Source organism: Papio anubis, chromosome 3 (genome assembly GCF_008728515.1).
Source record: "Papio anubis isolate 15944 chromosome 3, Panubis1.0, whole genome shotgun sequence".
In the NCBI taxonomy this organism is placed as follows: domain Eukaryota; kingdom Metazoa; phylum Chordata; class Mammalia; order Primates; family Cercopithecidae; genus Papio; species Papio anubis.
The window spans coordinates 176,467,396-176,538,335 of record NC_044978.1 but is presented as its reverse complement, the minus strand read 5'-3'; the positions used below and the strand labels follow the sequence as shown (position 1 = coordinate 176,538,335).

The 70,940-nt window shown below is 51.5% G+C and overlaps 1 protein-coding gene across 2 annotated transcripts; it reads right to left on the bottom strand.

The window, feature by feature from the left end:
- Positions 1-15,537: 15,537 nt before the first annotated feature.
- On the bottom strand, positions 15,538-60,199 carry WDR1 (WD repeat domain 1). 2 transcript variants are annotated; one of them, XM_003898483.4, is made up of 15 exons: positions 59,862-60,199; positions 59,320-59,441; positions 46,730-46,820; positions 40,992-41,139; positions 39,714-39,894; positions 30,492-30,569; positions 30,147-30,227; positions 29,562-29,795; positions 26,332-26,419; positions 24,932-25,088; positions 23,279-23,366; positions 20,038-20,148; positions 18,930-19,103; positions 18,480-18,624; positions 15,538-16,691 (listed from the first exon to the last, which is right to left on the bottom strand). In XM_003898483.4, the coding sequence occupies exons 1-15, from the start codon at positions 59,875-59,877 to the stop codon at positions 16,585-16,587; spliced, it is 1,821 nt and encodes a 606-aa protein (XP_003898532.1). In that variant the 5' UTR covers positions 59,878-60,199; the 3' UTR covers positions 15,538-16,584. The 2 variants fall into 2 exon arrangements, with proteins under 2 accessions (XP_003898532.1, XP_021793984.1); XM_021938292.2 differs by lacking the exon at positions 30,492-30,569.
- Positions 60,200-70,940: the final 10,741 nt, after the last annotated feature.

The window sequence follows — 70,940 nt, the reverse complement described above, 5'->3', positions numbered from 1 at the left end:
ACACATGTAAATGAGCACAGAGCCCTGAAATCTGAAACTCTTGCGCTCTGGGATCCCCCGCCTGTGAGTGTGGGCAGAATATGTAACCTGCCTCTAGTCATACGGGGGATGGTAAAGGTGAGGGGATGTAGGTATCCCACACATGTGATTATGTGTTATGTCACATAAGATTGTAACATGAGTCTTGGCTGGGTACGGTGGCTCACATCTGTAATCCCATAACCACAAGAGGCTGAGGTGGGTGGATCATTTGAGTTCAGGAGTTCAAGACCAGCCTGACCAACATGGCAAAACCCCAACTCTACTAAAAAAATACAAAAATTAGCCAAGCGTGGTGGTGTAGTCCCAGCTAATTGGGAGGCTGAGGCAGGAGATTTGCTTGAACCTGGGAGGTGGAGGCTGCAGTGAGCCAAGATCATGCCACTGCATTCCAGCCTGAGAGACAGAGTGAGACTTAGTCAAAAAAAAAAAAAAAAAAAAAGATTGTAACATGAGTCTTGCTGGAGACTCTGTCCCTTGCTGGCTATAAAGAAGCAAGATACCATGTAAGTCTCCTTATGTGGTAGCCATGTAGCAGGAAACTGAGGGGCAGCCTCCAGTCCTCAGCAGGCAAGAGACAAAATGGTGCTGACAACCACATGAGCCTGGAGGCTGATCCTTCCCCAGTTAAGCCTCAGATAAAACTGCAGCCCAACCAACCAACGTCTTGATCATAGCCTTGCAGTGGCTCCAGCTAAGCTGTGCCCAGAGTCCTGACCCATAGAAAATGTGAGATTATAAACATCTATTGCTTCAGTTGCTAAATTATTTGTAATCTTATTATTCACCAAAGATAAATAACATGGCCACTACTCAAGTTAAGCAATAGATTTTTACCAACACTTTAGACTCCCTCATGAACCCTTCCTAATCACAGTTTCTTCTTTCCTCCCCAGAAGCAAGCACTATGCTGATTTTTGTTTTGATCATTCCTTTGCTTTTCTTTATAGATTTAATACCTATTATCACTAAATAGAATATGCTTTGCTTTGAAAATATGAATATCAATCACAAACGTAACTAGCAATTTTTTAAAAGGTCAATGGGGTAATTTTTAACTTGAAAATGTAACTTTGAAGTTGACCTTGAAAAACAGATAGTAATGACAAAATATCTTGAAAAAAATTACTATAAATTAATTGTGACATCATAGTTTTTTTAAGAAAGACTTTTCAATGAAGTAGCAAGTTAAAAATATCTAGTTGAATCTTCACCTCACAGTGCACTTCTGGCTGCACACACACACTTATACACACAGTATCACACATCCACACACTTCCACATTCATGGTTGATTGATGGATAAGGAGAAAGTAAAATCACAATACAAAAGAAAATAAACGTGAATATTCTTCTGACTTGGTAACTAATTTTCTAAGATTTCTAAGTTTAAAAGAAATAAAAAGTCATGAAGAAATTTACTGATAGATTTGACTACATAAAGATTGAACTCATTTTACCAGTCAGCAACCTAAACATTATTAGAAAACAAAACTGAATCCATGAGGTGTATTTATGACACATATAAAATAGTACGAGCTCCTGAATACATATATGAAGAGTTCACACTTCAAAGCCTAAGACATTTATGTAAGGAAAAACATAGACAAATAATAAATACATTAAAAATAATCAAACTCGGCTGGGCGTGGTGGCTCACACCTGTAATCCCAGCACTTTGGGAGGCTGAGGCAGGTAGATCACCTGAGGTCAGGAGTTAGAGACCAGCCTGGCCAACATGGTGAAATCCCGTCTCTACTAAAAATACAAAAATTATCCAGGCATGGTTAATTTTTTACGCCTGTAATCCCAGCTACTTGGAAGGCTGAGGCCGGAGAATCGCTTGAACCTGGGAGGCGGAGGTTGCAGTGAGCCAAGATTGCGCCATCGCACTCCAGCCTACGGGACAAGAGCGAGACTCCGTCTCAAAAAAAAAGACCAAACTCACTCATGCAAACTGAATTGCAGTGCCATACTAGCAAAGTTTGTTTCAAGTTATGATGCCTTAAGTTGAAGAGGGTGGGATGAGACAGGCTCACCATTGAAAGGAACACAAATTAATAGAATATTTTTGGAGAGCAGTTTGGTAAAATTATTCCTGTCTTTCAAATGTGCATAGTCTTTGTCCTAGTTATTCCATTTGTAATAATCTCTCCTAATGTATTAATCCTAAATACAAGGTTTATGTTGAAACACATTTATCAAGACATTTGATTGGCAAACATGGAGATAATGTCAAAATTAGGGGAATAACTAAATAATGGTTTACTTGTTGGGTGAGATGCAGATATTTTAAGATGAGGTTTACTCATAGTTTTTAATGACAGAGGTAACTCATGGCCATAAATTAAAACAAAAATAAAGTTGGAATCCTGTTAAACTCTTAGCACCAGAGTTTTCTGTGGTGTTAGATCAGGATCAAATCCCCATTACATACCTATTTGCTGTGTACCTTTGCAGTAGTTGCTTAATCCTTATGAGCCTCATTTTTTGCTCATAGGTTTGTTTTAAGGCTCCAATGAGATGACTAAATACAGTAGTCTTGCATATTCTAGACATTTGACAAACATGTCCTGCCTCCTCTTGTTAATAACGCTGAACATGGGATGATGTCACACCCAGAGAGAAAGGGACAGAATCACACATTACATATAGACCCATTATAAATTTAAAATACATGTTTGTCCACAAAATGTTTAAAGGATAGAAATGTTTAAAATTTTCAATGTAAAGGAAGTGAAAGTGTTGGCTAACTGTATTTCCATAACAGTGTGGCTTCTGTCTTGTTGGGGACTGCGACAATCTTGTTCACAGGGTCCTTGTCCATAATCTTAACAGGTGGGAAATCTCACACCAATCTTATTCCCTTAGGGACCGATGTATGGAAATCTTGTGACGTTCCACCCCAGATGGGAAATGAGGTTTGGTGTGATTCGGGGTTGACAAAAGCACCCCCTCACAATCGCACCAACTGCAACCCCGGTAGTCAACGTGCATTGGCACCATCAAGGATGCAAAATGCAGATTTGTAGAGAGATTTGGGTTTGGTAGGTCTGGAATAAGGCTGGGAAGTGCATGTGTGTGTGTGTGTGTGTTACAGATAGTAAAGTTTATAGATCTTAAGTATAGAGCTTAGTGCAGTTTTACGTATGTAAGTACGTGTGTAATCACAATTCAGATAAAGATATTGACCATTTCAAATAACCCAAAAGGCTCCTTGATGCCCCTTCCCAGTCAATAACTCCCAGCCCCACTCCAGGTAACATTATTCTAATTTCTGGCACTACGGAGTAGTTGAGCCTGTTCTTGAGCTTCCTATAAATGGAATCACACAGCCGATACTCTTATGTCTGGATTCTCCTGCTCAATGTCATGTTTATGAGATGAATCATGTTGTCTGTATTGGTAGTTCCTTCACTTTTATTGCCCAATTATCCAATATGGATAAACCACAATCTGTTTGCTCCTCCATTCTGTTGATGCACGTCTAGGTTGATTCCAGTTTGGGGCTATTGAACAGTGCCGCTCAAATATTCCTAATCATATCTTTGGCTGGGCATAAACCCTCCATTCTCCTGTACATTCTTAGCCATGGAATTGATGGGTGCAGGATAGGCATATGTCTGATTCTAGTAGACGCTGCCAAACAGTGGAAATCCATATTTTTAAAATTGAAAATTATTTGTAATTGACACATAATAATTGTACATATTTATGGGGTACATATTATATTTTGATACATGTATACAAAAGTATAATCTTCAAATCAGGGTAATCAGCATATTCATCACCTCAAATATTTATTATTTCTTTATGCTGGAAACATTCAAAATTCTCTCATATTTGAAACCATTATTGAAAACAAATTATTAACTACAGGGCCATAGAGTGCTATAGCTTATTCCTCCCATGTAGCTGTAATTTTGTATCAGTTAACCAGCCTCTCCCTATCTTCCTCTCCCCATCATCCTTCCCAGCTTCTAGTAGCCACAGTTCTACTCTCTACCTTTTTTTTCCTTTTTTTTTTCTTTTTGAGACGGAGTCTCGTTCTGTCACCCAGGCTGGAGTGCAGTGGCACAGTCTTGGCTCGCTGCAAGCTCTGTCTCCCAGGTTCAAATGATTCTCCTGCCTCAGCATCCGGAGTAGCTGGGACTATAGGTGCGTGCCACCATGCCTGGCTAATTTTTTGTATTTTTAGTAGAGAAGGGGTTTCATCGTATTAGCCAGGATGGTCTCGATCTCCTGACCTCGTGATCTGCCAGCCTCAGCCTCCCAAAGTGCTGGGATTACAGGCGTGAGCCACCGCGCCCAGCCTATTCCCTACTTTTATAGGCTCAATGTTTTTAGCTTCCACATACAAGTAAGAACATGTGGTATTTACCTTTCTGTGCCTGGCTTATTTCACTTACCATATGATCCAGTAATCCCACTACTGGGTATATATCCAAAGGAAAGGCAGGGAAATCCATTTTCCAAAGAGATATCTGCACTCCCATGTGTATTGCAGCACTGTTCACAATAGCCAAGATATGGTATCAACCTATGTCCATCAATAGATGAGTGGATGAAGAAAGTGTACATATACCACGGAATATAAATCTGGCCATGAAAAAGAATACAATCCTGTCATTTGTGGCAATGTAGATGAGCTGAAGGAAATCCGTATTTTTATAAGTAGTTACAGAGAGGGGTGGTCTTGGACGACACTTTGAGAAATGCTTCTTGGATAAAAGCCCTATTATATGGACAAATATATTTCCTTTAGTCCTCAGTTCAAGTAGAGAAGGGCTTGCTTTCACAGAGATACCAGCTAGGTGATTTGGGGAAGAGGAGATAATGAGAAATCAACTGAGGGCCATCCATTAGCACCCCTTCCGAACAAATTATTGCAATTTACCTCTTTTGCCCAAGAGAAAGAAGCTGAGAACAGAGAAGCTTTGATAGGATTTGATAGGGAGAATGAGACGCCAGGCCACTGTGTCCAGTCAACCAAGCCTCCTCTCACCCTGGCCATGAGCTAGAATAATGCTCATTTATTTGCTGGTAAAAGGAGATGGCTTGGGGACCTGGGTTATCCCTGCAGGGAGCAACTATCTCCTCTGCTCATCTTAAACAAGATAATTGCAAAGCGGTTCCCTGCCAGCCCATCCTCTTAACAAAGAAGGTGAGATAAAAGAGATGGCATTCCTCCTGCTGGGCCCAGCAGGCTTGACAACCAGTGCCAGTTATGGGGAAAATGTCCCTTTCAGCCAACTCAAGATCTTTCAAAACAGACCCAGGCAGTTTCTTTGAGGGCTGAAAGCCAGGAAACGGGGGTTCCTGTTGGCCAAGGCTTGGAAGGAGGGCCTGCCTGGTCTGTTGGCCCATACCAGGCTTCCTTAGCACCTCTGCTGGGAGCCAGTTATCCTGCAGGCTGACTCAGCCTCTGCCCAGTCATGATCTGAAGCTGCTCTCTGCTGTTTTAAACTGAGCACTGCAACCGGCGACCTCAGACATCAGAGATAATGCAGGCCTCCAGAAAGCGGGAGAAGGGCTTCTACATCAAGGCTGGCAGGAGGAATGGGAAACGGGCATTCAAGGACTTGGCAGTATGCCAGGCTCTGTACATCAGGACCTCATGGAAACCAGAAAGGTAGGTTGATAATTCCTACCCACCCCAGGCTGGGCCTCTATGTCCTTCATTGGGCTCCCACAGCTATGTGGGCATTCTTTACCAACACAGCACTTCTCTCCTGGAATCCCTTGTTTAAGCTCTTCCCCACTGCTCTACGTGTGGCGGCTACTGCCTGTAGTCCCAGCACTTTGGGAGGCCGAGGTGGAAGGATCACTTGAGCCCAGGAGTTCAAGGGTGCAGTGAGTTATCATGGCACCACTGCACTCCAGCCCAGGTGACAGAGTGAGACCCTATCTTTAAAAAATAAAATAAATGCAGGGACACAAGACAACCTATGTCTGTTTTATTCTCAAAGCTGTGTGTGTCTCCAAAGTCAAGCGAGGTGTCTGGAACCTAGTTAATGACCAATGAACATTGGCTGTGAAGGAGTGAAATTACACCACTCGGGCGTATTGACACTAAGTTAAAGCCACCTGAAAAATAGCAGGTGCAAGAAGATCACTTTGACCTTCACGCCGTTTGTTAAAAGGAAAAGACGAGATCCCTATGTGAAAGATGCAACGGTCTTATTTTCAAGGCTGAGAAGTCAAGATGGAAAGAATTCTGTACCAACCTTGTGAAAATAACTCTTACCTTTTAAGCCTCCCCACATCATTTAGTTGCTTCTTCACAACTTACTATTCTTGGTCCAGTTCAGTGTATCTGTAACTGACTACTTCTTGAGGTCTTTATTTCCTTATGAGGGTGCCTGTGCTACATAAAACTTGCATTTAAAAATGTGCATGCTTTCCTCCTGTTCATCTGTCTTATGTCAGTTAAATTCTCCAGCCCAGTCAGGACCCTAAGAGTATGGAAGTGGAATTTTGCTGCCCCCACAGTTGATAACATGAGTGAATAAATGATTGAGTGAATTTTGAATTATAAAGAAGCTAAATATCTCAGTCATGGTTTTTCTTCCTAAGAAAATTAATCTATTAAGATGACAGAGTTGTAAAGCTCTTCTAACAACAGCAACAAAAACATAGCTCTTTAAAAATAAAAAGGAACTCTTTTCTGAATTAGCAATGTCTGGAGAGATTTTTGGTTGTCATGACTGGGGCAGGGGGTGCTACTGGCATCTAGTGGAGGCCAGGGATGCCGCTGACACCCTGCAATGTACAGGACAGCCCCTACACAAGGAACTGTCCCACCCGAAATGTGAGTAGTTGGTTGTGCTGAGGTTGAGGAAGCCAGCTCAAGGAAGTCGTCTGCCAGAGGGATGCTGTCGACACTGCTTGCTACAGCAAAAGCTGCCGCTGAGAAATGTGCTCCAGTTGAAAGTAAAGATTGGAAAACTGCAAAGAGCTGGGCATGGTGGCTCACACTATAATCTCAGCACTTTGGGAGGCCGAGGCGGGCGGATCACTTGAGGCTAGGAGTTTGAGACCAGCCTGGCCAACATGGTGAAATCTGTCTCTACTAAAAACACAAAAATTAGCTGGACATGGTGGCATGTGCCTGTAATCCCAGCTACTGGCAAGGCTGAGGCACAAGAATTCCTTGAACCTGGGGGGTTCAAGCAAAGGTTGCAGTGAGCCAAGATCGTGCCACTGCACTCCAGACTGGGCAACAGAGCGAGACTCCATCTCAAAAAAAGAAAAAAAAGAAAAGAAAACTGAAAAGAGCCCCTTAGAACCCAGGCATGGTTGTGCGCGCCTGTAGTCCCATCTACTCGAGAGGATGAGATGAGATGATCCCTTGAGCCCAGGAGTTTGAAGCTGCAGAGAGCCATGATCGCACCACCACACTCCAGCCTGGGCAACAAAGTGAGACGCATCAATTTTTTAAAGCCACTTAGAGAAGGTTTTACAAGTTACATGAGAAAAAGCTAAGTAAGTAATACATCCATGTGCCAGAAAGTGAAGAAAAGGATGAGGTCTCTATGGGACATGTCAGCTAAACCCAAGAATGTGTTTGCTTCTTGTGGCTGAGACAATGATCAAAGCACCTTTCCTCCCAGGGCAAAGACTGTAGTTTGTTTGTGGCCATTTAATTCGGCCAAACCTGAGTTTTGATGAATAATACTTTGCAATCTGCAAATGATATTAATTTTGTTTCCAAATCCAATGAACCAGAGGCTGTAATTCAAAGAAAGAAGAAAGGGAGGGAGGTAGGAGACAGAAAGGAATAAAAAGAGGGAGGGCGGGAAGGCAGGCATGAAAGAAGGCGTAGTTGTCAAAAATCCAAGTTATTTGAGGCATACTGCTTGACCTGACTTTATGCAGTGCAAACAAAACCAGGGTAAGCTAGAATCCAGAAGACAAGGGTGCCACTGTGTTTCTCCCTGGAGCGCTCTCAGAAGTGTGACCTTTTCTAATCCCAAACTGCTTAAAAAATGATGTCTCCTTGGGGTGCCATTTAGATTAATCTGTGACCGGACCAGAAGCGAGCTAAGCTCATGATTCTAATTCAATTGCCAGTGAGATGGTGTCTGTCTCCATCTGTAAATGTTCTCATCCTGCTCTCAATGGGGCCACATTGATGGTTGCAGCCAGCATTATCCCTTATAACCCTTTTAATTTTTCGGCTGCACGACATGATCTTCTGTGAAGGTAGAACTAGTTCAAACAAAGTATTTCTTATACAAGAGCACAAGCCCTCGGTTACGTTCTTAAGAACTAATTCCCTGCCTGTGTGTCTAAACCACCCTAGCTAATAAACTCCCCCTAAAATGTGGTTTTCCTGCATTTCACCAGCCTGGTGATGTATGTTGGGGTGGGGGCGTGTTATGCCATTTTATGCATGGGGGCTCAGGGTCTATGATTACCTTGTCCAAGTTTAATCAGTGGGTGAGAAGCAGGTGCAGGACCCCGGGCTATTCTTCTGTTCACAAGGGTAGTGCTTTTTTCATCAGAAAGCACACGCCTCTATGGCAGTGTGTTTGAGTCCAAATGGTGTCTAATGTAGAAGGTGGGTCCTGAAAGTTCACTTCAGTTTATACTGGCCACTCAGCCTGCAACTGCTTGCATCAAGCTTAAATGTGTCTGACTGCAGCCATCGTGGCTCCCTCAAGGCCACCAAGGCAAGTCCTGCAGTTGCTTCCTTTTGCTATTGTGAAGACTCTTCAGAGTCTACTTTGTCCTACTGCAGTAGCAGTGAGGCCCGTCCATCAGGGACGCTGGGCTATGAACTGGGCTTCTTGTCTTGCAGTCACTTTCATCACCCCAGGGATACAAGTTACTCCAAACCTAGCTTTCTTGCAACTCCATTTCCCAGGCCAAAACATGGAAAGGATAATGCTGACATCCCACTAGGGCTGTGGGGATGACCGATTTTGTTGTATGACTGAACAGCTTTGCCCTCTTCAAGTCCCTACGAAGGCACAAACCTTGATAACCATTTATACATAAGACACTAGTATGATGAGCAAGGGGGTTTTTATTCTTCTTAAAAAAAAAAAATTAGGGAGTGGAAGAGTGGAATGGTCATTGTAGCAGATCAGGTTATAATCACAAAATGCTGCAACAGAATTTAAGTGAAAAGACCCAGTTTAGGGTCCCTGGGGCTAGCCTGGCTCGTGGGACAAGAAAACGTGCCTTCTTAGCATAGGGTATCTAATGTCTTGGGACATCTCTGGAATATTTCATCTAAGATTCTTTTTGCCTTCTAAAATTAATTAGCTGGTTAAGAATTAATCACATGAACTATTAGAATTGCTATTTAATATTAATAATTTATATAATAATCAATTGCTTGACTGATAGGTAATTAATAAATTCCGATTCACCCAGCGAGAACATTTTTGTGGCAACAAGGTAAAGAGCAGGACAATTGGATGGCCCAAAACTTAGACCTCAATAAGTGAAAAGCGTGTGTGTTGGTATCAATGCTCCTAACTTCTATCATTATCTAACAAGATTTTCCAGGCAGTGGCACCCTTAGAATCCTATCTTCTCTCAGTTTCCGTTTCCTGGTAGCTGCCAATTAGGATGCTAACCATCCCTGATTTTATATAGGATGATGACAGCCAGGGGCAAATGAGGAAACCGAAGACTCACAGAAATCCAGGACTAAATATAAGAATTTTAAAAATTGGAAATTTTTATGGTAAAGAATGTGAAGTTTGTAGTTTTTTAATCTCCACCGGAGAAATGAACAAATGATTCCATGTAAGAAGAACACTGGAAGATACCAAATTCCACCTTGACATTTTCCAGGAATGTCACATCCTTAGTCTTGGTTGACTTCCTGAAAGTGTCCTCTCCAGTCTTGAGGGACCTCCTGCTCCAGGAAGCCTGCCCTGATTTCCCAGCCAGAGATGGTCCTCTGAATTTCTCCTGGCCTTCACCTGGCTTCTCTAGGAGCACAGTCACAATTCATTGTATATTATCACTAATTGGATCCTTATTTCGTGTCCTGCGTTCACAGTGGTAACTAGCATGTATATACTTACAGTTTGATAACAGCCTTTCTTTCACATCTACAAAAACAACACTAATGCCTAATATTAATTATATTTGCTGTGGGTCAAGCATTCATTTAGGGCTTTACTTGGAGTATTTCATGTAATCCCCATGCAGCCCTGTATCTCTACTAAAACCAAGAAACATTAGCTGGGTGTGGTGGCACCACCTGTAGTTCTAGCTATTCAGGAGGCTGAGGTAGGAGAATTGCTTGAACCCGGGAGGTGGAGGTTGCAATGAGCCGAGATCATGCCACCGCACTCCAGCTTGGCTGACAGATTCCGTCTTAAGAATAAAAAAAAAAAAGCTTTGCTACTCTAAGCACTAACCCCCCCTTCCTCCTCTACCTTCCCTTCTTAGCTTCCTTCCCAGAATGCAGATGCTACCCTGGAGGGTGAACTGCCAAAATGGATGTGGAGGCAGCAGCATGACGACAAAAGATGCAATCTGAAGCTGGTGGAGCCACAGGACGGGAGCTGGACAGTGAGGGTTTTATGGAGGCCGTGCGCAGGACTGCCCCCATCTGCAGGGACACTGTGGTTATTCAGTATTGCTGTGTACCTAAGGGCAGTTGCTAAGTGGTGGTAGCTACAGAGCTGGGGAGGGGCTCTGTGAACCAGGGTCTCCTATGGCTCTTGTTGGGTTTGGCCCAATGGGAGGCTCCAAGATACACCCCAGCCTCGCACTCTTGGCTCCCATTCTTGGTGGGTACAGGTTCCCTCCCCTTGTGTCTGGAGGCCCAGCATTGGGAACAGCTTCCTTCTGTGCTACTTCCTGAGCGCTTCTGCCCCTTCCTGGCTTCCTTAATCCTACCTGCACCTCTCCAAAGGGTCCCTTCAATTATCTTCAGTTTAACCCTTTGAGCTGCCATCCATTTGCTGCACACAAACAGGGCAGGTGGCTTACTGCTTCACAGGCAGCAACCACACAACTGCGGCTTGTCTTCCTACGTCTTCTGCATCTGAAATAACAAAGAACTTCCATCAGGGCTCAGAGTCAGGCAGAATTAATTTCAAGTCTCTATTCTACTTCCTGCAGGAGTTCAATCATTTGCCCAAAATTACCCAGCTGATAATTGTCTGTTTCATTGTCTGCTACATGGGGATAACATCTACTCCTCATAGAACGATTGTGAGAATAAAGTGGAATAACAATGTATGTAACGTTGACAGATTTGTTAAAAAAACAATACAGGATGCCCAATTAAATTTAAATTTCAGATCAACAATGCTTTTAGTATGTCTGTGCAATATTTGGGATATACTTGTACTAAAACATCATTTATCTGATATTCATATGTAACTGGAGGTCCTGTATTTTATTACTTTATTTACTTTTTTTGAGATGGAGGATCTCACTGTTACCCAGGCCGGTCTCAAACTCCTGGGCCCAAGTAATCCTCCCACGTAGTTGGGATGACAGGTGTGTGCCACTGCACCCAGCCTATCCTGTATTTTATCAGGTGAACCTAGGTATCTGTGAAGTGCATAGCACATCGTCTGCACATTACTTGCCTCTAGTGAATAGTAGCAGCTGATATGATTATAATTTGCAATTCCCATATTACCAGCCCCTAACCTAAAACAATACCTGACATAATGCTCAAGAAAACAGCAAAAATGAATAAAGAAATGAACAAATGGAGAAACTGAAAACCACAGAGGCATTTTGTCTGCAGCGAAAGATGCCCAGCTGACAATGGCAGAGAGTCTGGAATTTAAGCGTCCTTGATTCGAGCCTAGTCCTCCAAATCGCATTGGGAACAAAGTGAAAGGAACTGCCAGAAAAGGCAGGTGACCAAAACATGGCACCGAGTGGGTCCCCAAAGTTGCTGAAAACACCTTTTATCTTTTACCCATCACAATAATTATGTCCTTCTTTTTAAATAAGTTTAGATTACAGATCGGGACTGAAGCTTCATATCATGGACATTTGCAGTTTTATATCAGTCTCAGCAATTTCATGTCAATCTCAGTAATCAAACATTTCTCCACTTTGTTTTTGCTGCAGAGTAACTGCATTGAGAAAATCTTGGTTCAGGCAGATGAGCACTTGGAATTGATAAAATATTTTTTAAAACTCATCTTGCAATCCAAGGATACTGTTAATAGAGATGTCAGGAAAAATTATATTCCCAGATCTTCTCCAAAACAACTCAAGCTTAGCAAGGCAAATTAATGTGTCAAGGATGTGTTACATTAGAATTTGGCTCATGAAGAGTGGGTTGGCTTTCTTCCCTCTCCCCTGGAGCAATGGAGTCATGGCTGGGCCTGGGGCCACCTAACCAGGGCTGCCGGCCTCCTAGCCCAGCCACCTGCCCCTCCAAGGTAGATATGCTCACCCGAGTCCTCATAAAATGGGAGTGGACCTGAGTGTGCGGCCCTCAAGACTGCACTTGTGCCTCTGCCACGCTTTCCGCCTCTTCTCAAACCAAAATGTAGTTGCAACTTCAGCCTGTCAATGAGCCAGATAATGGGAAAGAACAAGGACAGACACACCCCAGGACCTGGAATATTCATTTGGAACTGCAAGTTCCGTGAGCCCAGTGGGATCCTAACAGTTAAATAATGTTTCTGTCGAGACTGGTGGTAACCTGTAGAAATGTGATTTTTAAAAATACTTTCTGAAATTTGTCCACATTTGAAAGATTAGCATAACTCAACAAATCACTTTTTTTTCAAATAATCAAAGAATGGCACAAAATTGTGCACAGATAAAAGTTGTGTTCAAAGTGGATTTTGACAGGGCGGCTAAAGATTCATTGATAGGGTTTCAGATTTCACACTGCATGAACCTTTAAGAAATTTTCACTTGTTGGACTTTGGCATAGTGCCAAGGATGAAAAATCCAGTTCTCTGAAAATGCTATTCAAGTTCTTATTCCAACTGTGAATCTGTGGGAGACTATTTTCTTCGTGTACTCCAAACAACAACAACAACAACAACAACAAAATGTATTTCACACATTGAATGGAGAAGGCAGATGTGAAAGAGATTTTCCAAAACGTAAAACAATGTTACTCCTCTACTATTGTGTTGAAAAGCACTTTTCTTTAAAGTTTGCTATGGTAACATGTAATGGGTTTATAATTGGCAGAGATATTAATAAATGTTTAAAATTTTTTGTCTTTCCATTTTTGGTAGGGTATGTCTCCGCATAACCATAGGGTCTATCACCTAAGAAGTTCAGTAACTTCCTAGTGTCAAGAGCACCACATTATGGTTTACAGCACAAAGGGGCCCCCAGCTCTCAGAGGTCCAGATATGATGCATGAGGTTCTAAGAGGCTCAGGGTCAAACACTGGCCAGATTCCCATAAGGCTGAACCCAAGAGATCCTTTTGCTAACATAGTAATCATTTGAAGAAAAATTGTTATGCTAAACAATGTCAGTTTAGTGATCAACACATTTTTGTTAACGCTGTGATCAGCTGTAAAAATAAAAACTTTGCAGCAGGGATTCGATTCCACCATATCCTGTCAGTCTGCACATGTGCACACACACCTACATTCACTTTTCAAAAACTGATCCAATTGGTCAAATGTATGTTATCTACATGATCATTTCACAAGGGCGGTGCCCTAATGGAATCAGACTTTGTTCTATATCCCCAAGAGGGTCTTAGAATCTAAATCTTCTACTTCAGCTTCTTCCTACCAAGAGAAGTCAGTGTGTCAGAGCTGGAAACAGAATACAACATTCCTTAGTTTGGCTTTCTTCTCACTACACTGCTTCCTCCAGAGCCAACGCCAGGTCTGCAAGTCCCTAAGCTGGCCGATGAGCATGACAGGAGATGCCTGCAGCCTACCCTACCCTCTCCATCCACAGGCGTTGATCCTTGCTGGTTATTGCTAATTGATCTCAATGTGTAGTTCCAGTGCAGCCCGAGGTCTTGGAATCCTGAACAGTGTTCCAGGTAGCCAAAGCTGATCTGCAGAATGAAGCTGGTGTGCACAAAGGTATCATTCTGCCTTGAACGGAGCTGTGAGGATTGGCTCCATCTGGGTCGTGCCTGGGATCCAGCTTCTCTCCTCCCCCAAAATGACTCCAATTTGAAGCTCAGCCTTGTGATCACGGATTCCCAACAAACGATTAGCTTGAAAATGCTGCTTGCATTCTTTTCTCTCCAGGGATAAGAAGTGGCTTTAGTTTTCTCCTTTAAAGCTTACTTGTGAAAGAAGAGGATAAAGATCTTCCTCCTTGAAACTGATGCAGATCCTGGGTAGAGATTTAAGTCTTTAATTTCACTGCATGGAGGAGTAAGAGGTACCCTCCCTTCTGCCATGGATCTTCTAAGCCTCAGGGCCTTGTTTGTACCTTGAGTCAGTGACCTTTTTTCACAAATGGAACCACACTATCTGCATTCTTCTGTAACTTAGTTTTTAATCATATATTTTGAAAACTTTCCCATGTATGGACATAATATCCATGAAAAAAATTTAACCTGTATTAAAGACGAAAAAATTTAACCTGTATTAAAGACAAATTATGTCAGGTGTTAAACACATCCTTTGGTCTAGTTATATGTTGAAAATTTTTGTGCCATTTGTCTTTTTTGATTTTGTGACTGGTGGTTTTTCCCCCTTCAACAGATTTCAAAAATATATAGTCAAAAGTATCACTTCTATTCTTTACCATTTTTGTCATTCTTAGAAACACTTGTGTTTGTGTGACTAAAATCAGTATTTTCTTGCCCTCCTACGGTTTTTGCTACAAGGACAAGGTAAGCAAGACTATTTTTATCACCCAGTTTTATCATCACCATTTACTGAATGATTCACCATTCCCACTGATGTGAAAAGTGCCTTGTTCCTAACCCAAAATACACATAGAAACAAAGTCACTTGTGGACTTTAAGATATATAATAGTCTATAACTTCAGAAGTTACAGACTAACATTTTATCCTGACTTTTCTAAGAAGCAGTGTAATTATACTCTTTGAAGATTTTTTTTTAAAAACTGGGATTGCAAATTTAGACAACTTTACAATTGTTACAAACGTACAAAAGGCATTTTCAAAGAACAGTGCCTTTCACTTTGCAATTAATTTGGATGTTTGGGAATTTGATTTTTAACATCTAAATGCATGCTATTCCTTACCTGAAAGCTATACAGGCTGCTAAGAATCTGACAAGTAGATGGGATGTAGACATCATCTGGTCCAGTGTTTTCAGTTGACAAACTTAGGCCCAGAGAAGGGCAGGGATGTGACCCAAGTCACAGGATGATCTGGCGGTACGGCTGGGAGCAGGAACTGAGGGTTCCAGCCCGTTCTCCGGGGCTTCCCTTCCACCACACGATGGATCTGACAATCCTGGGTTCCAAATATTTCCTGCCTGAGGCTGCAGGCTGGTAAGACCCCTAAAGCCATGAAAATCCCACAAAGGTTCCTCCCCACCCAGCCGCCCCACGTACCCCCATCACACAAAGTCAGTGATCCACATTGAAGAGAAAAGATATTTAATTATTTCTCAGGCTAATCTCTTAAAGCGCTCAGTGTTTTCACAAGTGCAAGGGGAGGGATTGTTCTCAGCCAACATTTACCAGTGATTCCGACACACGCAAAAACACTCCCAATCACGGTGCTTTATACTTACTTTTAATTTCCGCACTGAAAAAGAAAAGGAAGGTAAAAACGATGACAGATTAGTTTACAGTGACTTCATCTTTGTCCTTAAATTAACCTTTGCTCCTGAGAGCAGGAGAGAAAGACAGGGGAACATCAAAGCATGATGGTGAAACGGTGACCAGGACACCTCGGTCTGGCTAACAAGGGTTCTAAAAACCTGGACATGGTGCCGTCAACACACTAGTTTGTAAACACTGACAGGCAACAGTTAAGATACATTAAAAAAAAAAAAGAAGAAACCAAAACAACCCACAATTCCATTCTTAAAATCAAGCACAAAATCTGATAAGGAAACATATCCAGGGGTTGTGTCCCCCATCTGATCAGGAGGTGGCACTCTGAAGGCAGCCACACAGTGTGAGTCACACACTAGGGAGAGACAGACATGTGCTCAACACAGAATTCCGGCTTTGCTGAACTGCAATGCATATTCCCTCTTTTCACTAGTACAGAAATGTTCTGCAGGCAGGAACGTGAGCCCCCCGGCTCACTCACCTGTACAACCTCCTCTGACAGAAAGTGAGAGCCACGGCGGGGCCAGGGGCTCTGTGTGCTTTGGAGGCTACTGCCTCTGGAATGTTCCGCATTCTCAAGGTTTGGTTGGGCTGTGGGTTTTAGTTACGCTCCACACATTGTTTACGTGCTTGCTTTATTTTTCATGTGCAAACTGTTCCTGTCTAAAGCTTTCAGAAGAACGTGTACAGACACCCTGCAGAGACGAGGGTCATGACGGGGCCCTCCTGCCTCTTGCGGTGGGGCGGGGGCATGGGGGCGCGTCACAGAAATAGAGAAAGGACATGTTCCGCTGCAGTTAAATGCTAGTCCCTGATTCGGTCCATCCAGAGGCGGGGGTGGGGCTCCTCAGTAGGTGATTGTCCACTCCTTGACAGAGGCGTCATGGGAGGTTGTGACCAGTGTGTGCTCGTCCAGCCAGGCCAGGCTGCTGACATGGTGCAGCCGGTGTGCATCTGGAAAGAAAAGGTGTGATTTAACGAAAAGCCAAACTTCTCTGCATCTATGTACATCTTGGACTAGGAAGATGGAACCACCTGGGCCCTCAAAAAAATGGCCACGATCATTGCAACTCAGGAGTCTGGCATGGTGGCAGTGGGGCTGAATTCTCTGCGTGGCACTCCTGAGCCCTGGGGCCGGGTACCTCTTTTTCATGTGCTGCAGGGTAATTAGCAGCATCCCTGGCTCCACCTACAGATACCAGAGGCTCCCTCTCTCCAAGTCTTGACAACCAAGTTCCAAGGGAGTGAAATAACAATGTCGTCTTCTGTATAAAAGCGATGACATGCAGACAACACACAAACAGCTACACCGTATCCATGCCCTATTAAAATGGGGCAGGCATGACAACCAGTAAGAGGCTGGAAAACACAGGACTGGGGGGGCCACTGACTTTCCCCTCTGTGACAGTCACACTGTGGGTGACCAGATTCGATTCCCCATCATCTTGCCTCCACCCACCCGAGATGCCAACAGTGAGACTGTGCGCTTATGGCTCCTCTGTGGCTGACTCTGCCCATGATGCCCAGGGAGGCTCCCAGCTGCAGGCAAGGGGGTTCCCACCAGCTCTCTGCTCCCCAGGTCCGGGAGGCCCCCAGCCTCTAGGTCTGCAGCCCCGCCTAGACAGGGTAAGATTCAGCCCCCACCCCACCTGGCACGGCACACACCCTGATGCAGGAAGCCTTGGCCTGCGGGTGGCCCAGGAGCACCTTCAACCACCAAGCAGGACTTGGCTGTAACGCCAGGCTTTAGTGCTCTGTCCACATCGCCAGGCTCGCTCTTTTCCAGGTGCAGAACTCAACTATCTGTACGAGAGCCTGATGCCAAGGTCACTTCATGTTTGGTGGCCTGCGATCCCATAGTGAAGACACAGACCTCGACCTCCTACTCTCTATCCGACTAGCTCTTGCTGTATTTTTTTCTGGATCCATTTCATTCATGAACTTGTTTGATTCTCACTATCAGACTGCCGACTGCCTTATAAACCAGGATGGACATTGAAACCTGCTTTGTGTCCCCTCCCTTCCAGACCGGGCTGCCTTCCCTCTTTGCCTGCCCTGCACCTGAAGCCTGCAGCTGGGGAATGGGCTCTGGGGGTGGGCTAAGACATTTTTAAATAGGAAAGGACCCCATTAATGTTTAACACAAAAGGATGTCTTTAAGGAGAATGGATGAGGGGACTTGACCACACACTAGGAGGAGAGTGGTAGGGGGGCACTTGGGGAGGGAGGGTTTGGACAACACAGATGATGCCTCCCGATACGTGCGCGGCCACGCGAGGACATCATAACCCCCACAGGGAGAAATGATGACATGCAGGACTAAATAAAAGTGACTGTTACAAATCATTTCACCTGTTTCCTTTTTAAATGTGGCTACCAGGAAATTTCAATGCTACATGAGGCTCACATTATACATTGGACGTGGCTGTCTTAGGGAGGGGGAGACCCTGGTTCCAGGTGGGATTTAAGGGGTGGGTGGGCGAAGTGAAGACGTCAAAAGTGAGACCTTCACTCAGCTCAGCAGGTGTCCTGTGCATGGGGCCCCCATGGTTCCTCAGTACAGCCAGCGGCGCAGCTGGTGTTTGCTGGAGGGAAGGAGACCCACACGTCTTCCAGACCACCTGCCCAGAAGCACAGAGGCTACTTAGCCCTGGGGACCGCAGCCAGGGGACAGCCTGTGAAGTGGCCCGTGGAGCCCTGGACTATGGGTGGTCCCCGCCAAGGCCTGGGGGCGGAAGTCACCTTGGATCTTGACTCTGGTTTCCGGATCACTCAGGGTCCAAACATACACCATCATGTCCATGCCACCGGAGGCAAAGTGTTCATTGTCTGGGGACCAGGCCAGGCAGACGATTTTTGCATGGTGTCCATAAAAAACATTGTTCTCCTAATTGCAGGTTGAAAACAAGAGAGGCAGCAGGTCAGGTTCAGGCCACAGTTGCCTGTATCACCTCGCTTATCCCTCAAGGCGACAATGGGGACCCAGGTTTCTCAGGCGCTAACTCTATGCCAGCGGCCCCTGCAAACCCACTGACTCCTCAGAAGCATGGCACGAGGCACCTGCTACTTGTCGAGGCAAAAAAGCTACAGCTCAGACAGGCTCAGCTCAAGGTGACCAAGTCACGGATATTAACCTCCCACTGCCAACTGCACCGCCCAGCACGGGGACAGAGAAGCCTGCCGCCCACTCACCGAGTAGCCGTCAGCAACGCTGAACACTGTGACCACCTTGCTGGCGTCACACACCGCGAGGAAGGCGCCATCGTGGGAGTAGGCCACATCGGTCACGGGGCCCTTCGCCTCCAGGAGCTTGCCCTCATCCTTCAGTGTGGTGCCCAGGATGGAGTACAGGCGGACGTTACCATCCTACAGCAGGGACAGAGAGGAAGTGAGCCACCCCCGAACACACACACCACACCCACCCTTTGTGAAGGGAGGGGTTGAGGGCTTCAGAAAATGTGCTATTCCCGCTGACTGCTGCTCCACTGGGCCCATGCCAGGCACTGGGCACAGCTCTTCCCATGGATGGGCCTGAAACCTACACACCTCTATGAAAACGGCTGTCGGTACCTCAGGGCACTGCTGGTCTCCTGAGGCCCTCAAGCTGGCTGGTAGAGGAAGCCACTCCATGCCCTGGTCACATCCGGCACCTGAAGGACCGGGCAGCAGGCAGACCCACCCGGCCCCTAGCACAGAGGGCACTGCCACGCCTGCTGCAGGACTGGGTTATCGGAGGGCTGCCCTCCAGGGCTGGGCAGGGGAAATGAGCTCTTCTACAAAGCACTCAGGACTTGGCCGGGCAGACTGTGACCGGGCCGCACACACAAATTCAAGGGCGCTGAGGACGAACTCAAGGGAAATTGTAAAATGCCTGGTTAGTACTGCACCTGGAAGATGCTTGGAAGTTTCTGTCACTCTTCATTTAACCTATGAGCCGAGCCCAGGCCCAGGGGATGCCGTTCCTTCATTTCCTGACCTGCTACCCTCTTGTGCTCCCCCCACCACTCATGGGGCTGGCTCTGAGACCCAGCTGTCCCCTCCTCGGTACTCTCCTTACCTCACTGTCTAGTCTTGTGGGTACCTGGACAGTGAGGTGGGGGGAAGTGCCAAGGGAGGCAGGGGAAGGCTCCAGCTCTGGGTGGCAGGAGGTGGCTGGGCCCCAGAGCAAGTCCCTCGCCCCCAACCCCCCCATCCTTCCCCTGACCCCTTGCCTTCCCTGAGACAGCCCTGGTACTCAGGCTGTCCCCAAATCACCCAGATACCAAGGACAGAGAGCATGGGGGAGAGGAAAGCGCCTTACCGCACCCCCAACCGCCACCGTGTCCCCGCCGGGGTGCACTGCCACAACTTCGGGCTCATAGCCGGGGTTGTCGATGCTGAAGCACTTCCTCTGATCCTTCAGCAGGACAATCTGCGGCACACACAGGCAGCCAGTCAGGCGGTCCAGCCCTTTGGGACAAAGCCCTCAGTGGCAGGAGGGGCGCGTCCCTTTCAGGGCTCGCTGGAGTTGGGTTTGGCTCCATCCCCAACCTTTTTGCAGGGCCACCTGGGGCTCTGAGCCACACCACCTGGACTCAGTCCCAGCCTTGTGACCCTCAGTCAGGTGGGACAGGAAACACACCTAACTGTGACCATCACTGTCATCACTACATTACTTCCACTGCAGTCACGACAGCACCACCTCTTGGAAAGTCAATTGGCCTCTGAACTTCAGTTCCTCCAGTCAATGAGGGAAATAAGTGCACTCCGCTGAACAGTGCTCCGAGGCGTCAGGAGGGCGGGAGCACCCAGGGCAACAAGGCCCCAAAGCAACAGTGCAAAAGTAGATGGCACGCGGGATTCTAGGTTCTGGCTTCTTAGAACAAAGGAAAGAAACAGAGTTCCTCAGCGCATGGTTCTCCCACAGCTCGGGAACAGGAGAACCTCGTGGCGCCCAGAAGACACAACACGGGCACCCAGCTGTGGAGCGTCCGCCTCTGACTCCAGCAGACTGGCAGTGGAGCCGGAACGCTCCAGTCTGCAGACTCTGCTCCCCAGTCAAGCATGACTCGCAGGGGTAGAAGGGCAGATGGCAGCATAGCACGGTGGCCGGGAGACCGGTGCCTACTCCCTGGGGCCAGGGTTGCTTCTCCTGATGCCCCAAGCCCACTGGGAAGCATGCACCCCTCATGGTGGCTGCCACTCCAGCCCCGCACTGCCTTTACTCCTGACCTGCTTGGCGAGAGGACAGAAGACCGTCCTTAGTGTGGGCTCAGCCATGCTGGTCAGCCCTCAGAACTGCCAGGGTGCCAAGTACTCAGGCGTCTGGGCTGCAGTGGGGATGCCCACACGGCACAGTGCTGACCGGGCAGGGCTCCGAAGACTGACAGACCGAGGCCTGACCCCAGCACAGCTGCTTGCTGGATGAGGGGACAGCCCATAACCATCCTGGGCCTCAGCAGCCAGTGGTGCCTGGCTGTCATGAAGACAGGAGTCAATGTTTAGAGTAAGAAAGGTACTAACAACAGTAAACAAAAACAGCAACAACCCCTGGGCATGTGCCAGCGTTCTGCTGTGAGTGTTCCAGCCCCACAAGGCAGGGATCCGGTTCCCCGTTTCGAGGAGAAAATGGAGTACAGTGCTTATGCTGCACACCCAAGGGTCCAGTTACCACAGGCTGAGTTGGGACTCGCCCAGAATCCAAGCCTCGGCACCCGCACTGGGCCTTTGCCTCTGGTATGTGCAGCAGACGCTCTGCAGCGGGACCTTCCTTCTTCTGTCTCCCCTTCTTGTCAATTCTTCCCGTTCTAACTTACTCAACTGCTCCCAGACAGAGTGGCCTTCATCTCTTGAGTTTTGCCTTTATCCCAGTGTGCCCCGACCCAAGCCACCAGCTGTCACGAAGGCAGGCAGCCTCCGCCCCTACCCTCTAGGCTTCTGTTTCTGCATGGATTGTGGGTGGATCGGGATGAATGGCAGCAGCGCCCTGACTAAAACCTACTACTGAAGATGCACCTCTGTCATCTGCTTGGTTCTGGGGGTGGCCTTACCTACTCACAGGCGAGGAATGAAGGCCTAAGCATTTGCCTGAAGCTTTGTCTAACGTGAGACTTGAACATGGTTGTTTCCTGATCTAAAATCCCAGGCCCCTCCCAGTACCCTCCTAACCCTTTGACTGGTGACAGGGAGCTCTGCAGAAAATTCTGACGCAGAGCAGGGGTTCCAGATGCCCTGGGAGGACTGGGTGATTAACAGCAGATCAGACAGAAAATGCCTCACAAGGAGGTAGAGGGACCTGTAGCCTGTCCCCCACACAACACAACCCCACCGGGGACCTTTCTAACCTCTTGGGTGGCAGGCGCCTGCTGGGCCCATCTGAACATCCTCGTGAGATCCTTACTCTCAGCCTCAGGGGAAAGGACGGCCTAAGATGACCACGACTTTACAGATGAGGAAACCTGGGTCTGGAGACAGTGCACTCTGCCCTAGGCCTCATCCCCTCACCCACAAAGCCCCATGTGCAGACCCCTTGGCTGGGAAGAGCCCTGCTGTACAGAGATAGGCCACCTGCCGGCCTTCTAGAACTTCGCTTTGTAGCGTTTCCCCCAGGCCCCGAGGCACTCCGTGTGCGGATTCCCTTTGCACCTCCCCACCCCCACTGGCTGTCCAGGCTGTTTGCAATAATTACTTGGCAGGGATTTCTTATTATCTAGGACACAGAGAAATCCACTCTCCCTAAAGCAATTAAGTTCACAAGGCAAAGGAGGGCCGGAGGGTCCTGAAAGCAGCTTTCTTTAGCAGGACTCGCCACTCATGCCAACAGGTGCCCCTTGCCTTCCCCGGTCTACATGCCAGCAAGCCTAGGCTCGCCAACAGATAGTATCTTCTGCAGAGCAGAATTCTGCATAAAGTGGGTCAGGCTTGGGTCTCAGGTGGCTTTGGTCTGGATATTCCAAAGGTGTGCAGGTGGCCCCGCTGTCTGGGGTGAGAAGCCAGGCTGGGGAGTCAGGTGCCACCCTTCTGCATGCGGGAAAGTACCAAGCCACTCTAGGCCTCAGCCTCCTCATCTGTAAAAGGAACCAAGATGGTGTGAGGAGCCTTACATGTACTTCCTCACAATCACCTCGATCTGTGAGTGCTGGGGATGGGAAACTAAGGCTCAGAGAGGGTGAGGTAAATGCTGGAAGTCACACAGCTACAACGCAGCAGGGCTGGGACGTATACAGGAGCAAAGGCAGGCCCACCCCAGAGTCTCTCATAGACCTTACAGGCGGACAGGCACGCAGAGTTGTCTGAGGCTTAGAGACAAATCTCAGCTCTGCCCTCTGACCAGTTGTGGCCTTGGACAAACAACTTATCCATTCTGTGCCTCCAATTCTTCATCTGTACAACTGACAGGATGGCGGTGAGGATTAACTATGTGAGATCCCTTAGTGCAGTGCAAATAAGCGCTCAACCAAAACTCAGACTAGAGCAACTGTCAAACAGGACACGAGTCAAATTCAGCAAGCAGGCACCACACAGCTGCAGGCTCCAACCCAAACACTAAGCCAGGTCCCTACCTGCCCAATGCACACGACCACGGCGTATCCCCCGGGGCCGACAGCCACGCACTTTGGTTGAACATCAAGTTTCACAACTCCTTGTCCGCTGTTGGAGAGAAAGGAAGCACATTACTGCGACACTGCAGCAGCTCAGTGTAGGTATGCATACGTAGTTACTGTTAAACCACAGCAATCTTGCTCCTTAGGAGAAGGCAATTCTACTGCCATCTATACTGGAGAGACTTGCTGAAATAAGGGATGGTGGCAAAAAAATGACCCATGACTCTGGTGCAGAGATTATAAATCATAATGGGGGCCCGGGTCGGGGGTGGGAAGGAGTGGTGGGAGGCAGTGAAGGGCATTGTTTATGCTCCTATTTATCTGTGGTAAGCCCTCATTACACCCAGATGTGGTTTTTGTCCCCGTGTTGGCTAAAGACGCTGGAGTTTACTGAGCACAGACAGAATCGAGCTCTGCTCCCCAAAATCGATGGGTAACTTTTAAGAATCCACTACCTTTAATGGGTGAAAATCATGTTATCTTTAGCCTTGGCCAATGCTACCAAAACTTGTCCTAGAAAGACTCAAACACATAAACTTCTTGAAAACTGAGATAATCAAGAGAATTTCTGTGTCACTGGGCCAAGTGTGGCATCCCCAAAGGCTCCGCAGCAAGGTCACCAGGCCAAGGCTGGCTCTGTAAGGGCCTTGCCTTGGGTTATCTGGCCCAGGGAAGATCTTCATGGGACGTGTTAAAGAGTGGGGTCACCACAGGGCAGTAGAAAGAGGACCAGGGCCCAGATGCCTGGGCTCTGGGGCCACTTCTGCCACTCATCGGAAGGCCTAATTTATCTACAGATGCCCAGTCGGCCAGGCAGGCAGGGTCTTGTGCAACAAGGACAGCACACCTGCTAGGAGCTGCGTGCTGTATCCTGTGCCAGGCTCCCATCAACAGGCCCCAGCAGTCCCCACCTCTCAGGCAACACAACTTAGGCAGGACTACCGGGTCACAAAGAGGTCTACACAAGAAATGTAGGGCCAGAGGAGGGGTCAGACCTGGGCGTGGGGACACTGGATGTGCAGTGCCCTTGTCAGGGCCTGGAACATTTCCCTTTCAAGTCTCTCCAACTGCATTTAGGACTTCAGATCACTTGCAAACTGCTACTCTCCGAGCTCCGCTGACTGCCAATCAAAGGCCCAAGAGTAAAAACAAACAAGACATTGTCTTTTAACCAGATCACTGTGCCCATCTCACCCTTGAGCAGAAGGGGAATGCTGTCTTGTTCTCAGCACCTGCCCTGTGCCAGGCTCACCTAACCCACAATGGCCTGAGGCAGGCTCCACTGTACCCGCCTTTACTGATGAGGAAAGGGAGACAGGGAGAGACCGCAGCAGGTTTCTGAGGAACAGGGCTGTGATCTGCTGCCCCTGCTTCCAGGGCAGAGTCCACACCTGGCCATCGTCTGTGGGCAAGAGCATTACCCAGACCACCCGGATCTGTAACACAGTGCTGGGCTCAGGGCCCAACAACAGGAGAACAATGCTGGGGACAGGGCGGGAGAGATGAAAGGAGGAGGTGAGGCATCCTCCAGAACAGGAACTGCTGGTGGCACAAGCCCTCCGCAGGGAGCTGAGGCTCATGTGGGACCCCTGCAGACTCGAGCACTCTCACCTGTAGTCCCGTAGCGTGAGGCTGGTGTACCGCACGGTGTCGTCCATGCTGCAGCTGATGAGCTGCCCCGACTCGTCCACGGTCATCCTGGACACCTGGTTCGTGTGGCCCTTCCCAGCGAAGGAGTCGTTCTCCCCTGTCTCTGAATCCCAGTAATGTAGGGCAGGGTTAAGGAAAAGCCCGGCTCCCGGGACTGCTGGGTGTTCTCCAGTGTGGCTTCAGTCCTAAGATTCTCCGTTTACATCAACAAATGAGAATCTCATTGCAAACGGATATAACCATTCCCCGCTGGGAAGCCGGCAGTGTCCACTGTTGACATGTTCTTGGGAAGGGATATCTGAAGTGTGGGTGTACCACACAGGGACTGGGATGAGGCAGAAAGGGAGCCATGCTGGAGGCTCACTGGGGACCAGAAAGCCGGGGAGACTCCAGTGTCGCCTCTGCCACTAGTTATCGGGCAGGCACAGCCCTCTACCCCCACATTTCTTTACGTTTTGGGGGCAGAGGGTGGCATGTCTGCCCTCCTCTCCCAGCACTGGGGGGACCTCCTTGGGTCCTGGACAGTCCCCCTGGGAGGTGCAGCACATGCAGACCAGAGCTGTCCACACAAAAGGCAGTCTCCAACACGGCACGGTGCTTGGGGGGGGCAGCCGGACAACGCACAGCAGGTGCCTTCATCAGCAATTTGTGTGGGCATCCCTGCCCAAGCACTCTGCAGATGGTGGCTCCAAGATTCAAGACAGCCCAGTGAGCAGGGTGTCACCAGCTCCAGGCCATGCAGGAAAAACACAACAGAAGCCCCCTTCATTGGGGAGAAATCAGGACTCATTTAAAGAAACCAAGACAAGGACTTACAAGGGGGACACAAACACCTCCAGGGAACATCACCGAAGGGCCACAAAGCACCTCGCAGGAGCTCCAGCCCTGGCTCTGCAGACCACAGGCTGCGTGACTCTGGGGAGGGCACGTCAGCTCTCTGGGCTCCAGTTTTCCTATTTTTAAAACAAGGGGACCCAACGTAAGGGTGTCCAGGTGCTTGTGAATTCTAGGAATCAAGAATCCCACCGTGTGGAGTAGGGCCAAGGTTGGCGCCAGCTGCCATTGGCAGGGAGAGTGGCAGCCCAAGCTCAGGGCCGTTAAGCCACTCTCTCAGGGTTGCATGACAAGAAGGGACTGACCAGGTCGGAGCCGCCTGTGGCTTTTCCTCAGCCTAAGCCCTGGAGCTGCCAAGGCCCCATGTGCAGACAGGCCACCCCCTAGAAGCCACACTGGTCAGAAGAGCGTGTGGCTGTGGCTGCAGCTGGAGCCACCTGGCTGGCCTGGCCTCTGGCACCGTGGGAACAGGAAATTCCCCTCTAGAGCCAGCGACTCTGGAGCCAGCTCTGTGAGTCAAAGGATATTAATGTGTCCGTCGTGGCTTCCAGAGTAAATGTAGGACTTGCCGCCGTTTTTATGCACCGTCAGACACTGGATGGATTTACTGTGGCCCTGTGGAGGAGATGCACTGGGCGGGTAAGCTGAGGACACACCGCCCTGCCCTCTGCCACCCACTTTCTACCAGCGAAGCTTCTGGGTAATAGAGGCGGCAGATGCCCCTCAACCCATGGCAGTGCAGATGTTCTGAGGCCCCAGTAGCCCCAGCTGCCTGAATGCATGGCCCACAAGCTCTAAGAAACCTTTCCAAAGCTACCCAGTCACCTACAGACCCTGCCCGTCATTCCCTTCCAAGGTACCTAACCCAGACCTGGGCCCAGATCTGCGTCTGACCAAGGCCCAACACCTGAGCACCTAACGTGTGCAGACATGTGGCCTGCACCCAGCTGACTGGCACCCGTCAGGGTGGAAGCCACAAGGGGGTCAGTCCAGGAGGCCTCTGATGGCCACACTCACTTCAGGCCCTGGTTTGTGAGGTTTCTTCTCTCTCCCTGCCCAGGAGTGCTGGCCCTGCTGAGGGCAGGGGTCTCTCTGACCACTGTAAAAGCCCAAGGCTGTCTGTGAACGCTGACGCTCCTACCCTGACCTCCCTGACTGCTACAGTGGAGGGCACACAAGGCTGGTCTACAACCAGACAGCTGCTTCCAGAGGGAGGCGTTTAGCGCTCCGTATCTAATCCTGGGACAAAAATAACGGCTGGGATGCAGGCTCCTCATGCCTCTCCCCTGCAGAGGGAGGCCGGCTCCTGGCTGGCCCCTCTCCTCTGAGCTCAGGGATTTTCCGCAGGAATTCTTGATCTCTGTGGTATGCCACATGTTGCCACAATATGGCATGGATCTTTGGAGGCAGGTCTCCTTGGAGACAGGTACACAAGAGTTACCAGTGGGACTGGAGGATGGGCAACGAATGCAGCTACTTCCATCTTTTTCACAAAGATGTGGGGAAAAATCATCATATGCCCCAGTAAGAGATGCTGAGCTGGGCTGCCTCCTTCCAATGTGGCGTCCTACCAGTCCCGCTCCTTACAGTGTAGACCTCAGACCAGCACAGCCCTCACCAGCAGGGCTCAGGCCCACCTTACTGCCGAATCAGAACGTGCACTTGGCAAGAGGCCAGGAGACTTGTGTGCATGCTCAACGCCTGGAACTCACAAGACACACTCCCAGCCCTGCCCAGATGCCCACAGGTGTTCCTTCTGGAGACCTCCCTGTAAACTGAGTGCCTCTGGGGTGTCAGCAGCCAGCGCTTTTTAGAGCTCCCAGGTGGTTCTAACATGCAGCCTGGGCTGAGACGGGCTGCTCAACCCCACTGCAGCCCAGATCAGCACGGAACACCAGCACCGGCATGACTCACACAGGTGTGGCATTTGAGAGCTGGGACGTCCCCACGTCCCAACTGGCCCTTGGGGTTTTTTTGGTGGAAGGGTGGGATGCTGGTTGCTTTTTTGGGACATGAGTTTAGCCACGGTGGCAGGCCAGGTGCACTGGCCCCAGACAGTTGGCAGCAGTGGTATTAGAAGAGCGCTCTCAGGGCAGCCCCACCAACAGACACGGGATGGCAGACCTTGGGGCTGACACCTGGAGAACACTGTCGGGGACGGCCCACGGGAAACTGCTTTTCTGGGCAGTAGCAAAGCCTTACTCACTTGTGCACAACTTCTCACCATCCCGCTTGGAGGCCTACTGGACCACAGTCTCGACAAGAGCCCTCAGCTCCCCCAGGCAACCACCTCCTTGGCCCCATGCTGTGCATGCCTTCCTTTTTATCCTCATCACCCTGGGCTGTGAGCCCAGCAACGAGGCGCTCCCGATTCCCCTCTATCCTCAGGGTCACATCTAGTGAGCCTTTATGGTTCAGCCTTTCCCCTCTCAGCAATGCTGCTGCCCCTACTGCCCTGGCACAAAGGAACCGTGACTCTAAGCGTGAGTGCTGAGGTGACCTGGTCCTTAGGAGTCACACACACAACGTTAAGGAGGCCCCTTCCTCGTGGGCAAACTCCCCTGTAAAACAGGGATGGTGATTCTAGCAGCCCCTCTTAGAAGCTGTGGTGTGAAGGAGCCACCGACAGCACAGCACACTGCTGGCTGCACAGTCCTGGGGGCTGCTCCAGGCTGGCCCACGCTAGCCCTGCGGGGTTCGCACCCTCTGCAGAGGCTGGTCCCCAGAGCTCCACAGCAGCAGGCTGCAATGGGTGAGGGAAGTGCTGGGGTTTGTCTCCCCGAGTGGCTTAAAGCAGGAGCCCAGGAAGACTTGGCTGCTCGGATGAAGTGCATTGTCCACATCCCTTGGTATTGCAGCTCTGAATAGCAGGAGAGATCACCCACCCTGGGCCACCAGCACTGGGGAAACCTGACTTGGAGTTCCCAGCAGATGCAGTGTGGGAAGCAGGGGTGGGTGCTGCTGTCAGAGCAGGCCCTGAGGATACGGAAGGGACCCCTGCTCTGGCTCCTGTCCAGTTGCGAGATTCCCAGAGGCGTCAACTTGGCTGGTGTGGATGGAGGGAGAAGGTAGGACCCCTCCAGCCAATGGAACACAGGGAGCCTCTGGCTCAAGTGAATCCTTCCGGGTTAGGGTTCAGAAGCAGGCGCCTTGCTCCTCCCCAGGATGGCATTCGGGGCCTTCACACCTGGGCCCCATGTATGATTCTAACTCCCTTTCCTCCTGGTCCCATCGCTCCCTCATGCAACTCCAGTATCTCCTTCACACCCTGCCCACATTCAAACCCCAGGCAGCGCCAAGGCCCAGGCCCAAAGCCACCTGCTCTTCCTCCTCCTCCTGCCCCTGGACCTCCGCAATGCCCCCTCACCCGCCCTGGCGCTCAGTGAGCTCCCGCTCTTGCCTGCAGTCAGGTGAAGCACAGGCTGCAGACTCCCAATTCAGGGAAGGCCGAGCCCTGCGGGAAGTAACCGCTCTCAACAGCTGGGGGCGATGGCCACTGCCCCGGATCCCTAGGCTCCAGCTCTTACAGTAGCTCAAGGGGAGCTTGGCACCTGGCCTGCCACTGTGGCTAACCTCATGTCCCAAGAAAGCAACCAGCATCCCACCCTTCCACCAAAACCCCAAGGACAGCTCTGAGGTGCCTGAGGACACCTCTCTAGCCTCCACCTGGTCTTCCCTCAGTTCCCTTCCTTGCTGGCCACACTGGGCTCTTCCCTGCCCACCCAGGGGACAGAGCCTTCCCCAGGGCAGGCCTTACCTTGATAACGCGCAGGGGCTTGCTGGGGTTGTTTCTGTCCAGATAGTTGATGTACCCGGACAGGGAGACACTGAGCAGGTGGTCCTTCTGCCATAGGCAGCCCAGCTGCTGGTCCAGAACCGTGGAGCCCATGGGAAATGTGCTGACCACGGAGTTCACGTTGACGTCCCAAATCTTGGATGTTTTGTCCCCAGAAGCAGAAAGCAAATGGGTGCTGTCAGGACTCCAGCTAATCTATTCAGAGAAAAGCAGTGTGTCACGTGCCAGAGGACTAGACTGGAGAGAGACCCCCAAAAGCAGCTTGTCTACTGCCACTGTTTCTGAGTAGGACAGAAGGAGCCCAGACGGGGTGGGACGTGAGTGAAGCAAGGACAAAACCCACCTCCAGGTCTCCTGTTCCAGCCACTACCTTCTCCCATCACCTCACTGCAACCTTAAAGCTTTTCTGTGCAAAGGCATAAAACCGCCATGACTTGTAGCCCCTCATTTCAAGTTTTTGTCTAACTCCAGATTGGGTATGGATGGACTGACACATGGACTCGGCCAAATTCCCACCACTAGGCTGGGAACCACACTCATACTCACGGCGTAAATCCCACCGTCGTGGGCCTTGCTTCCGCCCAGCGCGCACACCTTCTCCCCAGTCTTCCCGTCATAGATGTATATCTTTCAAGAAATAAAAACATGTGGGTCACGTGTGTGTAAGCAGTTTCTCCACGGACTGTGGCTCTAGAAAACGAGGGCTAACAAACTGAGCTCCCAGTGTGGTTTAAAAGCAGACATGCATTTACTGGGCTCTGACGACACGTCTGCAGAGATAGGGAGGGCGACGTCTAAGTTCTGCATGTCAGGACTAGCCTGTGGCTCTGAGCGGTCACGGGAGCAGGCAGACAAGCCAATCCCCACCCTAAAACCCATCCCAGGTCCTACCTGGCCGTCAGCACTGGCTGTGGCAAATCTGTTTCCATCAGGAGAGAATCGCACACAGTTGACAAAGCGGCTGTGGTCCTGCAGGAAAACAATTACCTGCCTGGTGAGGGGCCGCAGGCCTGACTCTAGGTTCAGGAATGCTCTATATGATATACAGCCTGCTTGCAGCTCCAGCTGTTCATCAGTGTGAACTGTTAGTCCACTAGAAAATGTTCAGAGCTTAAAAAAACATCCCGGGCAGTCCCTCAGTGGAGGGGTAGGAGTCTGTTCCAGCCTCTCTGCCACGCTGACCGCTCTACCTGCTGGGAAAGCCGATCAGCCCGAGCCAAGGCAGACCGCCTCCAACTATGCACCCCTCAATGAGGTGCCCCCAGCAGCTGCCCTCTTCCCTCTGGGCTCAAAGAGCTCAAGCCCTGATCCTTAAGCTTCATGATGGCTGAGACCAGGAGGCCTCTTCCTGGAGGCCCTAGCCCTGTCTCAATCTCAGCTCACTGCAAGCTCTACCTCCCGGGTTCATGCCATTCTCCTGCCTCAGCCTCCCAAGTAACTGGAACTGCAGGTGCCCGCCACCACACCCGGCTAATTTTTGTATTTTTAGTAGAGACGGGGTTTCACCATGTTAGCCAGGATGATCTCGATCTCCTGACCTCGTGATCCACCCGCCTCGACCTCCCAAAGTGCTGGGATTACAGGTGTGAGCCACCATGCCCGGCCAATAATTGACTTTTAAACAAAGTTAAACAATGATTATGACCCTCATTGAGAACAAGAGCCTAAGTGACGAAGGGGAGATGACATGACTTCCAGGGGCAACTCTGTGACTCGAATAAGGAAATGAACGCATTCTTTCCTCGGTCAACAAGAGTCTGTATCAGAGAATGATCCTCTAAACAAGCAGTCGAAAACTGCCAAGACCTGCCCCGCCCTCTCACTGCCCACCTGCAGGCGGCGCTAACCCAGCAAGTGCACATCCAGTGCTACCAACTCTCGGCACAGGAAGGGCTTGCTGCTCAGTGGGTACAGACACTGACCTTCAGGAAAAGCAATGCAACACAAGGTGGATAACAGCGGATAACCTGCCCCATACTCTAAGTAAATCATGGACTTAATTTTAAGGCATGAGCTACCTGCGTGGGGGAACTGCATGTGTTTGATTGTGTAATGTTTTCTCTGGAACCCCGTGAGACCTTATTCAGAAATAGGGTCTTTGCAGATGCAATCCAGTTAAGATGAGGTCATTAGGGTGAGCTGTAAATCCAGCAGGGTTTGGTGTCCTTGTAAGAGGGGAATCTGGACACAGATATAGAGTTGGAGTGAAGCTGGAGGCAGAGATGGGAGTTCTCACAAAAAGTAACCCCCAGGGCTGTCAGTATCTCGGAAAGACAAGGACTCGGAGGGAGCGTGTCCCTGCCCACACCTTGACTACAGACTTCTGACTTCCAGAGAACAAATTTCCATTGTTTAAGGCATCCAATCTGTGGCTTAACAAACTTTGTTATGGCAGCTGCAGCAGACTAACACATGTAATCAATGCTGCCTCTGACACTCATGTAATAACCCACCAAGGTGAGCTGTGCCCATTTCACCAATGAGGAAACGTAGGCCCAGAAAGAGGAATCAGGTGCTGGGGTTCCCAAGGGCCACACTCAACGAAATCGATGTCCCCACAAAGATCATCAGAGTCACCAGAAGATACAGACCCGGTTCAGTCCAGCAACGTCACCAGGGCAGGCAGCCCTCATGGAGAGGCCCACTCCCAGCCCCAGAAATCTCTGTAGGCCCAAGAGTGATGCGACCCCAGAGCTGTGGTCCAAAGCAACCCCGGGCTTCCTGCACTTCGAAGACTAAACCATTTCCTTCAGCCAACAACCCAAACCTGCTTCCCTCTGGTGAGCCCTCCCCAGGGTGCCGCCAAGACCTGCTCACTACTGGGGTCAGGCTGGACACAGGCCCAGCAGGCCCTGGCCGTGTACCTGAACCAGGACCTCCCACCTCATTGACCCGTGTTTTAACCAAGACGAAGGCCCGAGAAATCACACATTCTGACAAGGGGAGTCCCAGTGCTCCTCAGGAGCTACTGTGGGTGACAACAGTCACATTTCCATCCCAGTGGATGAGCAGATTGTCCTCCCTGCCTCATTTCAGGGAGCGCTGTCGTGGGGCTTGTATTCTGTTCTATGACTGAAGAGCTCGTCCTCTGTGGGTTGTGGTCACTGCCCACGAGGAACAGGGATGGAAGCAGCAGGCTGGCTCAGTCTGAACTTGGGCTCACGAGCAATGGGGCTGGCAAGCCCTTTGCCTGCCCCCAGCACCTAGGTGCTGCGAGGCTTGGCCGGGCAAGGCAGTGCTGAACTACAAGGCATGCAATACCCAGGCGGACCCAGGGCTAACGAGGAGATGGAACGGGGGACACGAGACTGCACGGTCGTCTCTGGCTCTGGTGCTAGAGGTCACCCTTCCTTGTGTTTCAGTGCAGTTTCTGCATTTTGCATCTTTAGTTCCTTTTGTACCTTTTCCCCTAGTTCTAAGCCTGGCCCTCTTTGCTTAAATGGTCTGTGTTGTAAGTTTTCTAGCATTTCCAGGTAAGTGAAGTTGGGGAAAGCAGTTTCCCCAGAAGGCCTGATCCACTCAGCTGCTGAGAGTGAAAACCAACTTTCCAGATGGGGCTCTGGGGCCCTCCAGAGATGCTTTACCCCCAGAGGGGCCATGGAGAGCCTGCGGAAAAATTCTTCACAAGAGAACATCAGGTCCAGAGCGGTGGGTAACTCAAGCCACATCACCTGCACGAATCTGGTCTCTAGTTTCCTGTCCAGAGCTCTCGTCTTAGCTGCGCTGGCCCCTGGGCCTTGGGCAGGCGCTCGGCAAGCCTAGGGGTGCTCCAACCCAGAGCCATCCCAGAGGTCAGATCCCTAACTCCGCAGGCCCATTTGCAACCCCTCTTCTGTTGTTACCCGCCATCAGGGAGCCATCACGCACTGAGGGCCCGTTCCCGGTGGGGTTAGCCGATGGGGCCCACCTCCTATCTGTGTCAACATGGCCCACGATCCCTTGTCCATGTCAGCCCATAGGGTCCACATTCCCTGTGTCAAACGGCCTCACAGGGCAGTTCCCAAGACGGCTGCAGGAAGGAGCCGGCTGGCGTGAAGGCAGTGGCGGGAGGGCCTGAGGCAAAGCCCTTCCAGACCCCCTGTGGGTGGGGTGGACAGGTGTGTATGCACCACTACTCCTTCCAGATGAGGTCACACAACCTTGACCATGACATAACCACAGCTCGAATCCTAGACCTCTGACCGGCACATTGAGTTCTCTTGCTGCCCAACTCTGCTTCCTCGGCCAGCACAGCCCCGCCTTGCCGCTGACTTCGCACTGGCTCCTCCACGCCAGCCTGAGCTTCCTTGAGGTGCAGTGGGCCAGGGAGATGGCTGGGCCTGGCTAAACCCCTGGGTCCTTCTGACTGAATGAGTTAAGAACTGAGAAAAGAGCTCACTCCAAATGCCCGAATCACCCAAGCCCAGATGAGTGGGTGGGACAGTGGATGCTGATGGCTCTTGCTACAAACTGGAGAAAACTATTCAGCCACTGTTCAATTCCAACCTGTAACAAGTGCCAATTTCAGTGGTTCCCTGAGGTCAAAACATGGACATTCCTACTCCAGTTCCAGGTCACAGAAGCGAGGACACTCCTGCTTGCCCAAACCCCAGGACCCCAAATCCGAGTCTGTGGTTCACCTCTGCCAGCGCCTCCCACAGGCTCTGGCAGGGTGGTGTCATGTGTCCCTCCCTTGCCCTAGAACCCAGCAGGGGCAGGGGAGGGGCCTGGCAGTCCAGGAACGCAGATGCCCCTTGAGTAGCTCATCCTCATCACCTTTTCCTGCACCTCGAGCCAAGGAGTCCAAATGCAGAGACTGATGTCTGCTCCTGAAATAGCCCCTTCGAAGAGAGAAGCTGCAAAAAGCCCATTAACCAAAAAAAGCGAGGGCTAAAAATAGCCCTTTCCACAGGGAGGCCAGGCCAGTGAACAAAGAGGGAGACGGTTTGGGGAACCTCCCAGGGAGTTCAGAGAGGTTCTGCCTCTGTCCCACCCCCGCCAACCAGCGGGGCTGCAGCAGTCTCATAGTCCAGCCTCATCCCTGGTGGACACCCCACGGTGTCCGGTCCACACTCTCTTGCCTGTCCTCCCTTGTAGCCAAACACACAGCCAAGGCTGACCTGTATCAACGAGCCCCCCTCCCCACAACCCTCACTTCCTTCCACCAATATGTTCCCTCTCACCACCGAGGAAACGGAGGCTTGAAGCACTCAGGTCATAATTAAGTACCACACCCATGTCCACATCAGAGGGACAGAGCACTACAGGCCCCAGCTGGCCTGTCTCTAGCACACACACGCTCATTACCTACCTGGTCAGCGCAGGAACCCTCTGGGAGCCCACCCCATTCCCCCCAGCCTCAGCTGACCCTGTACACAAGAGGACCACAAGCCCACCCTTACACTGTTCACATGCCTATGAGCTGGTAGAAGGGGACAGGCTCTCGGTCCCCATGCCCAGCCCCACTCCACACAAGCCCAGCACGGGGCCTCCACGGCCCTTGGTCAGTGGGTGTTCCCAAAACACCTTTACACGGTGACCTGTGAAGCTGGCTCTGGCCCCCATCCTTCCACCCACCCATCCCTCCCAGCGGACTTCCCTGCAAAGTGCCCTGGGGCAGCCCTTAGCTGGGCTCAGGGGCACGAAGCAGCTCCCCACCCACCTGCCTCTCCCATCACCCAACACGGGTCAGTTCAGTCACCATGTTCCCTGGAGAACAAGGACCATGTGAAGGGACAAGAGGCTCATCCTAACTAACCGTCCTTGAGCCACCTACTGGCCATGTGACCTGGGCCAGGTCACCCTCCCTGCTGTCAGCCCCCAGTTCTCAGGAGTCAGCCAACAGCCCAGTGAAGAGCAAGGCCAGCCGACAGGAGGGGTGGCGCATGCTGAGGACAAGAAAGGGGGTGTGGAACACCTGCGTACCCATCACAGGGGCATGGCCCAGGCAGCCACCATACACGCCAGAAGGGCTGAAACATCTGCTCTCTGCCCTGTCTTGAGTAAGGAAATAGGAAAAAGAAAAACCACCAGAAACCTTGCCTGTTTAGAGCTCAAATTTTCCTTACCTATCAGTAAGGCAGCACGTCTGACAACAGCCACGGCTGAGGTTTCCTGCCCTGCTTGGCTCCAGCCTCAAGTAGGAGAACTATGTGAGGTGCCAGGCCCCCATAGGGCAGAGGCGATGGACAGAGGGAGCAGCAGAGGCGACGGAACAGAGGGAGCAGCAGCGGCGATGGAACAGAGGGAGCAGTGGCACCCCAGCGAGGGAACCCAGGAGTCCTCCGTGCTGAACATTTTCCCACCTAGCATCACAGCTTGTTAGATCTGGCAGTGAGTTCTCAGTTCCACAGCATAAGGCTGAGCCCCCAGGCCGACACGCTGCTCTAAGTAACCATTTCATTAGACACAAACTATCCGGTGCACCAGCAACTCCTGGGACCTGGGACATGCACACAGCTGTGAGCCACACTCCGGGGGGGGTGTGGTCATCCTAGACCACCAACTGCTCACCCGACTGGAGGAAGCAGACAGCCAGAGAGGCAAAGAACCTGGCCCAAGTAGCGCGCACGGCGAAGGCAGACAACAGACAGAAACTCAGTGGGGCCTTTAAACCCATCCAGGAGTACCTATTCCAGGAGCCTGCCTAGCATGAAGACTTCCCCATGGGTAAGATGGGGGGAGGCAGGGAGATGGTCTCGCCACCCTCCCTTTTTCAGGCCACGGTCAGACCCTCCGAGGGGAACCTACCCCTGGGTTTGCAGAACGCCAGTGCTGGAGACCAAGACTGCTGTGCCCAGTCTCAGTCTCTTTTCAGAAATGCTCTCCTGAGATCCCGGGAGTTACTTCTGCAAGTCACCCACCGCATCTTCAATGTCACTGGGTAGGGATGAGCCGGCACCCGGGCCTATTCCAGGTCAAATGTTCCTCCACCCCCATCTTCCTGGAGCCTCATTCAGGTTCAGGCAAATGAAGAGCAAAGCTGGGCTACGGTCCCTCAGGAAGAGGGACACAAAGGGGAGCCTGGCTCGAGCTGGGCCGGGAGCCCACACTTGCTCTGCACAATGGGCTCTTCAACAGAAAGGAAAAGCCATGTGACCCCCGAACATGGGCCAGCGAGATGAAGGTGGCCTCCCGGACTCCACAGGCAGGGCCCCTCGTTTTCCTCGGAAGGAACTCCACAGGCAGGGCCCCTCGTTTTCCTCGGAAATAACTGCTTTCATTTCAGCTCAGGTACAGCGTCCCGGGAGTTCTGCTTCGGCTTGTACCGAAACACCTTCAGAACATGCCTTGTTCCTTTTCAAGGCAGCAGCTCCACCTCGACCCTGCTGGTCCCTCCGCAGTCGCATGCCAGTCCCTCTCCCACCCAGGTGACTAGGGAAGCACCTGCCACCCCACCTCTGCACCCTCTAGCTCAGGCCAGTTTACTGGTCCTGGCCACATGGGGCCTCTGCAGGGAGTGGGTGGGGAAGGTGCAGCTGAAGACAGGCCCGAGCTGCCGCCACAGCCCAGCCGCTCATTCTCTGGAGGGGACGGGCAGCAGGCAAGGCCACCACGGCCCGAGCGCTGGTGCCGAGGCAAAGGGAGCCCAGACCCAGTCGTCATGGGCTGCGGAATGAGAGATCTGGGTTTTGAAAAAAGATACACTGCTGTGTGGATTCCACAATAAGTGGAACTTAATTCCCTCTAAAATAAAAAATGCCCACATATACTTGAGTTTTAAGAATCTTTTACTATAAAAGGCTCAATTAATTCCTGAGAACTTCCACATCCCAGGCTTTCCGACCGCATCAGAAGGGCCCACATATGGAAGGAAGCCCAGCGATGCTCAGCCCACCATGTCCTCAACACCGGCTGTGGCTGGGCCTCATGTTAGCACTCACGCCTCCTCTCACTTCCCCCAGCCTGGATGTGCTCCCTCTCTCCTGGGGTTGGTCCTGAAGGGCACGACCACAGCTTTCCTCTGGGGTCCGGAGGGCTTAAGTGCAGATACACACCAAAGTGTATCAGCAACTCAGAAGGTATCTGGGGACAAGTGTGGGGTCCCTGAGCACCCTTCCTGCCCTTGCTATGCATGGGCAGTTGAGTCCGCACATGTCTCCTGAGCATGTGGATGGTCACTGCTGCCTCTCACACCCTCCCTGCGGCTGAGGGTGCAGCATGGAAGGGTCACTGTCACCGTTTCCGGGAGGGCCCAGAGGCATGACTCGCCCGAGGAGGGCAGAGCCAGCTAGCTCTGTGCCAGGCCACAGCCCTTTCTATTTCTCCCAGGTCCTCAGGCAGGGCCCATGGTTGTGGGTTCCACAGAAGACTTCAAGACACATGGTGGTATCCAGCCTGGAGCTGGGCTAGCGGGGAGACATTTCTACCCAACACTCCTGGGCCAGGGCTGTGGGGTGAAGTCCTTTCTGAAGTTAGAAAGGACAACTAAAGAGAAAGAGTGTTCTGGCCAAGCCCCCAAGCAAGCACACAGGGGCTCAGCGGCCTGGTGAAGAAGGCAGGCTCCAGCCCACCCCTGGAACAAACTTGAGCCCCCGACCCCGCTGAGCACCATGCTGGGTTTAATGCACAGCTGCAGAGTGGAAATGATCCCTCCCAGGGCAGGCAAAGGAGCCCCCACCCACAGCCGGCTTCCGGCTACCACAGAAGCCTCTGAGCTGCTTCCTCCCGCCCTGGGCTGAGATGGGGTGTGCAGCTGACTCAGCGTTACTCACCCTACTCTGCAGTGCCTCCACCCCAGTGAAGAAACATGGCCTGAAGCCACAGCCTTCAATACAGCTCCCAAAATAGCCAGGTCTCCGCTATCTACCCATTAGGCGGTAGCCACAAGAGCAGGGTCTGAGAGCTGCCGCGTGTTCAGCTGTATACAGGGAGTCTCCCTATGCTTTCACCTGCCTGGCTAGGCTCAGCTTGTGGCTCTGCAACAAAATGAAGCCTGTTTCACTACGAACTAGGCATCCTTGGAAAGCCCTCCTGTACCCTAAGCCAAGAACAGTCTCTGGAAATTCTGCCCACTTTGTGGGTCCTGTCCTCACCCTTTCCAGCTGCACTGTGCAGGCTATTTATGATTCACGGCATGACGTCACTAAAATAGACAGTGCTCCTCACTGAGCCACTTTAAGGACATGATCTCATTAATCCTCCATGAGGCAGACAGTGAAACCACTGATGGTCCCAAGAGGAGGAGTCCCGAGACCTTGGTCCAATCTGCAAACACAACCTCCTCCAAGGACGTCAATAGTCCCTAAAATGCGCATTTCTGGGTCCGTTGTTCTTGTCCATCCTCAGCGCAAGCACAAGTGGGATGGGGAAAGCCGGGGCAGAGCCGTGGGGCTGTGCTGAGACTGGCTGCTGGGCTCCTCCCCTCACTCCTACAAGGCTGGGCCAGGAAAACGGGCATCACAGATGCTCCAGACCTGCCAGGTGGCTCTCCTACTTCAAATTCATAGTCAAAACCCTCAGATGCTGCTGGCCCCCGCACACCCCCATCTTGCAGCGCAGAAGGGAGAAGTGAGGAGGCTTGGCGAGGCCTGGGTGCCTGCCTGAGGCGGGGTGCATGCACAGCGTGGGCCTGAGATGCTGCCAGCTACACCCAAAGCCTGCGGCACTCCAATGCCCCATTTCTGGCACATTTCTTCCACACAGTATCTTTTAGTCTTCTAACCGTTTGTCACTTTGCAGGCGTACCACTGCCCTCACTGTCTCTAGGGGAGGCCCCCTGAGAGACCAATCTGGATGTCCTGCAAGCTCCTTTCCTCTGCCACTTTGGTGGCCCAGCTAACAGCAGGCCCCGCAGGCTCCTCTCTCTAATGAACACCTCCAGCCCCAGATGCTCGCCTGGTTACACAGCCTCAGAGACGTCCCTGCCCCAACCCCTGACATGCGCACGTTGTCCTAGGGCAGGGCCCTTCCTTTTGGGAACCATCCATGCCCAGTTAAGGGCCTGGGGAGGACGAGTGCTGGGTTGGGGAGCCCTCCCTCTCTTTGCACACCCCTGGGAGCCCACTTCTACCTGTGTGTCACGGTATACGTGGCATGTGCTGTGGTCTCTGCCATCAGCACCTAAACAGGCTCAGCCTCTGCCAGCCTCATATACAAACCATAAATTTCACCCAGAAAGTGAAGTTCACTTACGCCAATTGTGAACTTGAACTTGAATGGGGGTCCCTCAAAGAATGCAGCGCAGTTATCATCGCTTCCTGTGGCCAGCCGGTACGGCCGGCTCTGCTTGATGTCCACACTGTTGATGACTTTGTTGTGTCCTGTGATCTCACCCACAGAAGAGCCACTATCCCACAGGAAGACTGCTCCAAACCTTGACCCAATGAGAAGGATGGAAGACAAAAAAATTAAAAAAAAATTCAATCACAGGTTGGTAAGCAATCTGACAGCTGAGCTGCCAGTGCACAGAGGATGGAGTGACTGTTAGCAGGCAGCTCAGAATGCCACAGGGACAAACGAGGGAAGCACCAGGGTTCTGGCTCCACGAGGCATTTGTCCAAAGGACCCAAGAACAAAATGGAGCAAGCCAGCACCTTCGGGAAGTGGTTGCGTGTGTATGTCTGTGGGGCCCCATGCCACAGGGCCCGGGGCTATCTTTATGGCTTCACCGCTGTCCTTACAGTTCTGTTGGGAGGGAACAGTTACCATTCCCTACAGGAATGAGATGCCCTATTCTTGGCTGACACTCAACAAAAACTGTTTTAGTTACTATTTGCTACTGAATAAAGAAGGAATTAAGACCAAAAGGAATGACTTGAAAAGCCATGGAAAAACACCTACCAGAACATGTATGAGTAAGTGCCTTGGAGTGAAGAACAGACATGCCACTGTCAAGTTCAAGGGCTTATGGCCAGCCATGGTGCTGCAGGGGGAACTCTGACTCTCTTGAATTAAAAAAACCTGGGTTCCAGCACTGACCTCACCAGTCACTAGGCCCCTGAGGTCAGTAGCCACCAAGTGCCACCCAGCCAGCAGCCACTGCCCCTCCCTCCTCCATCAGGGACCCTTGGGGGAGGTGCCCAGCTGGAAGAAACAGTTTAGCTTCCCTGGCAGCTTCATGGGGTAGCTGCTGTGAGGGACCCCAATGGAAGTGGTGTTGCTCTTTCACTCTGTCCCCTTCTTGCTGCCTGTAGGTGGGCATGACAGCTGGGGTTCTAGGAGGCAAGGGACTCAGGACGTCAGAAAGATACACAAGTGCTGGGCCCTGGGGGCAAACCCACTGGGATGTGGAGTTCTGCCTCACCTGTGGCCGCAGCCAGTCCTGACAGGGCCCGGCACCTACTGGGAGCTCAACCCTCATGAGTCCAAGTTAGTACCGACATCAGCGCATCCCCCTCCCACCAGGGTCGTGGCACATGGACACATGAGCCACGGGAACAGGGCAGGGAGGGGCTGAGAGTAGTGACTCACTTCTCTCTTCCTTCCCCGACCACGGCGATCCTCTTACTGTCTTCAGTCCAAGCAATGTCTTTGATCTTCCCAGCGAAAGGCTGGTACTCATACTTCAACAGGTGCTCCTTCTGCGTGGTATCCCAGATCCTCAGCTTCCCAGACACATCTGTGGGGCACAGTGAGGTGGGGTGGGGTGAAAGCCACATGTCACTGCCAGGCCAGGGCCACGTGGCCATAGGCCCACTCAGCATGTCTGGTTGCTCAGGCTTTCTAGAGCAAAAACCCTAGTGAAGAGAAGGTGTCTTTTTTTTTTTTTTTTTGAGACGGAGTCTCGCTCTGTAGCCCAGGCTGGAGTACAGTGGCCGGATCTCAGCTCACTGCAAGCTCCGCCTCCCGGGTTCACGCCATTCTCCGGCCTCAGCCTCCCGAGTAGCTGGGACTACAGGCGCCCGCCACCTCGCCCGGCTAGTTTTTTTTTTGTATTTCTTAGTAGAGACGGGGTTTCACCGTGTTAGCCAGGATGGTCTCGATCTCCTGACCTCGTGATCCGCCCGTCTCGGCCTCCCAAAGTGCTGGGATTACAGGCTTGAGCCACCGCGCCCGGCCGAGAAGGTGTCTTAGGGCTACGATATTCAGCCACTCTTAAGTCAGAACCCGTGGCCTCCAGAGGCCTGCCATTCGGGGCCTCTGCATTTTGCCAGAGATCATCTGGATAACAAACCCTGCTTCAGGGACACATGATGACAAACTCCCATATGCCAGGAAGTGGTTGAGTTTTCTCCCTGTTTCTTTTCTTGTAGGGGCATCAGAATGACGTGTGGGCCTCAGGCCACTTTTGTGGAATGGGACGACACTGGCTACGCCTGCCTCTCCTGTGCAGTTGCTGCAGTGACTTCTGGAAACGAGGTGCAGAGCTGCGAGGGTGCAGCGTGTTGCCCAGTGTGATGCCTCAGCATGGTCTGGCGGCCTCCACCCGGGCCTGCAGACCTGGCTCCCTGTGCAGCTTCCCACAGCGTGCTGCTGCCTGGCAAATCAGCAGCCTCACTCACACACTGAGCAGTTCTGCGACTCACAGGAATTCAAGCGTAAGATTCCTTTGTGAGAGTAGCAGGTGGGTGTTGCGGGGGAAGGAGAACTATACACAGAACTTGATGCTGATTCTCTCCTCACCAGAGCGTGGGCAGCCAATTGTAACAGAAGCAACACTGGGGGCCACGTACCCCCAAACCCCCACCACGATCCTGTCACCAAGTACCAAGTCCCAATCCTGACACACCCTCTCCAAATGAGCACTGTGTTGGTGTGAAGAAATGGGAGCATTCTAGACTATCTCAAGGCTTCACGGCTTAAAACCTCAGCCCCATCTGCTAAGCAGGTAAGGGCACCTTTTTAAGAGGATCCTCAGGCCACGTTAACACCCACCACAACTCTACAGCAGCTTCCAGTGAAAAGAGCTTTTGTTTTCTTGGTGGAGCTGAGCAGCTCAAGGGAGGGTAGCAGCTAAGAGCCAGGCCTTGGGAGCAGGGGCCTTGGGTTCGAATCCAGCCTCTACCACATACAGGCTTTGTGGGGGCTCAGCAAGCAATGTGGCCTGTGTCCTCATCCAGAAGAGGGGAAATAACAAAGTCACTCACAGGGCTGCTGTAGGTTCCACGAGTTAACATGTGCAAAGTCTCCAACTAGTCCTCAGTGCACAGCAAGAGCTCGTTACGAGTCAGGTGGAACTAGTCCATGAATTAACTGAGGCTCTGCACAGGCCACAAAGATGCCTTGCTTGTGGGCAGACACACAGCCCGAGCCTCTAATGAGCCAGGCCCTGAGATGCACATAACCGTCCCGCTCTCAGTCCAGCTGCGGGGACACGCAAGCGGAGATGCCAAATCCAGAGAACAGCACTAACTAAGGGGAGTCCCAGAAGGGCCCAGTCCTCTGTGTGAGGTCCAGGAAGACTACCTGCTGTGCTGCCCGAGGTGAGCTCCAAAGGGGACCTGCAGATCTGCTTAGTGAAGTCCCTTCACTGATAAAACAGGCTGCGGGGGAAGAAGGGGTCAGAAGAGGAAGTCACCACAGGCTGGCAGCACTGGAGGGGAGCACTGTGTGTATAGGAAGGACACACATACACACTCAGGAGCATACATACTCACACATGTACACATGACCACACACGCACACATATGCAGACACACATTCACACATGCACATGTGACCGCATGCTCTGCTGTGCTCAGGCCCGCCCAGGCCCATGCTGCCCCAGGGAGAAGACAATGCTCTCCAGGACAAGGCAGAGGGCATCCCACCCTCTCACACAGGTCAGCCCAGCCGTCCCACCTCCCTGGGCTCAGCAAGCCACTGCCTGCTCTGCCCATCAGCTCAGATTCCATCCCAGGCCTGGTTTCCCAGCTGTTTTCCTACTGCCTTCCCTACCAGAGCATCAGCCCCCTCCCCCATTGGATCCTGCTTATTTTTCTAATTCTTCTCCAAAGCAGCTGGGGTAGGAAAGAGACAGTGGGACCTAGGGAGCGAGCACTCAGACCCCAATCTAACGAAGACAACCCTGATGCAGTTGCCAAACACTGACTGAGGGCCGGCTGGGTGTCAAATGCCATGCTGGAGACAGAGCAGTGAGCCCAACAGGCCAAGTGCCTGCCCTGCTAAGAGTCCAGAGGGGAGGTGAAAATAGAGGCACACCTTCAGCTGTTAGTCACCAGCAGTACAGGGGACAGAGTGAGGATGGGGAGGGCTCCCTCTCTCCGTAAACTCACGGAGACAAGGGACTGCACCAAGAAGCACCACTGTGCTCGGGCCCCGGGCTCAGGCGTAATCCACGGGCTGAGCCATCTCTGGTGGGCCACTTCTAATGGCCCCTTCCTCCAGGAAGCCTGCCCTGGGCCTACTGCCAAACCACATGCCTGTTACATGGCCCTTGCTGACTCCCAAGGGCAGCCTGGAACCATGGCCCCAGCGCCAAGGCAGACAGAACAGTAGCATGGAAATAACCTCAGGAAAAGGAGACCTGGGTCTGCCCCAGAAATGACCCCTGCACTCTGAGGACAGCCCCGTGGGAATGTGGGCTCCCAGAGGGCAGACTGACCATTGTGTTCAGTGCCAGAGGCTCCCAGATGCAGGGCCCTTCCCAAGCTTCAATCCCTCAGCAGTCATGAACCAGCCAGACTGACAGGGTCTAAAGATCCGCAGAGGGTTGGGGCCAGCTGCCAGATAACCCACTTAGTGAGCCAGCACAGCTCTTTCTCAGACCCCTCCCTCCAAATCACCCCCCTACCACACTATTTTTAGCGCCACTTCATCTCTGCAGCAAACGTTCCAATGTAAGCCTTAACAACTGCTTTGCTCTATTCAAAGAAATGTATTAGAAACATAAAATGTGATCTCGCCCAACACCTGGACCTGAGGATGGCCCAAAACTCCCTTGGCTCTTCCACAAAATCAGGGCACTTTTCAGGGAGGAGCGCATCCCACGATGGCCACTTATTTATGTGGTTTTTGTCCTTTGCAACGGTCTCCGCAACAGCCTTCCACTGATTTCTGTCTCACTGGACACTCTTCTGGGGACTGGAGAGAGGGCAGGCCTGGGCCCGCAGGCTCTCCGCTTGCAGCTGACAGGGCAGGGACATTGTGCCAGGCAGGGGCGGAGGCCCTCGCCAACTGCATTCTTCTCCTGAGAAGACAATTCTCAGAGCACTCGGCTCTGTGTTAAACATGTAGAGACATTCGGGCCAAATCTTGGGGCTTTAAATGAAGAGACTTTTGCTGGCAAGCAGGGCTTGGGGAAAAAATAAATCATGGAGCTAAATAAATCATGGGCTATAAATGAGAACGTGTTTTACAGATGGAGCTGGAGAAGATCTAAATACAAAACCATTAAATGCCTACTATGAGCCAGACTGTGGGCCCAACCCTTCACCGTGAGCACGGCCGACCGCCAACAGCAGCCAGCCAGCTCACCCAGCGGCCTGGCTTGGTCAGAACAGAGCCTCAGTTTTGTGACAGGTAATGGGTCACCCAGGGGGTAAGTACCCATTAGTGCAAAAGTCATGCTGGGCACGTCCACGCCTTACTGGCTCCTTCACCACACCCTACGAGGCAGGCACTAGCAGCCCCAGTTTGGAGGAGAAAATTCAGGCCCAGGAAGGTGAGTTACTCAATTAAGGCTATGCAGCCAGTAAGAGGCTGCCATGGTCTGAATGTGCCCCCTCCAAAAGCATGTACTGGAAACTTAATCCCCAACGCACCAGTGTTTGCAGATGGGGCCTATGGAGAGGTAATTAGGCCAGGAGGGCTCTGCCCTCAGGAATGGGTATTATGACACGAGTGGCTTCCTGATAAAAGGACAAGCCCAGCCCCTCTTCTCTCTCTCTTTGCTCCTCCGCCATGGAATGACTCAGCAGAAGGCTCCTGACAGATACCGGCCACTGCTGTCCAACTGCCCAGCCCCAAGAACTGTGAGCCAATACATTTCTGTTAGTTGTAAATTACCTAGTCTGTGGTATTCTGTCATAACAGCACAAAGCAGACTAAGACGAAGCCAAACCCAGGTCTTCCCCAACCCCAAGGCCCACCATCTCCCACACACCCTTCAGGACAGGCTGCTGTGCACACGCAGGGTGGTACAGGCAGAGGGCCATGGTATCGTGAATCCTGCCCTCCCCTACTGGCTGCTTAGCTCTCTCAGCAATCCGGTCATAGTCGTCACTCTCCAGAGAGGCTGACGAGGCCCATATCAGCTTACTCACTTGGCCTCCCTGGGCTGCAGATGGCTAGGCAAGGCAGGTAGTAGTTATCTGTTGAGCTTATGAATGAATGAGTGAGTGAATGAATGAGTGGGCCACCACTCTAGAAGGGGTACCACTCTTACTCCTGTGCCTCTTATTCCCATCTGTATACAGGAAAAGCTCTACGTCAAAGAACTAAGTGAATAAAAAAACATCCTTCAAGAGGAAAGCTCTCTCCACCCCCGCCTCTGCCTAGCCTCCCACTGAGCCACACAAAAGCCCAGGCTGCGGAGAGCAAAGGCCCAGTCCACAAATAAAACGTGAGCACTGGCCTGGAGGCCAGCATTGTGCTAGCACTGGGAAAGGAGCAGCGGGTAAGGATGACACAAAACAAAACATCAATTCTCTCTCTCTCACACACACACACACACACACACACACGGCCCACATGGGCTCCAACATACCATGCCATGGCTTCCTGCAAAAAGGTCCCTGGCCAATCTCATGGTGGCATTTCTGCTGACCTCCAAGCTGGAACTACCTGGAACACTACAAACTAGAAAGTGTACTTTCTGTTCTCGAACTAAGGCCAGTTTTGAAAAGAGGCATTTTGGTAGCTTATACCAGGGGTGTCCAATCTTTTGGCTTCCCTGGGCCACAGATACAATACACTAATACTAATGATAGCTGATAAGCTTGAAAAGAGAAGAGAAGAGCAAAGCAAAGCAAAAACACCTCATGTTTTAAAAAGTTTACGAATTTGTGTTGGGCTGCATTCAAAGCCGTCCTACCACATGCAGCTCGTGGGCCGCCGGTTGGACAAGCCTGGCTTACACATTCCTTGTCAACCTCAGCTGAAACTAATTACACTGGCTCTCCTCAACTAACCCACTACCCTCAGCCTGCTCCCCTACCCCCCATCTCCCTCCTCCCACTCTCCCAAGGCCAGAAGCCCAGCTTTGCCCTGGGCCCTGAGCGCCACCCAGGCCTCCATAAGTGTCCACGAGCCTTGCCCCCGTACAGTACCTCCAGAGGCAATGTAGAATCCGCTGGGCGCATACTTGGCCACCACCACCTGATGGGCGTGCTCCGTGTAGATGTCAGCAAGGGCTGGGTTCTGCAGGAGGAGACCCCGAAATGAACAGAAGGAAGGAGAAGCAGTCAAGCTTCCAGTTCTCCACATCAACAGATTTGGGGTGAAAGGGGTGTACAAAGAAACACTGAAGCTAAAACCTTCATGAAGGAAATCGCAGAAGCATATCACTTGCCTACATACCTAATGCCTGCCCACCTATCTCTGGGTGATAGAATTTTATGTTACTTTAATTTATTTTCTTTAGTCTATAATTGTACAAGGTGATTTCTTTCCTTTTCTGTACTTTCCATAATACAGAACAAGTGTATCAGTGAATCACATACACAAACCAAAAGTTGGATTAGAGCAAGAAGCACTGGTTCTACTCCCTCCCATTTGTGGGAAGCTGCATTCATTCCAGTGCTCTGTTCTCTTCCCTCTTCAGGACCAGCTCTCCCAGCCGCCAGTCAATGCTGGACCCCAAACACGGCACCTGGCTGTGCTGCACAGGAGCAGAGCAGGACAAGCTGTGGGAGCCCTCCCTATCAAAAACCTGGGTTTGGAAAGGAAAGTCGATTCCCCACTCCCTTTCACAGCACAGATCAAAGGCTGGGTGGACTTTGTGGCAAAAATGGGGCCAACATTTGAGCCTAGAAGCGTCTTCAGCAATGAGGTTCTAACATGTAATGTGCTAAAAGTAGATCCCTGCGCCTCCCTCCCCGCATGCACACACACGCGAGGCCTCGGTGAAACAGAAACACACACACACACTGGGCTGCTCTCAATCTGTCTCCACAGTGTAGCTTTCTTTCAGGAGGGAATAAACACGTGGCCATCTAATCTCTGATACCTGCTGTCAGCTTTTCACAAACCAAGTACTCTTTGAAAGAGGTAGCTTCCTGCTGGCTTGAGGCTTAGGACACATGAGATTCCTGTGAGGCTGCCCGGGCACCCCTAGCATGACCCCACCTGCTGCCACCCCACCCCTCATCTCCCTTAGACCCCTCCTCCAAGCCCTGAGGGGCCTCCAGGTCACAAGATCCCCACACTGCCCCCATCTCACGAGACTGAGACCACAGAAGTATACACCCCGATTTCCGCCCACCTTCTGCCATCCTGTTTAACTCCACATCTCTGTGCAGTCTGTGCCTTCAGCCAGCACCTCTCCTTGCCTGCGGACACCCACTCACCCATCAGGCCTAACGGAAGCGTTCCCTCCTCCATGAAGCCTCCGAGTACTGCCCAAGCTACCCATAACACTCTTCTGCGCTTCCAGATCATTTCACATGTCCCCAGGGATGGCACAACACACATCATAGTCCCTAGCATTCCTGTCCATCTCCTCCAACTCTGCTGTGACCTGCTTCACATGACCTTTATCTCACTAGCCATCTCAATAAGTGGTTTTGGGGAGAAAAAAGGAAGTTTACACAGATCTTCTCTTTCATCCCTAAGACTTAACACAGCATTATGTGATGTAATAGACACTTATCATAAATTAATCCATTTTGGGATAATCATTTGCCAGTGAAATTAGAATGTATCAAGGTCTCTATCCAAAGAAGATATTATGAACGACAAGCAAGCACATGAAAAACCACTCAGTGTCATTAGTCTTGGGAAACGCAAGACAAAACTACAACGGAATACCACTCCCCACTCCATACTCACTAGAATCAATAAAAAGAAAAGACTGACATCACCAAGAGCTGGCAAGGGTAGAGGGGTGGGGACACTGGAATGTTCACACCGCTGGTGGACATGCAAAACGGTACAGTAGGAAAAGAGCTGGGCAGGTTATTTATAAACCTAAACAGACACTACTCACACCAAACACCAGCAACCCCACTCCTAGGTATCTGCCCTGGAGAAATGCAAGCACGTGTCCACCAAAACACATGTGAGCAATGCTCACAGAAGCTTTCTTTGCAATGGCCAAAAACTGGAAACACCCAAATATCCATCAACAGGTGAACAGAGAAACATGCAACACACTGCACTGCTTAGTGATAAAAAGGAACAAAGTACAAATGCACTCAACACCAGCTATCAATCTCCAACACACTATGCGAAGTGAAAAAGCCAGACAGAAAAGACTACATGTTGCCTCTCACTTCGTATGAAAGAGGATTTCAGAAAAGGCAACCCCAATGACAGAAAGCAGATAAGCAGCTGCTGGGGGCCAGGGTGGAAGGGGTCGGGGGGGCACCTTCCGGAGTGCCTGGAACGTTCTGTCATGACTGGGGTGGTGGTTATGGGACTATATAGGTATCTGCCAAGATCCAAGCCACACACTGAATACTGACAAATTCTACTGTATCTAAATTACACCTCAATAAAACTAAGATACTGGCCATCTATTAAATGTCTGCCCAATCCAACCCTCTCCCACTCCAATTAGTCCTTCATGTTCTGACATTGACAAATCCCTACCCAAAACACCTGGCAAGAAAATGATCCGGTTAACAGGCAGCCCTCCAAGACCCTGTTCGGTGTCCACTCACAGCTGACTGGGGGTGGGGGAGGTCTCATGCTCACATACAGGGGCACCTGCCCATCCCCCCAGACAGATGGCCTCATGGGCTCTCCCAGCCTGGGCAACCTCCTCCCCAGGCCACACTGCCGTAGAAAGGGTGGGGCTCCCATGCGCCTTCGGCAGGGGAGGGCATCCAGAGATGGAAGATGACTAGGCAGGGGCATGGGAGGAAGTTCTGCCCCTAAAAATTCCTTCCCCTAAATGGTCAGGGCTGTGTGTAAAAACCCCAAAGGGCACCAGAATACTGCCAGCTGATGAATCACTCACTCTCGTTTGTATTCTAAATACAACTGGGTCAGCGGTGGGGGCTGAGATACTCCAAACTGCAGATAATGACTTACATCTGAGTCAGAGCAGCCTCCTCCCCAGCTCCTCAGCTCGCAGCGGGAGACTGCTTACTACAGCCAGAAAGATACCTCCCACCCCCACATGTCACTCGGCCTGTGAGGCTCTGTCCCCACCGACCGAGATGGCACCTTGATACCCTCAGAGTGCCCCTCTCTCCCCAGCCTCCTCCCTCTCCTGCCATCTTGGGGAAGAAGAATGAGATTGGGGGTTGAGAAGCTTATTTGGGGAAAAACTCTGAAATAGGGAAAACGAACAAGGAGGGCAGGAAGCCAATTCCAGGAGCCCCAGTGCTGCTGTGGGGCAAAAGTGCCGTCTCTCCGTCTCCCTAGGGGGCTGGGGGAGACCGCCTTGGAGTTGCCCACTCAGGGACACCCCTCCTCCCAGGCTTTCTTCTCGTGCTGCTGCAGGCTGGGCCAGCTCTGGCAGTGGGAGGCTGTCGTTCAGTCCTCACCCCAGGCCTGCCCAGCTTTCCTTGCCAACTCCCAGCCCACCTTCTCTTTCACCTCCACCATTGTCAGTGCAGTCTTCCTGTTCCTCCTGGGAAGAGCGATAACTGCTCTGGAATTCATCTCCACCCTCCACCAAGCCAGGAGTCTTCAAATCCCGGCCCTGAGGTAATCAGGCTTGCAACCCACCCTTCCTGAGCTCCCTCCAGGCTTCAGCCTACTCATCGCTGCCCTGCTGCTGCCTTGATGTTGCCAGTCACTCCTTGGGCCGACTACCCCAACCCATGGCCCCTCACCCCCACCCTTGAGGACAGAACAGGTGCATCCCCTCTACCGTGCTGGCCCCAGACCCCTTCCCCAGTGGCCTCCACACCTGGGGGTCAGGGCCTGTGAGGGCCAGAGCTGGGGCTGGGACGAGACCTCGAGACAAGCCCCAGAATTCTGCCACCACCCCTGGAGGAGGCCAGGGGGCCTCTGAGAACATGAAGGACACCAGCCAGCAATCAAGGAGTCACACACGTGATGCAGACCCAGGACCTACGGACTTTGGCACGTGACAGCACCCAGCCCTGCCAACACAGGGCCTGGTTCAAGGCCCAGTGGTGCCCTTTTGAAGCAGAAGCTTTGGACTTGACCCCGGAAGGCCATTCTACTTTGTCACACCATGCTCAGGTCCCATCCACCAGCCCCTGCCTCCCACCTGTGCACTGAGGCGTCCTGCCCAGGAATAGCTGATCTTTTTCTGAGAATCCTGTTGAATGGAAAACCTAAACAAACTCCCCCCAGCACCTGTCCAATTTCTGTCCCGCCTTTGAGACTCACTCTAATACACAGGTCATGCAAACAAGCGCACAGAAGCGACATTTACTTCACGCTGCTATGCCCAGGCAGCATCACTTACAATTAGCGAGCCCCCCAAAGCTCTCTTACTTTCCTATGTCCTCCCAGTCTCAGGTGGTGACGGAGGGGTCAGAGGTCACTACTCCAATTTATAGGTAGGCTGTGATGACCCTGGGTCCTGGGGCTTGGGTCTCAAGGCTTGACACTGGTATCTCCGCTCCTGGCCCACAGTGAACCTGATGGAACATACTAGAAGGTTGGAGATACCTGCCCAAGCAAAAAACATTTCAGCAGTCAACGACACAACACTGACGAAGGGGCCTCCTGTGCTCTCCTTTCGCTGCTGATTGTCCCCGGGAACCCCAGAGAAAGTCTCAGGCATCCTCCATGGTACACCCAGGCCGAGTGAGCCTGAGTTTCCAGTCAGGGCATTGGCTTTGAAAATACTCCAAGCTCCTGCAAGCAACAGAGGCTGAAAGCCGTCACTGCTGTAACTGACCCGCATAAACACAACTGGCCAGGGCCCTTCTGTTCACTGGTGACTACAACTAAGGGCAAGGCTGAATGACAGCAAAAAACCTCAGCTCCAAAGCAGGAATGTAAACTTCTGCGACACAATGCCTTCTCCTAATTATCCTCTAAGGCCCAGACAAAGGCCATCTCCTCCAAGAAGCCTTCCCTGATGCTCCAAGCTAGAAATGATCTCTCCCACCCTGAACCCCATCTTCCCTGACTCCCACCCCACTGCCCGCACTACTTGCCACCTTGGAGCACACATCACCTGTGCCCCACCTACCTTCTGCACCACAGTGCGGAGGGTTCACACCTGACTCACCACTGCAGCTGCCAAATACCCACAAAGACCAGAACTTGGCTGCAGCCTGGTAGCTGTTTATGAAGAAACAAATCCCCACCGGCTACTTACTATCCACTCTCAGGCCCTGGGTGGGCCCTTAGTGGATTCTCTTTGAAACCTCACAACACCTGCTGTAAGGAAGGTAACCTCATAATCCCACATGACGAAGAAACTAAGGCAGACACTGAGCGATGTGCCCCAGGCCACCCAGCTGGTAAGTGGCAGCACCAGACCTGAACTCAGGGCCAGTTGCTCCTGACTCATCATGGGTTATGAGCACGTAACTAACACCACGGTGAGTCAAGGGAGGTACCGAATGCTTGCCACCTTCATGCCATCCCAGGTCACGCCACTGCAAATCAGGGACCATCTATGGTGGCCTTTACTCCTCCCTGTGGTTTTGTTCTGTTTCTTACGGTTGGTCCCAATGTTAGTGTGATTCTTGAACGCAGAGAATAAAGTCTGCACTGGCCAACCAGCTGTGTGCTTCCGAACAGTGCACAGGCAGCTCCTTGAGCTGGCTGTGGACAGGGGTGTGGTCACTCACAGGTTGCCATGTCCTGAACGACTTTCCCTTCCTGCCTCCCAGCTCAGCCTCAGATGCTTTGAACAGGCCTGGGGGAACTCACTGTGTGGCCCTGCACAGCAGCAGCCCTCACTGGACTACGTGTGAGCAGGTCACCGCCACCTCCCTTTTCAGTCTTCCCCTCGACTACTACTCCCCACCCAGGGCCCACTAGGGCCTTAACTGATGAGTCGAAAAAGTAGACCTGGGGGTGGCTGCCAGGGTTCAAATCCCAGTACCTTCCAGAGGTTCAGCATCCTCACCTCTCAAAGGAGAGATGAGGGCATCCACCCAGCAGGGCAGTCACGAAGACAAAAGCAGAGGTCCCCACCAGGGCCCAGCCAACCTTCTGAAGACGCTTTACGAATTAGCTCAGTTAAACCTTACACTGATCCCATGATAACATTCCTCCCACTCTCGCAGGCGTGGAAACAGAAGTGGCAAGCACACCAAGTGTCAGCCACAGACCAGCACGAAATATACTCAGCAAAGAACAGAGAGGTGCTCAGGGGTATGCTCTGGATTGGACAGTGGGGCAGGGGTAGGGTATGGGTGGGCTGCTGGCCTTTCTCTGGGTAACCCTGGAGAGCAGGCAGGACCCATATGTAGAAGTGACTAGCAAGGTGACCAAAGCTGAGGACCCACAGGTCTAAGGAGCAGGCACATCGCCAGGGCAGGGAGTGCCCGCCCATCACTGAGATGGTGAAGAGATGCAGAGGGCCCTTGCCTGTGTCCACAGCTGTTCCTAACAAGGGCCATGCAGAAGGTGGAGGTCACGCTCCAAAGAACCATCTCCAACCACTCTTGGGCAAGGCCATCTCTCCACTAGTCTTAAGCATGAGGCTAAACCTTTTCTCTTACCTCAAAGATGGCTTCGGTATCCCTCCCCTTACCTCCAATAGGGCAAGACATGCACCAAAAGCAACCCACAGGAGGCCACAGTAGGGCTGAAGGACCCAGGTGCACATGCTGTTTCCTGCCTGGTCTCGCCCCACTTCTGCCATGTGTCTCAACACTTCTCCTGGAGAACTCTTATTCATCCTTCAATACCCAACTCAAATGTGCCACTTCTCCAGCAGCTGTACCCGCTGCTCTGTGGCATGCCATGTGTCTCAACGCTCCTCCTGGAGAACTCTTATTCATCCTTCAAGACCCAACTCAAATGCGCCACTTCTCCAGCAGCTGTCCCCGCTACTCTGTGGCACAGCTGGCTCCTTCCTCACACTCCCAGAGCACCCAGGGCATTGTTCTTTTGAAGCACTTAACCTGGCGCCTTCGAAGGTTCTTTACCAGAGTTTTCAACCTTGGTACCACTGGCATTTGGGGATGGACAGTTATTTGCGGAAGGATGGCCACGTACCTTGTAGAATGTTTGGCCACATCCCTGACGTCAGATACCAATGGCACAAAAATGTCTACAAACATTGCCAGATATCCCTCAGGGGAATGAGGTGGGGGAAAACCGCCCCTCCCTGAAAATCACTGATTTTAATCCTGGTGCTCTGTGGCTTAGGTAAGGATTGCCAAGACAAGGGCTTAGTAAATATGTGCGGGAAACATGTGAGCCAGAGATGGCTGCACCACCGCGCTGACGCCTTCTTCATCTTTGAGCAGCTTCCTAATTGGCCTCAGATCTTAAGATACAGAACTTCTCCTTACCATAGGCTTGATCCGATGACTTGTCTGTGAGACGTCTGAATGGCTCCAGTGGCCTTCAGAGCAGGGCTGGGCTATGGTAGGCCTGTGTGAGCCACCTGCCACCACGGCACACCAGGACCTCCCAGCCTGGGTCCTGTCCACTCCCCTCACGCTCAGTGCCACAGCCACAGCCCATAAGCACCGGGCCCTTTGGGCCTCCCGGATGTGGTCCCATGCGCAGGAGTCCAGGGTTCTGACTGGCATCTGCAGCCACTCAGATTCTGCTGAGATGAAGGCTCCCCCACTGCCCTCTGCTTCCCCGGCCATCAGGTGGTCAGACTGAAGGCCTAAAGGTTCCTGGCTCTGCACCTGGCAGGCGCTGCTGCCAGCTTGTTTGCGCCCAGGTGATAATCCAACGCACCACTTCCTTCTGCCACCTAGAGTTTATTTCACTCCCACCCAGGACAGTGAGCTCCATGCGGTTAGGGCCTCCATTCTGCACCCCCACAGGCCATTGGCCATCTGGATACACGCAGGGACTCAGCAGGCGTGCAATTCCAGAGAAGCAGCTAGGTCAGTCCTCAAGCTATCTGTTGTGCTGCCATTACCCCCAATCTGCAGGAAACACAGGGGAGTCCTCTGCATGTGAATGGTGGCAGATCGCACCAAGGGAAACCAAGAGTGAGCTCAGTACCCCCCCACCACTTGGCCTGCCCCCTGTTCAAGGAGAAAAGTCCACTGACACTGCACCTGGGTTCCCAGCAGTGTTAAATTGCTACAAACCTTGCACTCCCGGAAACTCAATTTTATAAACATCACTTTTCCAAATGTGTATTTTAGTTCTGGTATCTAGGAACTGGATACTTTAAAAAGCAGGCCCCAAACTTGCCTGCATAGCAAATCTGCTGGCTGGCTGGCACAACACAAGAGAGGCTCTGTTGTGAGGCAAAAGCTGGTTTTTTGTTTTTTTCTTTCTAAACAGGGACTACTGGCACTACTGGCATTTTAGGCTGGGTAATTCTTTAGTGTAGGATGGTCCCGTGCCTTGTTTATAATCACCAACAGGTTCGTTCACAGCCACTAGCGGTGACCCTTCCCAGTCTTTGCACAGAGGTCATAAGAGGCAGAGGTGATGCAGGTAGGTTAAGGAAACTTACAAGGAACCACCCCAGACCGAGGAGGTACCAGCACCTGAAGGAAGCTTTCCTTAGACCCCCGAAGCACAGACTACCCATCCCTTCTCCGTGGGGTACTACCGTCCCTCAAACACCGCGTACACATGGTTCACTGGAATCCCCTTCTCAGAGCTCTCTCCTTCTGGAATATTACTTTCTAGATGGCCATTACAGTCTTTTCACTCTACAAAGAAGAGTTGCCTCTCCAGGTGAGGCAATGGCACGTGTTGAAAGAAATAGACAAGAAACACCCTTTTTCTACAAGTTTAAGAAGTGCCATTATGCTGGGTTCACAACACAGCTTTTAAGTCAACAAATGACAGAGGGGGCTCCAAGTGCAAAGTTGGCAAGGGTGCTTGCCTCTTAGGTTTGAAAGGCAGATCCCACAAAATTTAGGTCTGGCAATCTACACTGAGCTGAGCTTTCCTTATTCTCTCGCAGTAAGATTTGAGTGGCTGCCTATTATCTTCACGACACAGCCCGGTTTTCCAGGCTTTTTAATCAATGAGTAACTCATTGAGCACCTACTGTGTGCCAGACACTCTTTTAGGCGAGGACATGGCAGTGACTGAAACAGGGGAAAGCTCTGCTCGCCTGGAGCTGCCGCCGTTAGCGGGACAGGCAAATACCTATGCACTTGTAAGCAGCAGTAGCCTGCTGCTTGTTAGCTTGCTTCCTACTTATTGTCAGCAACGAGAGAGAAGGCCGAGAAGGGAAAATTCTGTTCCGGGGATGCCCCTCTATTAAGGTGATGACATCTAAGTAGAAACCAAGGGAAAAGGCCCGGCGTGGTGGCTCGCACCTATACCCCAGTAGTTTTGGAGGCCAAGGTGGGCGAGCGGATCCCTTGAGGTTGGGAGTTCAAGATCAGCCTGGCCAACACAGTGAAACCCCGTTATCTACTAAAAAATACAAAAATTAGCTGGGTGTATTGGCATGTACCTGTAGTCCCCCCTACTCGGGAGGCTGAGGCAGGAGATTCGCCTGAACCCGGCAGGTGGAGGTTGCAGTGAGCCAAGATCACACCACTGCATTCCAGCCTGGGTGACGGAGTGAGCCTCCACCTCCAATTAAAAAATACAAAGAAACCAAAGAGAAGACAAGGAGCACGCCTCGCAGCTATCTGAAAGAATGTCCAGGCAAAGGCAATAACCAGCAGGTCCCAAGACAGATGTGTGGCATGCTCCAGAAGCAGCAAGGAGGCAAGAATGCTGGAGCCCAGGCCTTGGTAAGGACTCTGGCTTTCACCGAGGTGGGACGCCACTAGAGGCCTGTCTTGTGTTTCAGCCACTCCAGCAGCAGTGTTGTGAACAGACCCCAGGGCAGTAAGGGTCAAAGCAGGGAAGCCTGTTTGGTTTTGAGGAGTTTGCGGGGGCAATAATTCAGGTGGGGGAAGACAGCTTAGTTGGGGATGGAGGCAGAGGAAGTATGGGAAATCTGTTAGATTCTGAAGACATCTGAATGTGGAGTCAGAAGGATTTGTTAAAATTAAATGTGGCACAGAAGCGAAGCAGCGAGTGAAAAAGGAGTCCAAGGTCTGGGGCCTGAACAGCTGGAGGAATGGTGTTCCCTTTTACAGGAAGAGCACATGAGAAACCCCAATTTGGCTTGGGGTATGTATGTTGAGTCTGAGATGTCAATGAGACATCTGTTACATCTTCCATGATCTGGTCCTAATCTCCATTTCTTCCCTCTTTCCTCCCTGAGCCTGCATTCCAAACAGACCATCTTTCTTCCTGAATGGTCATGCCAATTCATGTCACTTTTTTCTTCCAAGAGTACTTTACCCTACAAAAAAAAAATCTTACCCACCTTTGAGTACCCAGTCCACCCATCCAACTAACAAGAGCCTCAGTGCCTGATCTACATCCAGCCCAGGGAGGACTATATTAGTAGCATCTCGTGCTGACCTGGCATCGCAAAAACTTAAAAATAGATGAGAAGGGAAAGAGGGTAACCCCTGAGGAGAAAATGGCAAACCACGGGGAAGAAATAAGAATACAGATCTCAGAAACAGGCAGAATGGGTTTCACAAGCCGGGAAATGCTTTCTGCAAAGGGGTGCCTGTCCCTGTACGACCTCTCCATTAGAAGCAGCTCCAGTTACTGGCCTGCCTCACCTTGCTAAGTCTGACTCCTCTTTAGAGGAACAGGCCCATGTGGGGTGGAAAGAGATGCTGCAGTTTAAGAAGCCACCATGGGCCGGGCGCGGTGGCTCAAGCCTGTAATCCCAGCACTTTGGGAGGCCGAGACGGGCGGATCACGAGGTCAGGAGATCGAGACCACCCTGGCTGACACGGTGGAACCCCCGTCTCTACTAAGAAATACAAAAACTTAGCCGGGCGAGGTGGTGGGCGCCTGTAGTCCCAGCTACTCAGGAGGCTGAGGCAGGAGAATGGCGTAAACCCAGGAGGTGGAGCTTGCAGTGAGCTGAGATCCGGCCACTGCACTCCAGCCTGGGCGACAGAGCGAGGATCCGTCTCAAAAAAAAAAAAAAAAAAAAAAAAAAAGAAGCCACCATAGGGCCAGATGCACAGCAGGTACTGTATGTGAGGCCCCTCCCTGGAAGTGAACGTGGACTGCAATGACAGGGAAGGCCTGGCTAGGGGCAAAACCAAATATCCCACTGCTCTGTATCTGAGGATGTGTTAGTGGATTTTAATTGCCAAACTACTGAATATCTCTTTAGGGGTGTCTCAATTTTTATTTTCTCAAAAACTTCGGGACCTGACTTTGGAGACTTCCAGGCATTACCATTAGATCCCTGGTGACGTTTCTCCAGTTCTAAGCAAGGCCATTTCGGCCTTCTAGGAATCTGACTAGCAAGTTGTTAGCACCTTCAAAGCACACTCACACCCACCCACCCCCTCCTCTGAGGTGCCCAGCAATCCTGGGCAGGTAGAGCTCTGTCTTCCAGCAGAGAACAGCAGCGGCTTAAGGAGACGGATGGGGGCAGTGCCAGCAGCTCTTCAGACCAAGAGGCTTATCCTTTCACAGCAAAGGAAACTGAGGCCCAAAGACCCCTTCCTTCCCTCAGTCAGTTGCTGGCCTCCTGGAGGACAAGTGTGTCTGACCAACAGTCCCAACCTACCAAGGGAAATCAGGCTGACTTTAAGTTGACAACCCTTGTATGCCTATGGCCTATAGGATCAATCAATTCATACACCTTTGTGCCAGCCACTCCACTAAGCACAGCACGGGAGAAATCACCCAATGGCCGGGTGGGCACCTCCAACTCCCTCCCACAATTCCATCACTCAGGTTGAGGAAGGGAGAAGCAAAATTTAAGTGTGTAACCCAGGAAGGAACGGAGGCTGACAGACTGGGTCACCCCAACAATTACAGAGGGATAACATGAACTTGCAAGGATTTCCCAAGGAGCTGGCTCTAGAAGCCTTTTCAGCCTGGGTACTGGAGGCCTGCAGAGCATGATTCATGGGAACACACCACTTCTTGTTTTTGCTTTAGGGCTTAGATCCATGGTGGCAGATCAGGCTGGCCCAGAGACGTGGGTGTTTGTCCGGGCTCTGCCACACTGGAAGACCAGGGTATTAACAGAGTTAGCTGAGTGCCATCCAGCAAGGGCTCAACGTGCACCAGTCACCGCTGGGCTTGAGGGACGCCATCAGCTCATTCATTCCATCCGCCCAGCCAGCAGGGGAAGTGGAAGTGGTCATCATCTCATCATGTTTTACAGATGAGGAAACTTGGGTTCAGAGAGGCCCAAATCGCCAATCTTCTCAAGGTCATGCAGCGGCCGACTGGGTCAGTCTGATCTCTCAAATCCGGAGCCCTTGCTTTTAAGGAATGAACTAATCTAATCTCCCATCCACGTAGTAACCAGGCCTGACCCCGCTTAGCTTCCGAGATCAGAGGCGATTCGGCGCTTTCAGGGTGCTATGACCATATACAGAAACAAACTAAGCTTCAGTTTCCTCATCAAGAAAGAGAAGAAAGGGACCTGGGTGAATCTGAAGCCGGCTTCCGGGGCTCCTAGGTGTGGCTACCGATAGAGGGGGCGTGGCGCCTTCACCCTCCCCGGCCAATGGGCAGGAGGTGAGGGGTGAAGGGGAAGGTGAATTCCCCCATCCCAAGGTGGCTCCGGAGCAGAACCGCGCCCGGGGGAGGGGGTACTCACGTCGATGTTCCTTAGGATGACGCACTTTCCATTGGTGTACAGAAAATTGTTGCCCTTAGGGTCGCCGCCGATGATCTTGGAGACGCCCCTCTCCACCTGGGGGAGGCTGGCGAACACCTTCTCTGTAGAGATACAAATGCGGCGGGGCACGTCAGAGCAGGGCGGGGACGGCGGGGACAGAAGGGAGAAGAAGGGGACCCGGACCGGTCTCAGCCGGTCACCTGTTGACTGCGCCGGGAGGGCGGCCTCCACTTTCCACGAGCTCCGTGGACCGCACGACTTCCTGGTCCGCGCCCAGGTCCAGGCCCTTCGGGGGCAGCGGGCTCCTTCGGCTTGGCCCACGGCGCCAACTTGGGGGCGCCCCCCCTTCGGCGAGGGTCCCGCCCCGCACCCCAGACAGCGGCTCCGCCACGCCTCCGGCCGGCGCCCGCACCCCTCCCCCGCGCCGAGGACACCCCCCTCCACCGCACCGCGCCGAGGGCTCTGGGGCCGGGGCCGGGGCAGCACCCGGCCGCTCGGGGGCCCCGCGCCGCGGCACTTACTGATCTCGTACGGCATCCTCGCCCACTTGTTACCGCGCCGCGCTCGCCGAGAGCCTCCGGGGCCGGCCCGCGCTGCGAATTACACCTCGCCGAGGCCGAGCCCGGGGACTGGAGCCGGAAGGCGGCACCGGGCGTGCCGGGCGTGGAGGGGGCGGTCCGAAGCCGGGGCTCCGAGGCCAGCTCGCGCCTGCCCTGCGCGCTGCCGCTGCGGACGCCCCGAACCCGGAAGCGCGGCCCCGCGCGCGGCTCGCCCCCAGCTTTGACCATATATAGTCAAGCACTCAGCTCGGCGGCTGCATTGCCGGCGAGCCTGCGCGGATCTGGCGCTCCCCTCCCCCGCCGGCCCCGCCCCCGCCCTGCCTGCCCCGCCCCGGAAGTGACGTACAACACGCCCGCGGACCCTTGAAAAGGCGGCGCAGGCGGCCGGCAGCGTCAGAACGCTCCTGGGGATGGGGAGAGTACGTGTTAAGCTGCTTGGGGTATGCGGGAGAGGCTGGGTTGCAGGAAACTTCTTTGCGGAGTCTTACAGACGCTGAAAGCACGGGTGGGCTTCGGTGGGGTCCTGGACTAAACCTTTTCCGTACCTGTGACTGCTTGGCGGGTGCTCCCCGGGCTCTCCTTACTGGCTCCGGGCGTTCACGAGCCGCCAGCCCTCCTACAGCTCGGGTTTTGTAAGCAGGAGAGGGATTTTTTTTTTCTTCTTAAAAGCACGGTTGAGTGCCCTTCCTTGAAGTAGTTGCTGGCAACAAGAACGTAGGGGTTGCTCTTTGTTAGGCCTGAACTCGTGCTGTTTCTCTCTAAAAGTTAAACTTTTAAAAGCCAAAGGCGTTGGGGAGGAGGCGAGGAAGCTGCCACTTTTAAGGAAGCTAGGGGTTATTTCCTAAGAAAGCAAAACAATAAGCCCCACTTGTAAAATCAGGGCAGTGGCTTAGTTGCTGGGGGAGAGCAGAGGCTGTGAAGCGTCCAAGCTTCAAGTCTCACTTTTCAGTAGGGTGGGTGTAAGTTTTCTGTTGGGGCTGTGAGGGCTAGGAGGGTTGTAAAAGGAGAAAGAAAAGCACTTTGGGGGTAGCTAAATGTTGCGAAACCCACGCTGAGCGGTTCCTGCTTTCCTCTACTCTGGAAGGTATGTTCTGCTTAGGGTTGTATCTAGGTCTGTTGCGACCTACTTCTGTAGAATATTTCTTGTGGCTCACCTGGGTTAGTGGTCATGTTGCCTGTCTCCTAGTCTCACACCTGTTCTCCAGGTAGCTGAGTGATCCTTTCTAAGTAGAAAAATCTTTCTCAGCTTGTCTGTAGGGGCTCCAAGTTTCATGAAGTAGAAGTTAGTCTTGATAAACGGCCCGTTAGGCTCTGGGTGATAGTCTCCGGGTCACTTAAGAGTCCCTACTCCCCCCGCCCCCCCAAATCTATCTTTGCCTTGGGTACTGGCCTCGGAGGCTGTTTTCCTGAAACTATCTTCCCGGAGATCTACTTGGGTGACTGCTATGTGCTTCGAGAGTATTGCTCAAATGTTAAGTGTCACCTGGCTTATTCTAAATCGCAGCTTCAATCTTTTGCAAACACTGCTGCTCCTTCCCCGTTCCTATGTTACTGATTGTCTCAATAACTGACACCTGGGAGATGCTCCAAGGGATGACCCCACTCCCCATCCACAACCGTTAATCAGGAAGTAAATCAGAAAGTAACGGATATGAAGGTAGCTTTGCGAACTTGAGGGGCCGTGGAGAATGTTGTCTTTGTACAGAAGATTCCTAAAGCAGACGTAGCGGCCTACAAGCTGGGACTATCTGCTCCGGTAACTTAGAACTTATCAAACCACCTTAATATGAGACCCTTAGAACAAATGATATAACTGCAGTCGCCGCTGGTGCATTCTTGTAACAAGGCTGTTAGGAAAACTAAGGACCAGCTTCAAGCTCTTGCAAGCTGGTAACCTTTACACCTGTGCATAAAGCCTTGCCGGAGTTCACACCGAAAATGAGTCAAACTTGAGTAAAACGTTCCCAAGCCACCAGCTGCTGGGCTCTACAGCTTATTTTTTTTAGCTTGAAAGGAAGTTAGGTGTTGGAGCTGCAGAGGTTTTAGAGTGGGGAGTGGGGGAGCTGTTTGCTTTTCGTCATTTGAGTCTGTGAATGTGGCAAGAAATCTGAAGTTTGAAAGGAAATGCGGAACACTAGGGTATGTTCCGGGCTTTTCCTTGTCGGACGAGTTCAGTTTGGTGTTCTCAGCTGTGTAGGAGCTCTAACACTTGAACCATGTTTCCTGTGGGTCCAGCCCTATTCCTTGGGCTCCCCTAGTCCCCCACTCATGCTTTTTAGTGTACCCTGTTGTGCTGTACCCCAACTGAATTCAATAGGGATGGCACCATGTTCCAGAGGCTGAAGAGACCCAGAGCCAACAAACACATACGGTGTATGGAGGGGACTGGCATACAGGGTGGTTCAGAGCAGTCGGCTGGACGGAACTGCTCTTCATAAAGCAGTTGATACAGATCAGGTGTGCCTGCATTCCCAGGGTGTGGGCTAAGCTGCTGTCAGATGTCTAGCGTAAGGGTCACTGCCAGGATATGCTTGAGTTGCTCTCAGATATCTGCCATTAACCCCCTAATAGGATGGGGGGATCCTGAGAGGTCTGCATATGCCAGTGGTTCACATCTCTGGAGACTCAGCTACTTCTGTGGCCCTTTCTGGGACTAGCTGTCTCCTGGGAAGCTCCATAGGAAGGTCTGAAAGGCACCTACTCTCACACCACACCACAGCCAGAATAAGACCTCTTTGCCTTCCCCTCTGCTGACTTATCTGAGGCGCCCCTTCTGACAGTGACCAGCGTCCTTGCATCTCCAGCTGCCCTGACCAGAAATCTCACCCACCCCCCCGACTTATGTTAAAGCCTTCACCAAATCTAGTTGCTTTAGAAACCTCTGCATCTATGGAATCTTTAGTACAGCGCTGCTCAGTGCTCTCCTTCACCTGGGTTATCCTAACCACTTCCTGACCAGTTTATCGGCATCTGCTTTGGAGCCCTTCACTGCAGCCAGGGTAACCTTAAAAGTCTGCTGAGCCTTGGTAGCCTGGATCTCTAGAGACCGAACAATCCCCTCTGGGCTTCTGAGACTGGTGTGCCGAGGCCCTGCCTGGCTCAAGGAGACCGTCTCCCTGGGTCATTCTGGTACCTATCTCTGGGTCTTCACTGATACCTCAGTTTAAGGGCCAGTCCACCCTCAAGCTTATACTCGGTTTGTTACTGGTTTACTTGACTACGGGGTTCATCAGTGTCTCGACTCTCCCCTTTCTGCCGAGATGAGAGCAGGGACCCTGTTTCTCAAGCACTTGGTGCAGGGCCCACCCAGACAATTTGAAACAATGCAGGTGTGCCTGATCTATGAACGGCGTGCTGTTTAGCTCCAACTGAATTGGGTAATTCAGGCAAACCACAATTGGCAAACCACTAATTGGTCTCAGGTGCTAAGGAGCTGTTTGACAGCTTCCTGTCGGAGGGAAAACAAGTTTCGAGTTGGTTCCTGAAGGCTTTTATGTAAGACAAACACTGGAGGCATGTGGCCTCCTGGAATGCACCTTGTTCTCTGAGCATGCTCTGAGTCCTGGCTTCTAGAGCAGTAAACTGCAAATACACTAGAGATCTGTGAGGCTCTTGGAAGCTTCAGGGAGGAACAAAGCCACAGGACAGCTCTGAACTTCCCTACAAAGCCTGTCAGGCTACTTCCTCACTTTCAACCCTGTTTTGTCCAGGCTCGGAGGAAAAGGGGGTTTTCTCTTTCCTGTTCAACTGTATCAACCCCCTAGGAAGCGCCCTGTGCAAGGGTAGTGCTGCTTCTCTCTAGCTCACCCTGTAGACTGAACTCCCACCCTAAGGACTGTTGGGTATGGGGGCGGGGGGAGCCTGTCTCTGATCCTGCCTTCTTGCAGCCTGCCCCTCTAGGAATTTCAGTCCCTTTCCCAGGCCTGTCCCTGCTGCTTTATAAGTAAGCTCAAGTCATACTCAAAGCTTCATCTCCGGAGTGTCCCTGGAGTAAATCACCCTTCTCTACCACCTTAAGCCAGTCTTGCCGCCTCCACCTCCCATCTGCACAGGGAGTGGAGTGGTTGCCAGTGAGGCCTCTAGAGGGTCTGAAACATGGTGGGAAGTGGCTGCCCACTGCCTGAGTTAATGTTGTAACGCTTTTGGCTACGCAGTCAGGCTTTCAGATCTTAATTCTCAAATCACTGCTTGGATCAAGAGTCCATAGTCTGTTACTAGCTGAGACTTAGGGAGGTTGGTGAAATGCAGGGCGAAAGAAGCTACTGGTACCCACCTTTGACCTGGAAATCTGGGGTGGGGCCTGCGCTGTCCCTCCAGAGTTGAACTGGAAATTGGGCTACCTTGCCAGAAGTGCTAGATCTTTGTCAGAGGACTGATAACAAAGCCCTTAACCGGCCAGCATAAACCTTATGCAAAAGTGTTAACCTGTTAACTCATTTCGTGCCTTGGCAGAATTATCTCCAACCCTGAGTGAACTCGTTACTTGGATCCCTTCTTGGGGCCTATCTGTAAATACCTTTGTTTCCAGTTGAGCAGCCCATTGGAAAGCGGGTTTTGCAAATAAGCCAAATGCCTAACACCTGTAAGCTGCGGCAGCAGCTGTAAATCCCTGCAAGTCGTGGAAGCTTGGGCATAACTTCAGTTTGAAGTTACTGAAGATGTACTTCTGAACACCTAATAAGCAGCATAACTTGAGTAACATAGTACAGGGAATATAATATATCCTACTTGAATCACCCTCATTTCTTAACCATACCTTCAGGCAGTGAAACCTTGTCTGGTCTGATCAAGATCCCGGTGAGGGGTAACTGGCTGGAGTTCAGCCTTGAGACTTGGAGGCCTTAAGGCCATGTGTCCCGTACTACTTCGAAGCTCCTGTAGCTGCAAGGGACTCTGGGCCAGTTACACAATTCCTCTGTCCCATTCTTTCCTCTCGAACTCCCGTGAGTGATAGAACACAGTCGCTTCTCCTGTCTCCCTGCTGCCTGAGACTTGGTGTGGTGCTGTTGAGGCCTGGTGTCGGGAGCCTCCAGCCTGTCCTTTCCCGAGACCCTTCCTTGAAACAGTTTCCTTACCCTCATACTTGCGAGCACTTCCTGTGAGCCAGACACTGGGTTTTTGTGGGCCCTTGGCCTTCATCTTACATCAGGGAAGGGAACTTGTGTTGGAACTTCGGTGAGTTGAAAAGCAAGCGAGTGATGCAACGAGGAGCTAAACGGATTAGGTCTTTTTTCAGAGTCTAAGCTGTCCCTCACATGCGAAAGGGCTGAAACGGGATATAGATCAGATATGTAAGTTTTAATTGTGCCCGTAAATAACCAACTTTTCCAGTGAAGGTAGTATCCAGTGGCATGCTCTCGGCCAAGTTCAAGGGACAGCATCAGTTGCTCTCCAGTTTGAAAGCTTTCTCTTTGGGGCAGCTACTTAGACTCCTAGTGTTTCTGCCTTTCCCTCTTACTCGGGCCACAGTGCCTGGGTCTTTGCTGGCCTCCAGTTGTGTGGTCAGAGCTAACGTGCTTGGCTGTTGAGCACTGATGTCTGGCTTGGGTGTGCTCATGGTGCAGGGGCTTGGCTATGTGGTCACGGGGCATCCTGTGGTGCCGTGGGGGTCTGGGCTGAGGGTTGTGCCCCAGTGCCTGTTGCTAATATGGAGCTTCTCGTCAATGAGGCTCTTTTTGCAGTGAAGTCTCCTTGTGCAGAGCCCCTAGCGCTTGGGTCCTTCCTCTGCTCTGTGAGCAAAGAAACTCCTAGATCTCCACACCGTGTTAGTGTTCAAGACTGTTACGCACAACTGGATCCCAGCCCTCTTTCCAGGGAGTGCTTGAGGGTCTTTGAGCCCTGACGCAGCCACAGATCATCCCAGCTCCTGCCAGTACTTCCCAGTGCTGCCCCTGGTTCCTTGGTGGTGGCTTCTGGCCGTTTCCAAACACTTTTCTGCTATTAGCTGCCTTTTATAATCTGCTTACCCCCAACACGTGGACAAAGGGTCAACTCCTATGCAAAACACAGGGTGGGACATATAGTTAGTGGAGAGGGCTCTTGCACTTGTTGCCATGGAGAAAGACTGACCCAGCTGGATGCCCTGCCTCCATTCTCCTGCCTCCCTGTTAGGGGGAGGGGGGATCCGACTACAGATGGGCCTAGGGAACTGGATATTCGTTGTTCAGCTCTTTCCTCCTTTGGACTCGGGCTCTGCCTGCCTGTGGCGAACAGGTGCTCTGATCTGCTTCCAAGTGGGTGGTGGTTCTGGATAGACATTGCCCATCCCAGCAGTGGGGATCTGTGTGGTCATCCAGGTCTGCTTGTGGCTGGGAAGCTGTACTGCTCTGCTAGGGCTGGCATAACAAAAGTGCTATGAACTCGGTGGTTTAAACAAATTTTGTTCTAGAAGCCAGGAAATCCGAGATCGAGGTGGGTGGGGTTGGCTCCTTCCCAGGCTGTGAGGGAGAATGTTTCAGGCCCTCCGGCTTCTGGTACTCTGCTGGCATCTCTGCTCCTTGGCCTGTGGGACCACCATCCCATCCCTGCTTTCATCCTCACATGCCTTCTTCCTGTGTGCCTGTCTCCACTTTCCTGTTTATAAAGGACACTGGTCCTATCGGAGTGGGGGGGCCCCACTCTGTTCGAGTTTTACTTCATCTTAACTGATTGCATCAGCAGCCACCCTGTTCCTAAACAAGGTCACGCACTGAGAAAATAGAGGACTTCAAGATAATGAAACTCGGCCCCTGCAGTGAAGGCAGGGACTTGCCTCTCATCCTCCTACTCCTAAAGCCCCAACAAGCCAGCCTCAGTGCCTTAGGGAGAAGGTAGAGGCAGTCGTTGCGGTGACCCACCTTGACAGTGGCAGTGATGGTCACCCTGTAAAGTGTTGCCACCCATTCTGGGGCACTAGCCCTTGGAAAAACTGGACTAGGGCACAACCTGGATCAACAGGCCAGGTGCCTGCACTACATCTGCCAGGCAAAGGAATCGCCAAGGAAGTGACTGAAAAACTCTTCCCTGCCCCCGGTTCTGGCTTTCATCCTAAAATGCTCTAATGCAGCGGCCTTAAAACACACGGCTGCCTTAACCACTGGAGCATTTCAGGAGTTGCTCTGACATCTTCCCCCGCCTTTGGGGACTCTGGGACCAGTTTAGCTCAGCTGCTGTGGCCATAAAAGTACTTCTGCTTCTAGGCATGACGAGGGATGGCGGTAGCCACAAACCAACCAGGAGTGTGCTGTCTCAATGTCCTTGGCTTGGGCCTAGGTCTAGACGAGGACCTCGGGCCCCCCTTTGTTCCTGTCTGGGTGGGCTCCAGTCATTCCCGATGGCATTGCTGGGATTGGATAGTAAAGGCCTCCTGTGCACAGGCAACTCAGGCTCATGTAAAGTGAGGCTCCTCAATAAGAGGGGAAGACATCAAAGGGGGGGAAGTTGGACGAGTGAGCTCAGACTCGGATGAAGCTGATAGACCAAGTAGCACATTCTGGAATATCTGGCAGCTGGCATGGACTCTGTAAAGATTTTAATCTGTGTTCACTTTTCGAGGTACATTTGGGCACAGCTGTTAAATTGGTAGTTATGTCCTGTTGGGAAACATGCTGCAGTTGTGGCCACCATGGAGGCTTCTAGACACACATGGGACAGGGAGGGTGGACCCTGAAAGACCTGGCCCTGCAGATGAGATGACCGAGGCAGTATAGTGTCGGCAGGTCAGCCACATACCTGGTGCTTACCTGGCACACTGGATGTTACATAAACGATTCTCAATCCCATTTTAGGTGGTATAGGAAAGTGGTCTCATTGTTCCCCAAATTGTAGGAATGGTCTTCCAATGCTGAGTATAGTGAAATTAACGTTCAGTGTTCCTTGTAACATCAAACTTGGAAACTGCAAGTGCTCGGTCATAGGAGCTGATGCTGTCAGCCACTCCGTGTCTGTTTTTGGTTCACAAAGCTTATTTCAGCCCTCCCAAATGTTCTCCCACTCCACATCACTACCCAGCATCAAAAGGAGGCCTCCAGGCAAATGGTCTGAGTATCACCCTTGACCATGGAGGAATTGTGAAGCCAACATAGCAGGACACATTGATCATGTTGGAGTATCACAACCTGTGGGATTGTGTGTGAACATCTGAAGTCATGTATAGACCTCACATGTCTACCGAGTGTCTATCAAACCCCAAAGGGTCAGACACGAATGCAGTATTCTGGAGCTTGGTTACTAGTAACCTATTCCCCTCTAAAATTGGTATGTTACAAGGAAAAGCACGGGCTGTTAAGGCTGGTTGTATTGGAAGTGCTCGAATGTCGTGTACATGCCAGGTGGCTGGAGGCACTGTGGAAACTGGGGACACGTTGACTCTCCTGTGAGAAGACCAGGGAGACTCGTAGGAGTCTAAAGTTGATACGTGTGAAGGATGTGAAGAGTATAGAGTATGTGATGTGCTTGGCAAAGGAGTGCAAGCATGATGTGGATCAGATTGACTTGTTGGGGTCACTACTTTGACCTCACTGTGGAGGGTGGGGTTAAATGGAGCAGCTGGGACACTGGAGTTGGGCCAGTGTGAGTGGTGGCCTATGGAGGGTAGCAAGCCTGAGACGTGCAGGCAAGGGACACAGCACTGCCCTGGATGTCAGAGGAAAGGAGCCCAGGGATGAACCTATGGTTTGGACAGGGTGAGTGGTGGGTGATGCCAGTCACTTAATAAACGAAGCCACCAAAGTAGCAAGGGATCTGACTGCCTGCTTTGCATGCACCATGAAAATTGATCCTTCTGTATCAACAACCTCGTACTCCTGGAAACCCTTATCCCACTGAAACAGCTGGGTGTAGCTTCAGGTAGTACTTAAGTTGTAACTTTCCCACACACTTTGCATGTTAAACAGTGATGCTCTCAACTTATGTGCAAATTGGCCCATTATTTGAGAAAGTTCTGCAGTCAAGGCTTTCCTAAACAGATCCATTGCATTTCAAGTTCCTCTGTAGTCTCACAAGTACTGAGGATGTATGGGTTCATGGTCATCTTGCTGTTAGCTGCAGATATCAAGGTGATGGCACGATCCGGGTGTTACTATACTGGGATCTGTCATCCTAACGAGTCTCAGCAGCTAGACCACTTAAGTTGTCACAAGGTGGGCCCTGATTGTCTCCTTGGAACCATGTCCCGTGTCTCCTGCTTTTTACCTACTCAGCACAAACATCTGGATTTAGGATGTACAACTTGCTATCTTTAATTCCACATGAATGAAAACAGGTCCTCATTTTAATGTTGAGGCATTAGTCCCAAAGTTAATTCCCATAGTGCTGTATCTGACTAGGTAGCAAACCAATGCCCTCTGGCTTGTTAAGGATGATAATGAGCTAAGTTATGCTTTGCGTTAAAGGGAATTGGCTGAACAAACAGGGCTAAGATAGTATATAAACTTTAGTGTTGGTAAAATTAGGTCTAGGCTTAAAGGGGGTATCTTGGCCTTGAAGATACACATTTCCTTTCTAACAATCACTAACACGATCAAAACTGGTTTGACAGGATACCAGATAAAACACTTAAGGTAGCGACTCTTGATAATTAGCTGCTACTTGAAGTCGCTTATGCACGTAGTCTTTGAAATTTAAGTAGACTTGGCCTTGTCATTCTGTCCTTTTGAGCTGATCTGGAACAAGCTTTTAATCTAGTTTTCCTGATGGAAAGCTCTTATACCCTGTGTGCATCTGGGTAAAATATGGGTGAGTCTCGCACCTATCAGTCTACCAAGACACCCAAGGTATCGATAGCTCTAGCTTTGCTCAACACCGGAGTCTACCTGACTTATAAAAACAATTGGCAGGACTGGCTTTTGAGACTTGGAAACAAATCAAGGTACTTTGCAGACAATGTTTTCCAGGTGTGGGACAAATCAACATGTGTCTATTAAATTCTTACTGTGTTGTAGGGATTACAGTACACAACTACCCAAGATGTCTCAGCTGAAAGGCCAAGGTGGACTAGGACCCAGGAATACCAGGTGCCCGAGTCTGTGCTCACAACTATTCTGCTCTGTGTAGAGAATCATATGGCCTAGTGTAAGACCTCAAATCGCTAAGTGAGGTCCTACTTGTAGGGAGAATGAAAAGGTGGTAATCTTGAGCCAACTAGAGAATGTGGGTAAGCTCAGATGCAAGAGGGGCGCCTCCTTACCCCTTATGACCTGAAAGGACTTGGTAGAAGTGGCATTTTGGAGCTCCATCTTGCGTCGAAGGGATGCAGAAAAAACCCATGGTAGTGGAAGTGTGCAGACCACAGGTGGAACAGACCACTGCTCTGCAGGTACAAGGTGTGTGCAAGCTCAGTTACTAGGGTCTTCTAGAGGGACAGAGAATATACGATAGTTATAGTACTTTTACATGATCACAAGGTGCTACAATAGGCTGTCTGCAAGCTGAGGAGCCAAGGAGAGCAAAGTCCGATGGCTTTGAAATCTTGGCGGAAACTGAAGAACTTTAGAGTCCAATGTTTGAGGGCAGGAAGCATCTAGCACAGTACAAAAATGTAGCTGGGAGGCTAGGCCAGTCTCTTCACGTTTTTCTGCCTCCTTTTTATATTAACTGGCAGCTGATTCGATTGTGCCCACCAGATGTGAAGGGTGGATCTTCTTCCCCAGCCCACTGACTCAAATGTTCTTTTGGCAACACCCTCCCACACCCGGGATCAATACTTTGTATCCTTCAATCCAGTCAAGTTGACACTCGGGACCGTCACACCCAGTGAACCACTCAGTGCCAGGGGCTATCAGGGGACTTACTAGAGAGGGCTGGCCGTCAAAGCATAGCCCACAGGGTTGCGGGGGGATGTAATTGGGGCCTTCAAGACTAGACGAGGCGTTACAGCTCCCTGACAGTGTCCTTGGGAAGCCTCTTGAGAGATGTCTTGGCAGGGATAGGTCACCAGAGACTTTGCTTAAAGGTTTGGCTCATGTGTCATCCAGTCCCACAGACTGGCAGAGCTTGGGGAATGCGTGTTCTCCCAGGACATCCAGCTGGCAGCTGTATTAATGTGGGCTATGCGGATGGAGC

Bases quoted from the DNA above. Each gene is read 5' to 3' on its own strand.
- WDR1 (XM_003898483.4), bottom strand. The intron at 30,570-39,713 runs GTAAGTGAACTT...GTTTTCCTGCAG, and splicing joins AGTTCAAGTTCACAATTGGC to GACCACAGCCGCTTTGTCAA. The intron at 26,420-29,561 runs GTAAGGCCTGCC...TCTCCTCCACAG, and splicing joins AGCCCCTGCGCGTTATCAAG to GGCCACAGTAAATCCATCCA.